This window comes from Aegilops tauschii, chromosome 2, assembly GCF_002575655.3.
Source record: "Aegilops tauschii subsp. strangulata cultivar AL8/78 chromosome 2, Aet v6.0, whole genome shotgun sequence".
In the NCBI taxonomy this organism is placed as follows: domain Eukaryota; kingdom Viridiplantae; phylum Streptophyta; class Magnoliopsida; order Poales; family Poaceae; genus Aegilops; species Aegilops tauschii.
Window position 1 is genome coordinate 184,568,637 of NC_053036.3, and position 72,089 is coordinate 184,640,725.

General features: G+C 45.4%; 1 protein-coding gene and 1 long non-coding RNA gene across 2 annotated transcripts; both read right to left on the reverse strand.

Moving 5' to 3' along the window:
* Positions 1-23,739: 23,739 nt before the first annotated feature.
* Positions 23,740-25,476, reverse strand: LOC109755437 (uncharacterized). Its single transcript, XR_002230977.4, has 4 exons — positions 25,057-25,476; positions 24,804-24,957; positions 24,336-24,478; positions 23,740-24,191 (listed from the first exon to the last, which is right to left on the reverse strand). It is a non-coding gene; the product is annotated as an uncharacterized lncRNA (long non-coding RNA).
* A 3,632-nt stretch (positions 25,477-29,108) lies between these two features.
* On the reverse strand, positions 29,109-32,148 carry LOC109755435 (mixed-linked glucan synthase 2). Its single transcript, XM_020314347.4, has 3 exons — positions 31,841-32,148; positions 31,010-31,736; positions 29,109-30,823 (listed from the first exon to the last, which is right to left on the reverse strand). Exons 1-3 carry the CDS (start codon positions 32,083-32,085, stop codon positions 29,186-29,188), a joined length of 2,610 nt encoding a protein of 869 aa, XP_020169936.1. The 5' UTR covers positions 32,086-32,148; the 3' UTR covers positions 29,109-29,185.
* Between the last annotated feature and the right edge of the window lie 39,941 nt (positions 32,149-72,089).

A 72,089-nucleotide genomic window follows, 5' to 3' on the forward strand; every position in this document is an offset into this window, starting at 1 on the left:
TGAAGGTCAGAAAATAACGATACCCGCCGCGTGCCTCAACACTCATCGGACCGCATACATCGGTATGTATTATTTCCAATAAGTCATTAGCTCGCTCCATTGTTCCGGAGAACAGAGTCTTAGTCATCTTGCCCATGAGGCATGGTTCACAAGCATCAAATGAAGTTACCTTTTTCCCCTTGCCATTTTTCTTGAAACTAGTGTTCTTGTTTAACCATCAACACTTGATGCTATTTCTTGATTTCTACCTTCGCCGATTTCAGCATCGCGGAGAGCTTGGGAATCATTTTCGTTATCCCTTGCATATTATAGTTCATCACGAAGTTCTAGTAACTTGGTGATTGTGACTAGAGAACTCTGTCAATCACTACCTTATCTGGAAGATTAACTCCCACTTGATTCAAGCGATTGTAATACCCAAACATTCTGAGCACATGCTCACTAGCTGAGCTATTCTCCTCCATCTTGTAGGCAAAGTACTTGTCAGAGGTCTCACACCTCTAGACATGGGCATGAGTCTGAAATACCAATTTCAACTCTTGGAACATCTCATATTCTCTGTGGCGTTCAAAACGTTTTTGAAGTCCCAGGTCTAAGCAGTAAAGCATGGTGCACTAAACTATAAAGTAGTCATCATACCGAGCTTTGTCAAACATTCATAACGTCTCCATCTGCTCCTGCAATAGGCCTGTCACCTAGAGGTGCATCAAGGGCATAATTCTTCCGTGCAACAATGAGGATAATCCTCAGATCACGGACCCAGTCCGCATCATTGCTACTATCATCTTTCAACTTTTCTCAAGGAACATATCAAAAAAAATATAGGAGCTATGTCGCGAGCTATTGATCTACAACATACATATGCAAATACTATCAGGACTAAGTTCATGATAAATTAAGTTCAATTATTCATATTACTTAAGAACTCCCACTTAGATAGACATCCCTCGAGTCATCTAAATGATCACGTGATCCATATCAACTAAACCATGTCCGATCATCACATGAGATGGAGTATTCAATGGTGAACATCTCTATGTTGATCATATCGACTATATGATTCATGTTCGAACTTTCGGTCTCAGTGTTCCGAGGCCACGTCTGTACATGCTAGGCTCGTCAAGTTTAACCCGAGTATTCTGCACGTGCAAAACTGTCTTGCACCCGTTTTATGTGAACGTAGAGCTTATCACACCTGGTCATCACGTGGTGTCTCGGCACGACGAACTGTTGCAACGGTGCATACTCAGGGAGGACACTTATACCTTGAAATTTTAGTGAGGGATCGTCTTATAATGCTAGTGCCGTACTAAGCAAAATAAGATGCATAAAAGATAAACATCACATGCAATCAAAATATGTGACATGATATGGCCATCATCATCTTGTGCCTTTGATCTCCATCTCCAAAGCACCGTCATGATCTCCATCGCCACCGGCTTGACACCTTGATCTCCATCGTAGCGTCGTTGTCGTCTCACCAACTATTGCTTCTACAACTATCGCTACCGCATAGTGATAAAGTAAAGCAATTACATGGCGATTGCATTTCATACCATAAAGCGACAACCATAAGGCTCCTGCCAGTTGCCGATAACTTTTACAAAACATGATCATCTCATACAATAACTTATATCACATCATGTCTTGACCATATCACATCACAACATGCCCTGCAAAAACAAGTTAGACGTCCTCTACTTTGTTGTTGCAAGTTTTACGTGGCTGCTACGGGCTTCTAGCAAGAACCGTTCTTACCTACACATCAAAACCACGATGATTTTTCGTCAAGTGTGATGTTTTAACCTTCAACAAGGACCGGCCGTAGTCAAATTCGATTCAACTAAAGTTGGAGAAACAGACAGCCGCCAGCGACCTTTATGCAAAACAAGTTGCATGTCTGTCGGTGGAACCGGTCTCATGAACGTGGTCATGTAAGGTTGGTCCGGGCCGCTTCATCCAACATACCGTCGAATCAAAATAAGACGTTGGTGGTAAGCATTATGACTATTATCGCCCACAACTCTTTGTGTTCTACTCGTGCATATCATATACGCATAGACCTGGCTCGGATGCCGCTGTTGGGGAACGTAGCATGCAATTTCAAAAAAATTCCTATGATCACGCAAGATCTATCTAGGAGATGCATAGCAACGAGAGGGGGAGATTGTGTCCACGTACCCTTGTAGACCGAAAGCGGGAGCGTTAGGTTAACGCGGTTGATGTAGTCGAACGTCTTCACGATCCAACCGATCTAGTACCGAACGTACGACACCTCCAAGTTCAGCACACGTTCAGCTCGATGACGTCCCTCGAACTCTTGATCCAACAGAGGGTCGAGGGAGAGTTTCGTCAACACGACGGTGTGGTGACGGTGATGGTGATGTGATCCGCGCAGGGCTTCGCCTAAGCACTATGTGAATATGACCGGAGGAGTAAACAGTGGAGAGAGACGTCGCATGCTACCTCTTGAGCACTGCGTTGGTTTTCCCTTGAAGAGGAAAGGGTGATGTAGCAAAGTAGCGTAAGTATTTCCCTCGGTTTTTGAGAACCAAGGTATCAATCCAGTAGGAGGCTACACGCAAATCCCTCGTACCTGCACAAACAAATAAGAACCTTGCAACCAACGCGATATAGGGGTTGTCAATCCCTTCACGGCCACTTGCAAAAGTGAGATCTAATAGAGATACTAAGATAAATATTTTTGGTATTTTTGTTGTACAGATTGGAAAGTAAAGATTGCAAATAAAATAGATCGGAAACTTATATGATGGAAGATAGACCCCGGGGCCATAGGTTTCACTAGTGGTTTCTCTCAAGATAGCATAAGTATTACGGTGGGTGAACAAATTACTGTCGAGCAATTAATAGAATAGTGTATAGTTATGAGAATATCTAGGCATGATCATGTATATAGGCATCACGTCCGCGACAAGTAGACCGAAACGATTCTGCATCCACTACTATTACTCCACACATCGACCGCTATCCAGCATGCATCTAGAGTATTAAGTTCATAAGAACAGAGTAACGCATTAGGCAAGATGACATGATGTAGAGGGATAAACTCAAGCAATATGATATAAACCCCATCTTTTTATCCTCGATGACAACAATACAATACGTGTCATTTTCCCTTCTGTCACTGGGATCGAGCACCTCATGATTGAACCCAAAGCTAAGCACTTCTCCCATTGCAAGAAAGATCAATCTAGTAGGCCAAACCAAACTGATAATTCGAAGAGACTTGCAAAGATAACCAATCATACATAAAAGAATTCAGAGGAGATTCAAATATTGTTCATAGATAATCTTGATCATAAACCCACATTCATCGGATCTCTACAAACACACCGCAAAAAGAGTTACATCGAATAGATCTCCAAGAAGATCGAGGAGAACTTTGTATTGAGATCCAAAGAGAGAGAATAAGCCATCTAGCTCATAACTATGGATGTAACATCCCAAATTTTCAATTTGGAATGTTTTACAATTATTAGCTAAGCATCTATGCATTTTGTTTGAATTGAGTGGCATTTGGAAATTTTCAGAGGCATTTGAGTTTTATTTGAATTTGAATTCAACTTGGCATTCGAAATTTGTTTCAGATATCCCTGACAAATACTTGTTTAAAAGTATGAGAGGAGCTAACATGACACTGCAAAAATGTCAGAAGAAAAGTATTGCCAAAAATTTTGAATTTAAATTTGAACTTTATTTGGGATTTCCAGAAAGTGTTTTTTTTAGTTTCTGTTTTGCCTCTGGAAAAATGTCCACGTTGTAGGATAAATTCCCCTGAGAATTTTGATATATATATATGTCCTATATAAAATATATATATATATATTCTCCTATATATTTTTCCTCCCTCTGTCTAATTCAAAAAAAAAGCCGGGCGCCAGGCCAGCAAGCCTAGCCACCCGGGCCGCAGCCCACTAGCCAGGCGCCAGCCCAGTCGCCCGCACAGGCCGCCAGCCAGCGCCGCTCCTCGCGCACGCTCGTGAGAGAGATCTCACGTAACTCCTCCCTCACGTAACTATCTCTTTCTCTCTTTTTTTTTCTCTTTCCTTATCTTCTTTTCTCCTCTGACCGCTAGACCCCACAGCATCATCTCCTTCGTCCCGATACTCCCGTGCCCGTATCTCGCTCCGTTCGACGCTGGTCGCGTCCGCCCCTCTCCAAAACCCTAGCTAAAGCCTTTCCCTCGCCCAAGTAACACGTCCTATAAGTAGCCCTACCCGTCCTCTCGCGATCCCCTTCAAAACCCCTCTCTAAAACCCTCCACAGCCGCCACCATCTCCGTTCCGATCTCGCCCCAGCCACCGAAGTTCACCGCCGTTTTGCTTCACCGGTGAGCATCCCCAGCCTCTCTAACCTCTGCTATCGGTCTAGCCCGACCTCACAAACCTTTTTGACATGTTTTTGTTCATCTTCGTCATCTACAGAGGCCGCCCCCAACCCCGCGTGCTCCGCCGGAGCACCGAGCTCCGCCACCTCGTCCTCGTCGTCTCCGCCGTCCCCGACGTCCCCTCGCCTCACCATCAACAGAAAATCGGACGCCCTCGCCTCTCTGCATCTCCTAGACATCACCGCCGACGCCGTCGTCGACCGGAGCCGCCGCCCCGCCGAAGCCCTCTTCTTCTCTGCCACGCTGTTCCTCTCTGTAAGCACGAGCGCTCCTCTATAGTTTTTTTTTCCTTTAGATCGAACCGTTAGATCGGTTTAGTAACTCGTTTTTTTATTGGTTTTAGTGTACGGTTTTTTTAGGTTTAGATTTAAACCGGTTCACTGGTTTCTTTTAGTTATACAATGTACGCATATGTTAGTTAACGACCGGGCGCGGTTTAGTTTCTGATCGCACCACCCCGAGCCCAATAGCGCCCATTAGTTTTTTTTCTGTTATTTACGTTCTGTTTTAAAAACAGAAAAGTTCCAATCTTGTAAAATCTGTTTCTCTTAGGTTTTTTAATATTTTTAGTTGATTCTTTTTTTGTTAGTTTGCAAATTTGTTGTAGTTTCTGTAGAAAATATGTTTAGCCATGTTTAAATTATTATAAATAGTTTTATATTAGATTTAGACAGATTAGTTTTTCTGCCATAAATTGAGTTAGGATTATTATTTTTTAGTGATTCTTTTTTGATACTGCTTAGTTTTGACCATGCCTAGCAGTAGGAACTTGTTTTGGTATTTTAGATTTAATAAACAATTAGTTTTATGTCGAAATTAAGTTTTTCTTGTTTATTTAGCTAGCTACTGTTTTCCTACTGTTCTAGTTAGTAAATAATTTTATTTTTGTTATGTTATAGTTTATTTTAGATTAGTTTCTGTAGCTACAGAGGATGAACTTTTATTTACAGTAGAATAAAATTTTTATTTTATTTTCTTTGCTAGCATTGTTTTAGGCATAATAGGAGTTCTATAATAGCTTTTGATGTGATTCTTTTTGCTCCTAGTTTGTATGATGTTTTTCCTTCTGTTAGTTAGCAAAACCAATGCTTAGGTTCTGTTAAGAAAGGTTTTAGTTGTGTAAAACTATTTCTTAGTTGTTGCTTGATATGATGAAAACCTTGATTTGCTTTCTCCGAGTTTTTCTTTGGTTTTGGTTTGAGTACGTGGGTGTTTTACTTCAACTTGTTGTTATGTTATATTGTGCTATACTTATTTGTGCTATTGTTTGACTCGGTAGAATTTCCGGAGTGCGAAGCCTGCTATTACGAGTCGCTAGCTTTCGAAGACCGTCAGCCAGGCAAGTCATTTGATCATGTTTTCACAATACCCATGATTTTATTGCATTAGAGTTATACCTCCCCACCATGCATGCAGTAGGAGAATTTTGTTAAGTTATGTTCTTAAGTAGTATCATGAGGTAGGATGAACCCTTCTCCCTTGTTACCAATGCCCGGGACGATGTAGTTTATTTTGCTATGCTCGTAGACGGGGTTGGTTGAGTGATTCATAAGGGAGATGCGAGAGTCAAGATGATGACAACCCCATGACGTCAAGCTCAAGATGGACTTCAAAATTCACTACTGGGTGGAGGACGGTTGACGGGCACCCTGGAGAAACCAGCGGATGGCCGGGATGCATGGAGAAGCGCCATGACATCTTGCGGAAAGCTTCACCCAGCCACGAAGAGATGGATGGATACCCCATTGACCGGAAGCTTACCTGTGCAGCCGCAAGCCATTATGGGCTCTGGCTGGGTTGACCCTAGGCGTGACTCTGGCCGGACGGTGCTACGAGATGTAGAAGAACGGTAGGATTGGATGGGCACCGGTAGTGGCCCAGAGGAACCCTTCGGAAGACCCTGTTTCGTTCGTCCCGTCTTCAAACACCAGGCAGTGCGAAGACTTAAAGGAGGGAACGATTCTTGCGGGTAAAGTGCACAAACCTCTGCAGAGTAACAACCTAATCGATTAGCCGTGTCCCCGGTTACGCACAACTGAGCCTCTGGAATTGGAGTATTTCGGACATCTCAACACTGAACTTAATAAATTAATTGAGGGGGTTATTTAATAATTGGGAACGAGACATTGGTTGGCGGAACCATCTCAATAACTACCAACATTTTGTAGTAGTTGCAAACAAGTCCTTGTCGTAGGGAAAAACCGGCTTTTTCACAAAACAATGAAACTTAGAGCCCCACAACCAAATTGCATATAGTATTAGTAATTTTATTGTTCTCTTTTCATGACTTGTCGGCATATTCAAAATGCTGACCTACACGGCCGCAACGTCTTATGTTGCAGAGGAGTTTTCCGACCAGGAGTGAGGCTACGATCCCCGCTTGGCGATTGCCCTTTGGAGTCGGATGGACTCGCTATTCGTCTACGCTTCCGCAGCTTTATTTAGTTTATTTCTCATGGGTTGGCCTTCGGCCGAATTTATTATGATGTAATAAAGACTCGATATGAGAATCGTGTAATAAATTCAGGTGTGATTGAACTTTGAATCTTTGCATCAATGTACTGTGTGTGCCAGCATGATCTTGGGATGGTACAGCTACACAGAGACTTGACCGATTACGGGTCGGGTCATTACAGAGATGGTATCAGAGCACACGCTAACCGTAGGACGTAACCCCTAGGATCGGAAAGCCATAGGAAGAGACTATTTTATTTTATGTCCTTATCATTCCGTAATTCTCCCCTGTTCATTTCTGACTTCTCTCCGATTTTCAACATTCTAGATGGCCGCCGAGTTCACCCCAGTTCTGCTACCGGAGTTTTGCCAGCCAGATGAGACGATGCTTCTCGGCAAGAAGCTGGTTCAGATCGTGAAGAAGCTGAAGATTGCCCTGCCCTCAATCACCGGGAAGCCTATCAATGCACTTCCGACGGATACCCGCTACAGGATTATGGTGCACATTCCAGGGAGGACCTTCGGAGGACATTCAGAGCCCATTGACTTTGAGTTTACCGATTTCACTTGGATCCTCGGAAGAGACATGGCGATTTATCATGCACTTGGACATCTCCGAGAAGAGTACAGGGCCGAGCTCGACCCATCAGACCTCGCCATGATTTCTCGCAGAGCTAGGAATGGAGATATCATCCGTACCGTAGAGGACGACTCCATTCTTTCATATGTCCAAGACTTGGAGAGTCTCATCAGGAACCGGGAAATCCAGACGCGCCGAAACTCGAAGGTACACAGGAGGTTGTTGTTCCGTGAACTGGAACTGGAGGAGAAAGCACGCGCGGACTTCCTTGAACATGAAGAAGAAGTCAAGGATTTTATGGAGAGAATCGAGGTCCGGGATAAATATATTGCCACACTTGAGGAGAAGATAGACATGGGAGAAGACCTTTTTCCGAGTGGAGATGATGGACCTCTCGTAAGCAATGACCAGGATTATGAAGAGAGCTCCACTGAAGGAAGCCGCAAGAGGAGACGCCGCACCAGAGGACGCCGCACCGGAGGACGCAAGAATAATTTATGAAGACATTTAGTCGACCGCCATGTTACTTTATTTTTTTCGTCGATCAGTTAGGCCGTTATTTTCGATTAGTCGTGAGATATTTTTGTAATCCCAGATTGAACCTTGTTTGAGATGAATGAATAAATGATTAGTGTGATTATGATTGTGCATTCATATGGGTAGTGCTATTTTCTCATTAGACCCTTGTTCTATTCTAATTTCTCATCCACTCCAAAACACCAGATGCCTCCGAGACGTGACCCCGGTTTCAACTTTCCGCCGGAGCTCACCCAGCTGATCCAGCAGCAGAATGCCCTGATGCAGATGCTCATCCAGAACCAGAACAACAACAACAACAACAACAACAACAACAACAACAACAACAACAACAACAATCCACCGCCACCACCCCCTGTTGACAACTTGACCCGCTTCCTAAGGCTGAATCCGCCAGTGTTCTCTAGCAGCACTGAGCCGATTGTGGCCGATGATTGGCTCCGCAAGGTCGGAAGGGAGTTAGCCACTGCTGATGCACAGATGCAGAGAAGGTGCGCTTTGCCGCACATCAGCTTGATGGACCTGCAGCTTCTTGGTGGGAGAACTACACCGCCACTTATCCGGCCGCCACCGTGACATGGGCTGAGTTCCAGCAGGCCTTCTGCACCGCTCATGTCTCAGCTGGAGCCATGAGTCTGAAGAAGCGTGAATTCCGCAACTTACGCCAGGGGAACCGTACTGTGGGGCAGTACGTGGATGAGTTCAGCAAATTATCTCGCTATGCCCCAGATGATGTGGCCACAGATGCCGCAAAGCAAGAGAAGTTTCTCGAGGGACTCAATGATGAGCTAGGAATGCAGCTAATGGTGGCTACCTTCAACAACTACCAGGAGCTGGTAGACAAGGCCACCATAATTGAAGGCAAGCAGCAGCAGATTGATAGCCGCAAGCGGAAATATGGCCAGGGAAAGTACAACTCCGGAGCTCAGCAGAAGCCCCGCTATACCCCATACTCAGGAGGACATACCCATCACACCCATGGAGGACATAATCATGGAGGACATAACCATGGAGGGAATGGGAACAATCGCAACCACGACAACAACTCCAAGTCGGGCAATGGAGGCAATGGCAAGCAACACCGTCCTGCTCCGGCTCAGAAGGATCTGAGTCATATCACCTGTTTCAAGTGCCAGAAGACAGGACACTATGCCACCGATTGTCCGGAGGCCAAGCAGAGGAATGGAAACGGCAACGGCAATGGAAGCTCAGCAAAGAAGCCCAACCCTTTTTCTCGTGCTCAGGTGAATCACCTTGACGTGGAGGACGTCTATGATCAGCCAGACACTGTGGTTGGTAAGTTTTTATTAAATTCACATCCAGTATTGGTACTCTTTGATTCCGGTGCAACGCATTCATTCATATCAAGGGTAGTTGTGGAAAAGTACGGGTTGCCCACTAGAACCCTTAGAACCCCGCTTCAGGTCACTTCCCCAGGAGGAGAGATGATGGCAGGCTTAGGCTGTCATTCGACCCTCAGCATCGGAAACCATGATTTTCCCGCAGACCTCATAGTATTGGAATCTCAGAGTTTGGATGTAATTCTAGGCATGGATTGGTTGACCAAGTTTGAAGGAAACATCGACTGTGCTCGCAAGACGATTTTGCTCACCACCCCGAAGCAGAAAAGGATCAAGTATGTATCCAAACGCACACCGATGAAGAATCGGGTCAATTCCCTCACGGGTGTTGTTCAGGAGGAAGTGCCCGTAGTGCAAGATTTTCCCGATGTGTTTCCAGAGGAATTACCAGGAATGCCACCGGACAGAGACATTGAGTTTTTGATTGAGTTATTGCCCGGCACAGCCCCAATATCTAAGAGACCCTATCGGATCCCCCCGAATGATTTGGAAGAGATCAAGAAGCAAATTAAGGAGCTATTGGAGAAAGGATATATTCGCCCAAGCTCGTCACCTTGGGGAGCCCCAGTTCTTTTGGTAGAAAAGAAGGATGGAACCCTGAGAATGGTTGTGGATTATCGTTCATTGAACGATGATTAATGATTTATTTGATCAACTAGTTGGAGCCAAGGTATTCTCCAAGATCGATCTTCGATCAGGGTATCATCAGTTGAAGATTCGTGAACAGGATATACCCAAAACAGCTTTCACCACCAGGTATGGTTTATATGAGTATACCGTCATGTCATTCGGATTAACTAATGCCCCTGCGTATTTCATGAGCATGATGAACAAAATATTTATGGAATATCTGGACAAGTTTGTCGTGGTGTTCATCGATGACATATTGGTTTTCTCCAAGAGCGAGGAAGAGCATAAGGAACATCTGCGTCTAGTTCTGGAGAAACTCCGGGAACATCAGTTATATGCCAAGTTCAGCAAATGTGAATTTTGGCTAAAGGAAGTCGGATTCCTCGGACATGTTATTTCAGGAGAAGGAATAGCAGTCGACCCCACCAAGGTCGAATCGGTCACCAACTGGCAGTCCCCCACCTCAGTCAAGGAGATCCGCAGTTTTCTCGGACTCGCAGGATATTATCGGAGGTTTATTGAGAATTTCTCCAAGATTGCCAAGCCCATGACTGAGCTGTTGAAGAAGGAAGCCAAGTACAATTGGACCGAGGATTGTGAAACCAGTTTTCAGGAGCTGAAGAAACGTCTGGTTACAGCCCCAGTACTAATTTTGCCGGACATACACAAGGATTACCAGGTATATTGTGATGCTTCTCGTCAAGGACTCGGAGGAGTGCTCATGCAGGAAGGAAAAGTTGTAGCTTATACCTCCAGACAGCTACGACCTCACGAGATGAATTATGCCACACACGATTTGGAGTTAGCAGCCGTAGTGCACGCACTCAAGACCTGGAGACATTTCCTCGTCGGAAACAGTTGTGATGTTTACACGGATCATAAGAGCCTGAAGTATATTTACACGCAGAAGGAATTGAACCTCAGGCAGAGGAGATGGCTTGAATTGATCAAGGACTATGACATGAGATTGCATTATCACCTAGGGAAGGCAAATGTTGTAGCAGATGCCTTGAGCCGTAAAAGTTATGTGAACACCCTCATAGCTGGAGGATTACCTCAGGAATTAACCGACGATCTCAGAGAGCTCCGACTGGAGATAGTACCGAGAGGATTTGTCGCCACCTTGGATATACAGTCCACTCTGACCGAAATAATCCGTGAAGCCCAGAAGACAGACAAGGAAATTGCAGAGATAAAGGAAAAGATGTGTAACGGAAAGGCGAAAGGTTTTCGTGAAGATGAGCACGGAACTTTATGGTTTGAGGATCGCATCTATGTGCCTAATGACCCAGAGGTCAGGAAGTTAATTCTTCAAGAGGCCCATGATTCACCATACTCGATTCACCTAGGCAACACCAAGATGTATCTGGATTTGAAGGAAAGTTTCTGGTGGACAGGTATGAAGAAGGATATTGCCGAGTACGTAGCAGTATGCGATGTTTGTCAGCGAGTAAAGGCGGAACATCAGAAGCCGGCAGGGTTACTTCAACCTTTGCCGATACCCGAGTGGAAATGGGAAAAACTTGGAATGGATTTTATCACAGGATTACCGAGGACCCCTTCAGGTTATGATTCTATCTGGGTAGTGGTTGATCGCTTGACCAAGGTAGCTCATTTCATTCCCGTGAAGACCACATATACCAGCGCTAAGTTAGCCAAGATATACATGACCAGGATCGTATGTCTGCATGGAGTTCCGAGGAGTATCGTGTCAGATAGAGGAACACAATTTACCTCAAAGTTTTGAAATCAGTTGCATGAAACTTTGGGAACGAGGCTGGAGTTCAGTACAGCTTTTCATCCGCAGACAGATGGACAGACCGAGAGAGTCAACCAAATTTTGGAGGACATGTTGAGAGCATGTGCGCTAGACTATGGGTCTAGCTGGGATGACAACTTGCCATATGCAGAGTTCTCGTACAACAACAGCTATCAGACCAGTCTGAAGATGGCCCCTTTCGAAGCTCTATACGGAAGGAGGTGTAGAACACCATTGCTGTGGGATGGTGTTGGAGACCGAAAACTTTTTGGTCCCGATCTTATCAGAGACTCCGAAGAGAAGGTCAAGCTGATTCGAGATAGACTCAAGATAGCACAGTCGAGACAGAAGAGTTATGCCGACAGTAAACGCAAGGAGATAACGTATGAAGTTGGAGACCGAGCATATCTCCGTGTGTCCCCACTTCGAGGAATCAAGAGGTTCGGTGTTAAAGGAAAGTTAGCACCCCGGTTTATAGGCCCCTATAAAGTCCTCGAACGCAGAGGAGAAGTCGCTTACAAGCTGGAATTGCCGGAAGGATTGTCCGGAGTTCACGATGTCTTCCATGTTTCTCAACTGAAGAAATGCCATGCTGAGATGGCCGAAATTCCGTTGAGAGACACAGTGCCCCTAGAGGCCATACAGCTCGACAGTGATCTGACTTATAAGGAGAAACCCGTCCGAATTCTCGAGACTGCAAACAGAGTCACCCGCAGCAAGATCATCAAGTTTTGCAAGGTTCTGTGGAGTCATCATTCCGAGGAGGAAGCCACCTGGGAGCGAGAAGAAGACCTCCGCCGAGACCACGCGCACCTATTTGCTAGCCAACCTGAATCTCGAGGGCGAGATTCATCTTAAGGTGGGTAGGTTTGTAACATCCTAAATTTTCAATTTGGAATGTTTTACAATTATTAGCTAAGCATCTATGCATTTTGTTTGAATTGAGTGGCATTTGGAAATTTTCAGAGGCATTTGAGTTTTATTTGAATTTGAATTCAACTTGGCATTCGAAATTTGTTTCAGATATCCCTGACAAATACTTGTTTAAAAGTATGAGAGGAGCTAACATGACACTAAAAAAAGTCAGAAGAAAAGTATTGCCAAAAAGTTTGAATTTAAATTTGAACTTTATTTGGGATTTCCAGAAAGTGTTTTTTTTAGTTTCTGTTTTGCCTTTGGAAAAATGTCCACGTTGTAGGATAAATTCCCCTGAGAATTTTGATATATATATATATGTCCTATATAAAATATATATATATTCTCCTATATATTTTTCCTCCCTCTGTCTAATTCAAAAAAAAAGCCGGGCGCCAGGCCAGCAAGCCTAGCCACCCGGGCCGCAGCCCACTAGCCAGGCGCCAGCCCAGTCGCCCGCACAGGCCGCCAGCCAGCGCCGCTCCTCGCGCACGCTCGTGAGAGAGATCTCACGTAACTCCTCCCTCACGTAACTATCTCTTTCTCTCTTTTTTTTCTTTCTCTTTCCTTATCTTCTTTTCTCCTCTAACCGCTGGACCCCACAGCATCATCTCCTTCGTCCCGATACTCCCGTGCCCGTATCTCGCTCCGTTCGACGCTGGCCGCGTGCGCCCCTCTCCAAAACCCTAGCTAAAGCCTTCCCCTCGCCCAAGTAACACGTCCTATAAGTAGCCCTACCCGTCCTCTCGCGATCCCCTTCAAAACCCCTCTCTAAAACCCTCCACAGCCGCCACCATCTCCATTCCGATCTCGCCCCAGCCACCGAAGTTCACCGCCGTTTTGCTTCACCGGTGAGCATCCCCAGCCTCTCTAACCTGTGCTATCGGTCTAGCCCGACCTCACAAACCTTTTTGACATGTTTTTGTTCGTCTTCGTCATCTACAGAGGCCGCCCCCAACCCCGCGTGCTCCGCCGGAGCACCGAGCTCCACCACCTCGTCCTCGTCGTCTCCGCCGTCCCCGACGTCCCCTCGCCTCACCATCAACAGAAAATCGGACGCCCTCGCCTCTCTGCATCTCCTAGACATCACCGCCGACGCCGTCGTCGACCGGAGCCGCCGCCCCGCCGAAGCCCTCTTCTTCTCTGCCACGCCGTTCCTCTCTGTAAGCACGAGCGCTCCTCTATAGTTTTTTTTTTCCTTTAGATCGAACCGTTAGATCGGTTTAGTAACTCGTTTTTTTATTGGTTTTAGTGTACGGTTTTTTTTAGGTTTAGATTTAAACCGGTTCACTGGTTTCTTTTAGTTATACAATGTACGCATATGTTAGTTAACGACCGGGCGCGGTTTAGTTTCTGATCGCACCACCCCGAGCCCAATAGCGCCCATTAGTTTTTTTTTCTGTTATTTACGTTCTGTTTTAAAAACAGAAAAGTTCCAATCTTGTAAAATCTGTTTCTCTTAGGTTTTTTAATATTTTTAGTTGATTCTTTTTTTGTTAGTTTGCAAATTTGTTGTAGTTTCTGTAGAAAATATGTTTAGCCATGTTTAAATTATTATAAATAGTTTTATATTAGATTTAGACAGATTAGTTTTTCTGCCATAAATTGAGTTAGGATTATTATTTTTTAGTGATTCTTTTTTGATACTGCTTAGTTTTGACCATGCCTAGCAGTAGGAACTTGTTTTGGTATTTTAGATTTAATAAACAATTAGTTTTATGTCGAAATTAAGTTTTTCTTGTTTATTTAGCTAGCTACTGTTTTCCTACTGTTCTAGTTAGTAAATAATTTTATTTTTGTTATGTTATAGTTTATTTTAGATTAGTTTCTGTAGCTACAGAGGATGAACTTTTATTTACAGTAGAATAAAATTTTTATTTTATTTTCTTTGCTAGCATTGTTTTAGGCATAATAGGAGTTCTATAATAGCTTTTGATGTGATTCTTTTTGCTCCTAGTTTGTATGATGTTTTTCCTTCTGTTAGTTAGCAAAACCAATGCTTAGGTTCTGTTAAGAAAGGTTTTAGTTGTGTAAAACTATTTCTTAGTTGTTGCTTGATATGATGAAAACCTTGATTTGCTTTCTCCGAGTTTTTCTTTGGTTTTGGTTTGAGTACGTGGGTGTTTTACTTCAACTTGTTGTTATGTTATATTGTGCTATACTTATTTGTGCTATTGTTTGACTCGGTAGAATTTCCGGAGTGCGAAGCCTGCTATTACGAGTCGCTAGCTTTCGAAGACCGTCAGCCAGGCAAGTCATTTGATCATGTTTTCACAATACCCATGATTTTATTGCATTAGAGTTATACCTCCCCACCATGCATGCAGTAGGAGAATTTTGTTAAGTTATGTTCTTAAGTAGTATCATGAGGTAGGATGAACCCTTCTCCCTTGTTACCAATGCCCGGGACGATGTAGTTTATTTTGCTATGCTCGTAGACGGGGTTGGTTGAGTGATTCATAAGGGAGATGCGAGAGTCAAGATGATGACAACCCCATGACGTCAAGCTCAAGATGGACTTCAAAATTCACTACTGGGTGGAGGACGGTTGACGGGCACCCTGGAGAAACCAGCGGATGGCCGGGATGCATGGAGAAGCGCCATGACATCTTGCGGAAAGCTTCACCCAGCCACGAAGAGATGGATGGATACCCCATTGACCGGAAGCTTACCTGTGCAGCCGCAAGCCATTATGGGCTCTGGCTGGGTTGACCCTAGGCGTGACTCTGGCCGGACGGTGCTACGAGATGTAGAAGAACGGTAGGATTGGATGGGCACCGGCAGTGGCCCAGAGGAACCCTTCGGAAGACCCTGTTTCGTTCGTCCCGTCTTCAAACACCAGGCAGTGCGAAGACTTAAAGTAGGGAACGATTCTTGCGGGTAAAGTGCACAAACCTCTGCAGAGTAACAACCTAATCGATTAGCCGTGTCCCCGGTTACGCACAACTGAGCCTCTGGAATTGGAGTATTTCGGACATCTCAACACTGAACTTAATAAATTAATTGAGGGGGTTATTTAATAATTGGGAACGAGACATTGGTTGGCGGAACCATCTCAATAACTACCAACATTTTGTAGTAGTTGCAAACAAGTCCTTGTCGTAGGGAAAAACCGGCTTTTTCGCAAAACAATGAAACTTAGAGCCCCGCAGCCAAATTGCATATAGTATTAGTAATTTTATTGTTGTTCTCTTTTCATGACTTGCCGGCATATTCAAAATGCTGACCTACACGGCTGCAACGTCTTATGTTGCAGAGGAGTTTTCCGACCAGGAGTGAGGCTACGATCCCCGCTTGGCGATTGCCCTTTGGAGTCGGATGGACTCGCTATTCGTCTACGCTTCCGCAGCTTTATTTAGTTTATTTCTCATGAGTTGGCCTTCGGCCGAATTTATTATGATGTAATAAAGACTCGATATGAGAATCGTGTAATAAATTCAGGTGTGATTGAACTTTGAATCTTTGCATCAATGTACTGTGTGTGCCAGCATGATCTTGGGATGGTACAGCTCCACAGAGACTTGACCGATTTCGGGTCGGGTCATTACAATGGACCCGAAGGTCTGAGGTAAACTACTCACACATCATCGGAGAGGCTATGGTGTTGATGTAGAAGCCCTCCGTGATCGATGCCCCCTCCGGCGGAGCGCCGGAAAAGGCCCCAAGATGGCATCTCATGGGTACAGAAGGTTGCGGCGTTGGAAATAGGGTTTCGTGGTGCTCCTGGATGTTTTCGGGGTATATGGATATATATAGGAGGAAGAAGTAGGTCGGTGGAGCTGCGAGGGGCCCACGAGGGTGGGGGCGCGCCCAGGGGGCAGGCGCGCCTCCCTGCCTCGTGGCCTCCTCGCTTCTTTCTTGACGTCCACTCCAAGTTCCCTGGATCACATTTGTTCCAAAAATAACTCTCCCGAAGGTTTCATTCCGTTTGGGTTTCGTTTGATATTCCTTTTCAATCGTCGGTATCCTCATACCTAGTTCAATCTCGTTACCGGCAAGTCTCTTTACTCGTTCCGTAATGCATCATCCCGCAACTAACTCTGTAGTCACATTGCTTGCAAGGCTTATTATGATGTGCATTACCAAGAGGGCCCAGAGATACCTCTCCGATACTCGGAGTGAAAAATCCTAATCTCGATCTATGCCAACCCAACAAACACCTTCGGAGATACCTGTAGAGCATCTTTATAATCACCCAGTTACGTTGTGATGTTTCATAGCACACAAAGTATTCCTCCGGTATTCGGGAGTTGCATAATCTCATAGTCAAAGGAATATGTATAAGTCATGAAGAAAGCAATAGCAATAAAATTTAACGATCATTATGCTAAGCTAACGGATGGGTCTTGTCCATCACATCATTCTTCTAATGATGTGATCCCGTTCATCAAATGACAACACATGTCTATGGTTAGGAAACTTAACCATCTTTGATTAACAAGCTAGTCTAGTAGAGGCTTACTAGGGACACTATGTTTTGTCTATGTATCCACACATGTATCAAGTTTCCGGTTAATACAATTCTAGCATGAATAATAAACATTTATCAAGATATAAGGAAATATAAATAACAACTTTATTATTGCCTCTAGGGCATATTTCCTTCAAGAGCTTGAAGTCGATGGGGCGCGGGGTAGCATGGCCAGCTACATGGAGTCATGTTAAAGGTGGAGCGGGAGTCTGGTGGAAGACTTCACTCGGTGCTGATAGAGGGGTTACGATGTAAGGATCCAAAAGTTGAAGCCTATTAGCGGAAAAAGTGAGAGACACGTGGTTCAGACTGGGACCTAGTGGTCTGAAGGAAAAGTGTTACTCGGTGTTGGACGACGATGATCGGTGGTTCTCTGTAGTAGGGGTTGAGGCGGTGTGGGCTAGCTATCCAGGACTCGATCAGGACTGCAGAGGCTTGATGAGATCATAGCAGCGAGGCGTGCGGTAAGCATGGAACACGACGATAGACCAAGGCACTGGAAGTCAGACATGTGGCCGGACAAAGTGTGGAGAGGGTGCTGAAGCGGTGTTGGCAGTACCAGGTTCAAGTTGGTGATAGGGTCTATTGATACCGGGAGATAGATGATAGTTGACCATGCAAAATCTAAGAAAGTGACGGAAAGTATGAATTTGTCAAAAGCTGAGACAATATATGGTCGTTTATTCTGTGGTGTTCAGTGCACATGGCAAAGTGCAGATGACAAGTACATAAGAAAGCGGAGTGTTATAGGTGTGGAACATGTAAGAAACTATCTGGAAAAAAGAGTGAGACACCTGTAGATTTGACTAAGGTGACAACCGGGCGTTGGTGAATTTCTTTTAAATTTCAGACATCAGTCATGAAGAGTTAGGATATTGAGTTGGGCAACTTTTATATGTGGCGTCCAATATTTAAGTTGTTCACTTTCAAACAGACAATGATCGGTGTGTGATGACATTGAATGGATACTCTGTAAGTTGGCAGTGCAAACTAGAGTAAAGAAGTGACTTAATTTTGCTCGAGTATTGACTATGAAGAAGACGAGCAGGGACTACAATTATAGGTGGAGTCATGTGCAGCCTGGGAGTAGCAGCGGTGCTCATCGTATAATCTCAAGTCTAATATACATGGAGGTTCGACGCATGGATAAATCCTAAGGGGTACAGAATAGCTGCCAAGGTGGAGAATATTTGTAACCTATTACAACATAATAGCACATGCACGCGGGGGGAGCCGACGGCTTGTGCCGACGTCTGGGTGCTGGTGTTATTTATATTTATATATATACTAGTAGAATGCCCGTGCGTTGCCACGGGCAAGCTATGGGCGAAATATAGGAACATGAATCAAATTGATGACAAAGTGACATGAGTGAAGTCCTTCGCCTTCTAGCATTTTTAGTGGAAACTATGAGAGCAACTATGCATCAGTCGTCTATTTTTGTCGGTTGTAAAGTTCCTTGATCAATTTCTTCTTCCTCCTCTTCACCTTCCTCCTTCCGACCCCACGGCCCATCCTCGGACATTGGTCGCGGCCAGTGTCAATGTCGTGCGCCACCCTACCCGAGCTGCCTTCTCCATCGGTTCACGTTGCCCGAGACTGGTCACGACCGGTGTGGATGCCACCCTGCCCGAGCTACCTTCTCAGCTGGTTCACTATTGCATCTGATCCACCCTCCGACACTGGTCATGATCGATGTCGATGTCGCGTGCCTCCCTACCCAAGCCGTCTTCTACGTAGGTCCACCGTTGCCCCTGACCATCCCTCTATCCCCACCCCTTCTTCTAAAATTTCATGGTCATTGTCAACTACTTGATTTCGTCCCCATGACCCACCTTTTGACAGTGGTTGCAACCGGTTCCAATGTTGGGTGCTGCCCTGCCCGAGCCGCCTTCTTCGATGGTCCATCGTTGCCCCCGACCATACATCTACCCCCCCCCCCTTTCTACGGTACTGGTGAGCACCCACACTGCATGATTGGTAAGGATACCTTTTTTGTTGTCAAATTTTCAAGGAAAAAACTTAAGCATTTTGACTTATGCAAAAAAATAAGTCGAACACCAAATGCTACACTTAATTTTATTTTTTTCACCGACGAAGCATTGCTATCCCGTATCGCATGAAAATTGTCAATCACACTTGCTACACTAACTTGAACATCTACAAAAGAATATCAGAATTTTGGCTTTTTATTTACTATTTATTTTAATTTTACTGTTTATTAGGGACCATATGCTCCCCGTAGCCAAAATTCCGTGTCCAGGTCAAGTGCCAAAAATGTCAATACCATATTAACGCATTGGTGTTCTTAATCCAAAAAAAACGGACACGTACTTGTACACGCAGTCACCTAAGATATGATTATAGGTGGTACTAAAATCTGTCTTCTTGCAAAAAATAGTAAACGAACGTTACAAAGGTCATTATACATGAAAAATGTTCTGTACATTACAATAAATCATCGTATATGAAAAATGTTTAGTGGAAGTAATTGGGCATCACATTATGAGATGCTAAATTTTGAATGACTAACCATGATATGTCGTGAGAATTTGGACCATCACATCGCTCTGTACTCTGCCAGCTTGAACTGAAACATAACATGCTACACACAGACTGAAAGAATCCGACCACTTGCATCAAAATTGGGACATGAAATAACATGACCAAAGCTCAAACAAAACTGGTTGTCTCTAGTAAGTTTTACTACAACGTACGATGTAAACTCCTCTATAATTGAGGCGTCAAAAGAAAAATGCTCCCAAGATCTAATCAGATCCAGCGAAACCAAGAACCGTCTGCATCACAGTTCAGGGGTCAGGGTATTAACCTCACCTAATAAAAAGATGAGCGTAATGCCCAAGTAAAATTCCTCCAATTCATTTCCCTAGAAAAAAACTTTCATTTGAAAAATGGGCCTGATATCATACAAACTGATTAGTTATCACGAAATTAATACAGAAATATTACTTACCAACAAAACTTAAAGAGTACTTCTCAAAAACCAAAACCATGGTCTGAAACAATCAGAAAGTTTCCTACTCATACCTGTATAAAATTATATCTCTTCCTCGACAAGTTCAGAATAGAACGTACTCAAGTACAGTTGTTGTTAACCAAGCAGAACACGAACTCACTATCTCAAACCATGCCTCAAACAGGGACATACCAATCGTTTTAAACTTGTCATACTAATTCCATGGATATTCAACAATTAACTCAGCATATCATGGAAACATATGCCGATTTGGAAGTAGTATTTCAGAATTTTTGCCTGAACTACCCAGGAGAACTTGGAAATCTGGTATTCATGAGATGATGAGAAATTGTGTTCGTGAGATCCCCAGATTGGGAGGTTCTTTACGGATGCATCCTACCGGCCCGGTCATTGGATTTTGCTCACCTCTTGGCCATGGTGGGTAGAGAGAAGCTCTACCGGGATTGGCAGGCAGTCGCCCGCGTTGGATCAGCCAAGCGGAGGTGCACGGGGATGCTGATTGGAAAGGCTAGGGCAGGCCGGCTCCACGGCGTGTGAGGCTGTGAGCACAGCAGGAATAGCTGCAGCGGTGCTCGCCGTGGATGGTTAATTATGCAGTCCTCGTCATTGCTGCCGCCACACCTCCACTCAGCCCGCAACCTGTACATGCGACAACCAGAGGCAGAAGTGCAGCACAAAACAAATAAGGACAATTGTGAGTTGCTAGGGCGGTGCCCATGAAGTGGAGCACGATAAGCGCTAGGCCAGCGCTCCAGGTCATGTTCAGGCAGAGCAGCAGCGCTGCAAGCATGCTGAAAGTCCTTACTCAAGAATCATGAGTTGTACAAAAGTACAAATAGCGACAAACCGCCGCCTCCCCTCGGCCAAACCCATCCTAACCTTCATGGTTTTTTCCAGCTTCGGGATGTTGAGTTTTCTCGACGAACATACCTTTGCCCGCAACAACCCATCTAAGGTTTTGGAATTGATCACCTGGCTCGTCCTCAAAGAGCATCCCTTGGTCTTCCTTCTCCATCAAGATGAGCCCTCCCAGTCCCAGCTTTGCTGCGTGGCCTGCATCCTCCTCCTCCGAGCCTTGCTGAGTGGTCTGCATCCTCCTCCTCCGCGTCATATCTCATGAGGATCGGGACACCCTTCATAGGGGATGCATTATCTTGTGCGTCGCCATCGCCCCCGTGCGACAGCCAAGCAAGAGTGAGACGACCAACACACGATCTGGCCAGCCAATGGATCACGCCGTCGTAATCCTTACGGCCGCCAGCAAGAAACCGTCCCTGTGAGCGAAACCCTAGCAGCCGTGATCGCCTCCCGATCGCACATGTAATGCCTTGACCTGGTGCACGTTGGCTTGGTCTAGCTTGGGGATCGTGACTTCGTGAGGCGTGTGTGGGGTAGGGCTGTTTAGTTTTGTGGTTTTTTCCTGTAAACCGGGGGTGGAAGTGGGACGCACCATGAAAGAAAATCGGTGGCGTGGGGCGATCGATAGGAGGAGGTGCTCGTAGGAAGGAAGGTGGGGATCGAACAAGGTCGAACCATCACGACGTTCGATCCCCTTTAATAGTATTCTGATCACGGGATCAGAATAATATTCTGATCACAACCTGAACTGCCTGAGTAACGCGTCTGAACTTCCCTGTGTATGAACCCGGACTTCGGGCTATCTTCGCAACCGTGGCTTCCCCCGGGAATTATTCTTGTTAGTCGTGTTCTATATGATGTTAGTGTAATCTAGAAACGTTTTTTAGCAACTAAATACCGGTTTTAAATAGGAATCTCGCTCGTTGGCGGATTTTGCTCTCGGGTCCTGATGAAATTGCGTTTTTCGCAATTTTACTGCCTGAGTTGTTCGACCTGAACTTCTCCCAGTGCTAGGTTGAATTTCCGTCAACATTGCTCAAATGGGGCTCGCGATATACCGTTGGAAAGCTATGGACACCAGTATCACGACCCAAGTTAAATTTTTTGCAAAATGTAAGCGGTTTAAGAGCAGTTTTGAAAACCGTTTTTTCTTCATACAAAAAATGTGAATCGTATTTTCGATCGCATTTCTAAACCGTTTATCGGAATGAGGCAAATAATATGGTGTCGGAAAACTGCTACAAAACCGCTCCTTCCACATGTTGAAAGTTTTTTCCTAATTCCCTATGGTTAAAGAGTAATTTGAAAAATCGTAAAATTTCATAAAAACAGCCGAGTTCGTATTTGCGATGTCATTTCTAAATGGGTAATCCAATTGAGGCAAGTGATATGGCGTTGGAAAGCTTATGAAAATGCGCTGCTTTCTCATGTTGATTTTCTTTTTCTAATTTTGAACGGTTTAAAAGTAATTTCGAAAACAGTACAAGTTCCACCGAGTTCGTATTTTCGAGCTAATTCTTTAACCGTACGTCCGAATGCAGCAAATGATATGGCGTTGGAAAGCTTCAGGAAATGCGAAACTTTTTGGTATATATTTTTTCTCTCAATTACTTACTGTTTTAAGTCAATTTTGAAAATGGATAAAAACGTATTTTCACCGTAATTTCTACAAACTTTATCTGAATGAGGCAAATAATATACCGTTCAAAAGCTACGGAAAATGCAAAACTTTTTCATATTGATGGTTTTCTATGATTCCGAGCCGTTTTCAAGTAATTTCGAAAACGGCGAGATCATTTGTTCTGCCTTTATCGCGAAACAGATTCTTCCAAAATGCACCGTGTGAAGACTTGAACTTCTCGGCATGTCTACTTGAACTTCACTCTGTTTTTCATGTGCTTTTTTTGCTGGTAGCTCTCCATCCACTGCTCGTAGCTCTCCATCCACTCACCGGCATTGAGTAAGTGATATACCGATGGAAAGCTGCTGTAAAGACGCAACTTTCCCGTGTTGATCATCTTTTTATACTCGCGACGATTTTAAAAGTTTTTCATCTGAAATGCATCCAGCGTAGTAGTTGAACTTCCTGCTGTTTTCACGTTGAACTTCTGTGACATATTTTCGTTCGTAATTTTCTCATCCATTTGTTAGTGTTACACAAATGATATTTCTTTTGTAAGTAACGGGAAAAAACCAAGTTTGTAATAAAACTTGAACCGTTCCGTTATTTAAATTTGAACTTCTAGGTTTTTAATAAACTTTTTGAACTGTTCAATTTTCAAATCTGATCTTCTTGGTTTCTTTAAACATTGAACTTCTACGTTATTTAAATTTGAACCTCTAGGTTTTTTGAAACTATGAAAATCGATCTTCACTATAAATTTTGTACTCTTATATATTTTGAATTTGCACTTCTTGGTTTATTCTTTAGTAACGTAGAAATTCCTAATTTTGTAATAAACATCAAATGTTTCCACTATATTAAATTTGAACTTGTGGTTATTTTTGAAGTGGGGAATTCCATTTTTTGAATTGTTATGTTTGCTTCAATTCAAACTTCTTGGGATTACTAAAATTTGAACTTCTTATTTTTATTTTTTATGTAAAGATTTTCTTTGATTTTAAAAAATCATCGAATTGACCCATTTTTTAATTTTAAAAATATATAATTTTATTAATGATCATCAGATAATTGTTCTAGTAAATTTAACACAAACAAAAAAAAATCAGGTCTCATATACACAAAACCAAAACAGGTGAGGTCCACATAAACAAAAACCATATTTTTCGCACATTGAGCTTCATCTAGCAGGCATTGTACACACATGAGCAATAGAGGTACAGTTCATACATTGAATTGTTTACAAGGTTAAGCATAAACACAAACAGGGGATAAAGAACCATAGAGGGAGAGCTACATGCGAGCACTACTGCTCATTCAGGGGAGATAACCACACTAATGGCACGGGCGAGGACCGGTTGTCCCCTGCAGTTTTACGTGTGGTCGGACACACGCGATGAAAACATAAATCGGAAGTGAGATCACAAACCCATGTGGAAATGCACCCCCAAAAAAGCACAAAGATCACACACATCGTTCTGAACTCTGACCTTCTTTCTGCACATCATGTGATCTTCTCCCCTGCCTGATGGTGACCTTCATTCCTATGTTCACGCGGGTAGTGAGCACCAGCAGCACATAGATCTCTGCAGACACAAACTTTTGAGCAAAATAGTGAGAAAAAAGCAGCAAACAACTAAACACCTGAACATCAAACAAGAGGAGCAGCCGGCAATTTCTTCTTCTTTTCTAAACGGTCTTTTGTACTGAGAATTGAAAGTGCCAAATGAAGTTAACACGTACTCCTTCTTTCTGAGCCATACTAACTTCGATTTTCACAGAAAAATTACACCGGCTCGGCGACCGGGATCCTCTGACGTCTTCTCTATGTTTGCCAACGTCTCTAGGAAGAAGAGGCTATTCTGCTCCGCGTACTCCAGCTCCTCCTGTTCGCAATTGGATCGAACACCTTACAAATTATAGACCCAATTGCCCACTTTTACATGTGCAAATTACTTCTTGAAATGAAACAAACCAGGCAATAAGAACAGATGAAAAACGTCACAATTTCGCACGGCTAACTAACAAATACATCGCAATCAAGAGATAGGCCAGAGCAGAATTCATGACTCCAACCAACACACAACATCAGCAGTTCAACACCAACCCTGACCAATCACTTGGCATACATCTGATTAGCAGAATCCCACTAGGCACTAACTAGATACGCCAAATTTAGGGAGCACTAGAAAGAAAAGAAATGGGGCTCACATCAGGACAGCGGCAGCGCGATCTGGTAGATGTTGCTGTTCGTGGAATCCATGACGAGCAGCTCGCCACCCTGGGTGACCTCCACGTCGTACGGCTCGATCCCCAGCTTGCTGCCGTCGAAGACCGTCTCCATGGTGTAGCCGCCCTCCACTCGCTGCTCCCCACACAGAGAGAAACCAACATTGTTTGAGGAAAACCCGGATTCAAGAAACCTGGAAAGCGCGCAGGCGAAGAGAGGGATTCCAGCAGTCACCTGTCTTGACCGTCGATTTGAGCGACCACAGCCGGACACCGCCGACGCCGCATTGGAGAGGAAGCCGCTCACCACCTCTGCGGCGGCAACCAAGAAAACTCGTCAGGACCGAACCAAATCGCGGCGCGGCGCGCTGGGATGTCGGGTCTCAGCAGCGCGCGGGACTCCGGGGATCTGGCGGCGCGCGGTGGTGCGGGGGTTCGGCGGCGCAATGAGGCGCGTTGGGCCGGGGGGAGGGGGTGGCGGCGGCGGGTGAGGCGTTGGGGCCGGCGGCCGCCGGTGGGAGGTGGTTGGTGGCAGGGCGCGCGGGTCTGGGGGGAGGCCAACGGGGTGGGTCGAGCTCGCCGCGCGGGGTCTGGGGGGAGGCCGGCGGGCGTGGGTCGGGAGGTGGGGAGAGATGGAAGTTTTTTTTGTGAGTTCTTCTCGTTCGGGAGTTTATATTGAGCATCTCCAACAGCTGCGCTATATAAGCGCCGCCAGAAATTTGTGGTTTTTAGCGCGCGCAACCGCTAGGCGAGCTCCAGCGGAGGCGCAATAACCGCGCGAGGCATAAAGTGTTCAGCGCGCAGTCCGAAACATCATCGCGCGCCGTTTATTTGCTGCGCCCGCTACCGCGCGCCGTTTATTATCTGCGCCCGCTACCGCGCGCCGCACACTCAAGCGCCTGCTCGCGACTTCCACCTACCCCGACCCAGACGCTGGCGCCTGATACGTCTCCAACGTATCTATAATTTATGAAATATTTATGCCATGTTTACAACAATTTTATATGATTTTGGTATGATTTGATTAGAACTAACCCGGATTGACGCTATTTTCAGCAGAACTACCGTGGTGTCGTTTTTTTTGCAGAAATAAAAGTTCTCGGAACGAGCTGAAAATTTACGGAGAATATTTTTGGAAAATATAAAAAATACTAGAACAGAAAGATATCGGAGAAGAGTCCCGAGGCAACCACAAGGGTGGAGGGCCCCCCCCTAGGGCGCGCCCCCTGCCTTGTCGTTGCCTCGTGGGCCCCCTTGACTTGTCCCCGACGCCAACACCTCCTATAAATCCTAAAACCTCCAGAAATAAACCTAGATCGAAAGTTCCGTCGCCGCAAGCCTCTGTAGCCACGAAAAACCAATTGGAGCCCGTTCCGGCACCCTGCCGGAGGGGGAAACCATCACCCATGGCCATCTTCATCATCCCGACGCTCTCCATGACGAGGAGGGAGTAGTTCACCCTCGGGGCTGAGGGTACCAGTAGCTATATGTTTGATCTCTCTCTCTCATGTTCTTGATATGGTACGATCTTGATGTACCACGAGCTTTGTTACTATAGCTGGATCATATGGTGTTTTCTCCCCTCTACCTTCTTGTGATGAATTGAGTCTTGCTCTTTGAGGTTTCGTTATGTTGGATTGAGTATTGGATTTGAGATCACTTGATGTATGTCTTGCGACGGAATATCTGTGGTGACAATGGGATGTTCTATTTATTCACTTGATGTACGTTTTGGCACTCAACTTGAGGATTGTCGTGGTGTCATTGGGGCAATCTATGCATAGGGGTTGATGCACGTTTTTGTCCTACGTTCTTCGATAGAAACTTTGAAGTGATTCTTTGTTGCATGTTGAGGGATTGTTATATGATCTAATTATGTTATCATTGTTGAGAGAACTTGCACTAGTGAAAGTATGAACCCTAGGCCTTGTTTCTAAGCATTGCAATACCGTTTTCGCTCACTTTTACCACTTGTTACCTTGCTGTTTTTATATTTTTAGATTACAAAAACCTATATCTACTATCCATATTACGCTTGTATCACCACCTCTTCGCCGAACTAGTGCACCTATACAATTTACCATTGTATTGGGTGTGTTGGGGACACAAGAGACTCTTTGTTATTTGGTTGCAGGGTTCTTTGAGAGAGACCATCTTCATCCTACGCCTCCCACGGATTGATAAACCTTAAGTCATCCACTTGAGCGAAATTTGCTACTGTCCTACAAAACTCTGCGCTTGGAGGCCCAACACAAGTCTACAAGAAGAAGGTTGCGTAGTAGACATCAGCGCCGCCACCCGCACCACCCCATTTGTTCCGGTGACCATTCCGGCGCTTCCCAGTCTATCCCCGCGCCGCCGCCGCTTCCTCCTTCTCCCTCTAGTCGTCGCCGCCCCTCGCGCGCGCCATTCCTCCGACGAACAGCGCCCGGACGCCCACTGCCGCTCAGCGCCCACAAGGTGTTCGGTAAAACGCTTGCAAGGTATGTATTGCTTCAACTTCCCATTTTTTACATGAATTTGGTGCATGTTGTTTGTAGTTTTTATAGCCTAGTTTAAATTGAAGATTGTAGATGAGTTCATCATATGATTCTTTCGAAGAAGAATTTGATATTGAAGAAGACGAGGATCCTGCAATGATCCTAGCTATGCACATCAATAAAAAACCGAAGCACGGTGGTTCGGTTATGGGTCGGCAGAAAATTTGGAGGGATAGGATCGATGCCCACAATAGATTGATCAGGCACTATTTTGCGGATAATCCCATGTACCCCGAGTCGTACTTCTGGCGCCGGTTTAGGATGAGCACCGAATTGTTCAGGCGCATTGCGGAGAAACTAGCGAGTCATGACCGGTTTTTTCAGCAAAGGAGGAATGCCGCTGGAGAGCTCGGGCATAGCACCTTTCAGAAGGTGACAGCCGCTTTGCGTATGTTGGCATACGGTATTCCCTCCGATCTAGTTGATGACCACTTGGCCATGGGTGAGAGTTAATCCATCATGTGTGTCAAGCGCTTCGCAGTCGGAATTGTGCAAGTGTTTGGCTAGGAGTATTTGGGATCTCCCAATGTTGAAGACGCCGCGAGGCTATTGGAGATGAACAAAGCTCGCGGCTTCCCAGGTATGCTTGGCTAAATAAATTGCATGCATTGGAGTTGGAAGAATTGTCCTAAGGCATGGCATGGGCAATTCCACGGCCACAAAAAAGGTTCCATTATAATCCTTGAAGCGGTGGCCGATCAAGAGACTTGGATTTGGCATGCTTTTTTTGGAATGCCTGGATCTTTGAATGACATCAACATTGTTAATCGGTCACGACTGGTGAATAAGATTGCAAATGATGAACTACCACCGGTGCAGTTTGTAGCAAATGGCCACACATACAACTATGGCTACTATCTTGCGGATGGCATCTACCCAAAATAACAAACATTTGTGAAGCCGTTGAAAAAATCGGAAGGTAAGAAAAATCTTGATTTCCACAATGCTCAGGCGGTGGCTAGAAAAAGATGTGGAGAGAGCTTTTGGGATTTTGCAAGCCCAATTTGCTATTGTGAGAGGACCGACTAGATTTTTGGATCAAAAGATGCTATGGTACATCATGCACGCTTGTGTCACAACATGATCATCGAGAATGAGCGTGGCCAAGATTTAGACTACTCTCAGTATGAGCTCTTGGGACATTCCGTGCGAGTGCGGCGGAGGGCTGCCAGGGTGGCCCGTTTTGTTGCCTTCTATCATGCCATTCGATGTGCCGAAACGCATGATGATCTTCAGAAGGATCTCATCGAGGAGTGATGGACATGGAACGGCCGACAAAGAGCATCATGATTTGTGCGTTTGGTTTTGTATTGTTGAAATATTTGTTCTATTGTAAGATAAGCTATTTGTTTGAGTTATAATAATAAAATTGAACTATTTATTGTTGATTTATTTTGTTTGCGTTTGATCTTCTTGGTTGTGTTTGGAGTCATATGTTGTTTGTGCGAGAGCGCGCGCACAATTTTTTTGCGCGGCTGCTGGATCGGCTCGCGCGCTAAACTTTGCAGCGGCCGCTGGAGCAAGCGCTCGGCGCCGCGTAAAAACTCACGAACAGCACGCTGCAAACGCTTTTTTAGCGCGTCGCGCGTTGCACGGCTGTTGGAGATGTTCTGATAATCTCAAGTTTGCTAGAGTTGTTCTTACTCGAAGAGAGCACAAGCTGCACTTCAATTTTTTTTTTGAAGAAAAGATAGGTACATCTCTATAAGTAGAGGAGTGGCACACAATGACCAGTTCTCATGCTATATAGACATGAATACACACACTCAAATTATTGCAGTAGTGACTGTGACTGTACTTGTAAAAAAAATGAGCCGTACGTGTCTACCCAGATGGCCCGGTCAGCGATGCTTCACCAAGAGAAGCTGCAACTTCTGAAATATCAGCTGGGTACGGAGCATGGAGGGCGACATACACGAGCCCGACGGCCCCAATGGCCATGACCAACATGACGAACAGGATGACGGGCCTCTTCCCCCATTTCCCCATGATCCCGAGCGCAAACGGGTAGAGGAGCACGAGGATCCACACGTTGAACAACATCCCGAGCAGCACGTGCCGCGCCTGGTCCGTGAAGAACCCCCATGCCGCCGCCTTGCCTATCGCTGCCCCGACGGCCGCGACGTTCACGACGAGCACCACGATGGTCGGGAGCAGCAGCGGCACCCACCGCACGGTGTACAGGTCGGCGAACTTGTCATTGGAGCAGGCGTCCGTCTGCTTGGACGTGAGCCTGAAGTATATCCCCTTCCCGGTGACGAGCTTGAGCGCCATGTAAAGCACCGCCGTCGGGTACACGCCCGTGGCCCCGATCATGTAGAACTGCTCGTTGCGGCACCAGTCGAGCAGCGTGATCCCCGCCCATTTCACCTCGAACATGCCGATCACGTGGATCATCGCTATGACGGCGACGAGGTACATGATGTACGTGCCGAAAGGCCTCTGGATGTAGAACTGCTCGGAGAAGAGCCAGAGAACGGGGAAGAGGTTGTACGCCAGGATGAACACCGTGACGATCGGGTAGGTCGACATGTTGAGGTAGGCGACGCGCTGCAGAGGGTGGAGCCGGCGGCCGGCCATGAGAGCGTTGCTGTGGGAGAAGAACATCTCCAAGGAGCCGCCCGACCACCGGAGCACCTGGTAGAGGCGCTCGGTGAGGTTGATGGGAGCCGTTCCGCGGAAGGCGGCCGGCTCCATGGAGCAATACATGGAGCGCCACCCTTGCCGGTGCATGCGAAATCCGGTCACCACGTCCTCCGTCGCGATGTTGTACACCCACCCGACGTCTCTGCCCCATGAACTCCCGTCCTCGTAGGCGCACGTCATCAGGGTAGCCAGGTCATTGCTGAGTGCCTCGTCGACCAACACGGGCGTGATAGACCGCTCCTGGATTGCCCCATCCGGCATCGAGTTTATGAACGACGTCGAGCTACCGAACTCATTGACCTTACCTGCAAGCTTGATGTTCTCCGCTCTGTAACGTGGTGGCTCCATGCCATAGAGCGCGACACGGCGGAACATGGTGCCGGTGCCGAGGTAGGAAGGCCCTTGGAGGCCGTTGAGGGAGAGCATGGTGCCGTCGAAGAAGACACGGTTGTGGTTGGCGTAGCGGTCCGTCGGGTCGACGTCGTCGAAGCGCTGCGGGAACTGGACGAAGGCCGTGTTCTGACCGTCGCGTGGGTCGAGCATGAAGCACATAGGGGCGCGGAGAGCTTGCGAGTTGTTGATGTAGTGGTCGCCGTCAAAGTTGACGACGAAGGGCGCGTTGGAGAGCATAGCCGAGACACGGAGCATCACGTTCATGGCGCCCGCCTTCTTTTGGTGGTTATAACCGGGGCGCTTCTCCCGGGACATGTAGACGAGCATGGGGAGCCTCGTGTCAACGTTGCTGAAGTCAAGTGGATTGTCGGCGCTCGCCGGCGATCCCAGTTGTGGTTTACAACTTGGATGGCCTAGTATGACCTGTGAGAAAAACGCGTTAATTCAAAGCTTGTTTTAATTGAATATAAATTTGGGAAATTGGTATCCTTTCCTTTTCCTTTTAAGCCGCCAAATCACTATCCAACGAACAAATTTCGTCGACTGAGCTTTAAGACAGAGATCTCTCACTAGACTCATCATAAATTAAGAGGAATTGACAACTTTTACCTGAACAATTCCAGCATGTTGTCCTCTCCGGTGGTTCTCAACCTGCTCGATCCATGTACCAGGCCATTGTGTCCCATCAGCCATCCAGGTTGCACGTACACCATCTCCTTTCTTGCTCGAGTTGTACGCATCAGATCGTTGGCGGATGGTGGTGGAAAGGGAGTCTACCCTCACCTTGAACTCATCATACTCTCTGCGCACACGCCTATGATCCCTCATGAATTCTCCAGCCATGCTCCCGGCGTACGGCTGCGTCTTCATCCCAAAATAGTTCTCGGGGGATCTTGGCTCTACACAGTACTTCCGACAAAAAGGGACCCACAGGACAGCGAAATTGGCAACTTCGATCATCGCCTCGTAGTGCACCAGCGTTCCGCCGTCGTCCGAGAGGTAGCAGGCGTACTTGTCGACGGGGTAGTCGGTGGCCAGGATAGAGAGGATGGTGTTCACGGTGTACAAGAGGGGTTCGTCCACGGGGTCGACGGTGGTGACGAATATGTCGATGCCCGGCAGGTTGGCGTCGCCGGAGTGGTCCGCGAGGGCGGCCAGGTCGGGGACGCGCTTGACGGGGTTGAGCTTGGGCAGCTGGTTGAGGAGCCACGAGAAGCCGAACCAGACGTCGGCGACCATGGACGTGGCCCACAGCCACACGCCGTCATGGTTCTTGTGCTTCACGCGCCACGCGAAGAAGGCGACGATGGCGACCAAGCGGACGAGGATCATGAACCTGGTACAGAACGACAGCCGTGTTCAGAAGCGCAGCGGCACGCACGAGAACAGCATGCATGCATGCATGCAGGCAGGCTAGAATGGCGCGCAGCGCAGACGGACCTGTAAGGATGCAGGATGCTTCCCTTGACCTTGAAGGTCCGGAACAGCGGCGGCCGGTTGCCGTCGCCGGCGATGGCTCCCGACGTGTCTCCCTCGTCCGCGGCCACCCACACGTCGTCCTTGGCGTCGACAGCCCGCTTGGCGGCGGGGGAGTCTGCTGCTAGGCTGGCGCGGCCGCTCTCGGCGTTCCCGTCCGGGGCCTCGGCGCGGAGGGCGTTGGCTCTGCGAGTGACTGCCGCGGCCATCGTGTAAGCCAAGCCTACGTGCACCCTGACAGCTGATCTCCCAAGCTTTTTCGTGTCGACCAGATGATTGCCAGGCGGGGGGTTATATAGGGACTGCTAGGCGCTAGCTAGTCGCTATTGCTCACAACCATCGGCTGCCAGTTGGGTGGCATGGTCAAATACTGCAACTGGAAGCCGCCGCACGTACGGTGGTGCACTTTTATTCCGTCTGGTCGTACCGCACCGCGGCAACAACCATTTTCCGAGTTCTGACGGAGCAAATACAACCGACAAAAACTCACCTGCTATATTTTTTTAATAGGTCACCTGCTATATAAGTAGTAATATACGTAGTACATATCTGCATTGGTATGGAGTGACATATTTAGGGAGAACGTGTACGCTTACAGTTAGTAGAAGCGATCGAAGATATGCCTCCATGCCACAGAAGAAAACCAGCTGGAAGGAAAGGTACCGAAGAACGACTTAGTGTTGGCAAGGTGTGTGCGCATGAATCAGCATGCCCGTACTCTCACTTTACTCTCCTCAGTCAGGAGTTGTTGGCTTTGCTCTAAACTCTCTAAATTCTTTTCAGCTTACTTATAACCCCCTAATCAAACTACCGTAGTCCTGTACTCCGGAGCACTTCACCCCTAAAGTCGGTTTCTAGATAACCAAAAAAGTTCCTCAATAGCGTTTAAAAAAAAGGTTCCTCGATGCATGATAACATGAGAGCTGTTACACTCATCGAAAAGAAGGAGACGTCACTAATGCACTAATGCAGAATGGTGCTATTATAACACATCTAACATACACCCTAGCGTTGAACTGTGTGCGATAAATGCATCACCCATCCGCATTATAGCCAGGGCTCCGCCTCCTCCTCCTCCTTCAAGAAAGAAAGTTAGGGTTCGTGTCTCTCGCCGGCACCGGCGCAGGTCCGCCTCGTCTCCGGTGGCCCTAGGGCCATGGAGGCGCGGTGGATCCTGGCAAGGGCCGGCGGGAGGGCTCCGTTTCTAGTTGTTTTTTCAATCATATTAGGGTTTGTGTCCTACTCAGGAAGGCGAGACGGCGGCGGCTCCCTGAAGAAGGAATAAAGGTCTCCCCGCCTAGCCCCCGTTCCGGCGGTGCGTCTAGCATCGTTGGTGGGCGTGTGGAGGTGTGTCTCCGGCAGATCTATCTTTGGTGGATTTGCTCGGATCTCGTCGTTGTTCCTCTACGTTCGTGTGTCTTCGGTTTGGATTCTTCCGATCTACGCTATTTTTCATCGGCGGCGGTTGCTGTTCTGGGGTGCTGGTCCTATGGGGCCTTAGCACGACGACTTTCCGACTGTCTACTACAACAAGTTGTGCCCGGCTCCAGCGATGGAGGGGCGATGACGGCGGCGTGCCTTCGGCTTGCTTCGGTGCTTGTAGTCGTCGTTAGGTGGTCTACGGATCTGGATGTAATTTTTATTTCTGGTGTTCGTTGTACTGCCATGATTGAAGATGAATAGATTGAAAGTTTTTCCAAAAAAAGGCATCACACATCCTAAAAAAACAATGTGCCAATAAAGAAACGTGTGTGATGGTGTTACGATCTCTGCCGCCAGCGTCACGCATAGAGGATTCAAGTCATAATTTGGCTACAATGGGGATACAAATCAGAAGAGAAATCAAGGAGGAAGAGCACTGGAGAAGGGGAAAGTAGCCATGCTACACTTCAGTTCATCATTGATGCCTCCTTCTGGTCGCTAGCCAAAATTACTATTTCAGGAGTAAGGGGAAAGTAGCCATGCTACACCTCGGTTCATCATTGATGCCTCCTTTCGGTCGCTAGCCGAAATTACTATTTCAGGAGTACTCTTTTCAAAGATCATTTCCACCTTCCTAGGTTGCGACAAGTGACACGCATGGGAGGGGGGTTCGGTGTGGCACGTGGCGGCGACCATTAATGGGCTCTCTTCTTGGTCGGAAAGCATCTGCGCCATTGACAGGAGCGGAAGCGATGGTAGTATATATGGAGGACTACACAGTTGGCAGGGAGAGGAAAGAACATAGCACACAGTTGTTCAAATTCAACCGTGTGCATTGTGATTGGACAATGACCATCAACACTTTAGAGGCAAGCAACAAAATAGATCGTTTGTGGTGGTAACAAACACAATATTCAGACCATTAATAATCAAACAAATCCCCTAACAATCATGGATGAAGGTAACCAGGGTGGCAAGATGCCAAACCCCGAAACGAACCATGTGGATGAAGGTATACACACATTTTTTCTAAATGACCATCTAGGACATCTGAAAAAAAACATTTTTTACATTTGTTTGTGTAAAGTCACAAATAGTCAAAATTTAGATACTGCTACATACACTTCACTCTACTGTCTACATATATGGTTTTTATATTTTTTTATTACCTTCCAGGAATGCTTTTGTTCTACTAGAAATCTCCCAAGGGAAAAGTGGTTTGCGATGTGCTAATTTAAAGGGATAAAGATCCCAAAAACATAGGGGAAATATGAGCAGAGCCAATGAGAAAACTAACCCTTTTCCATTGAGGAACGACACTGGCTAGTCTAGAGGTCGATTCAAGAGCACCATGGGTTTCTCCGCAATTTTTAGTTTCCCCCCTAACCTGGCACCATAGGGCCATGACCCTCTTCATTTTTCTTCACTATGCCAAGTCTGTTTTTGTTATTTCATTATTTTATTTTTATTCAACTTATTCCTCTCTTTTTCTATACCTTCATTCTACTTTTTATTTTGCCCCCTCATACCCCCTCATCTCGCCCCCTCTAGGGCGATTGGTGGGGCCAACCCTAGCCCCTGCCGCCACCCCCTCTCTTCCACCTCATCGTCCCTAGAGACATGCGCCGGCTAAGCCCAGGCGGCGTCGGTGATGGGGATGGCGAGGATTTGGGTTGTAGCCCCGCTGTCTGGAGGGACAGGTGGTGTGAGATCGCCCTTCTAAGTTCATCTATCCCGACAGTTCGGCGCTACTCCGGCGGCTTCGTAGGGAGGGCGAATCGGGAGGGGATGTGGCCAATCAGTGGTGCTTGATCCCCGGAGCACAGTACTGCAGGAATGTCTAACAGTGGCGAGCGCAAAAAGGCCGATAGTGGCGGGCAAGTCTCCCAGGGGCGCCCGCCACCGACCTCCCGCCACTGCTAGTGCCCCATCAGTGGCGGGCGCACGCCCGCCACTGATAGAGCATCTCTAGTGGCGGGCATCTCCACCGGCGCGCGACAACTAGATGTTGTAGTTGTGGCGGTCAAACTTCCGTCTCCCGCCACAACTACATATTGTAGTTGGGGCCGGCAACCTGGGCTTCCCACCAAAACTATACATATAACCAGCAAGAATTCACGTATTCGATCATATGCATTACGATGTATCATAGACTAGGAGTAGTACATTTTACCATTAGTCAATAAACAAGCTAACAACAAGTTGCCCAACTACATATAGCAAAGTCATATAGAAATTTTCATAGAAACATAAAACCTACATTCAGAGCGTCGTTTTTTACCCGAAAACCGTAGAACAATAGTTCTAAGGTAAAATTATATTAAAATAAAATATGTTACAAATTACATGGTGAAAACCCGAAGGGTCTAACCAATGCCAGCTCTAGGAAACATGATCATTATATTACATGTTGCATCTAATCCAGTCTGAGAGCTCCTGGAAATATTTCTCTTTCACTTTGAACCTGAGCAATGTAAGATCTTTCTTAAAATAGAAGTGCCAAGCTTGCACTGACTGTTGTTGCTGTGTGAAGATCTTCTCATTACGTTGTGTCCAAAGGTTCCAACATCCCAACATGACTATTTCTGAGGCAAAATGCTTGGGAAGCTGAAGCTTTTGCAAGATTTATGTCTTCAAAGATATGAAGGAAATATGCCCTAGAGGCAATAATAAAATTGTTATTTATATTTCCTTATATCTGAAGGAAATATGCCCTAGAGACAATAATAAAGTTGTTATTTATATTTCCTTATATCATGATAAATGTTTATTATTCATGCTAGAATTTTATTAACTGGAAACATAGGACATGTGTGAATACATAGACAAACAGAGTGTCACTAGTATGCCTCTACTTGACTAGCTCGTTGAATCAAAGATGGTTAAGTTTCCTAGCCATAGACATGAATTGTCATTTGATTAACGGGATCACATCATTAGAGAATGATGTGATTGACTTGACCCATTCCATTAGCTTAGCACTTGATCGTTTAGTATGTTGCTATTGCTTTCTTCATGACTTATACATGTTCCTATGACTATGAGATTATGAACCTCCCGAATACCGGAGGAACACCTTGTGTGCTATCAAACGTCACAACGTAACTGGATGATTATAAAGATGCTCTACAGGTGTCTCCGAAGGTGTTTGTTGGGTTGGCATAGATCGAGAATAGGATTTGTCACTCCGAGTATCGGAGAGGTATCTCTGGGCCCTTTTGGTAATGCACATCATAATAAGCCTTGCAAGCAATGTGACTAAAGAGTTAGTTGCGGGATGATGCATTACGGAACGAGTAAAGAGACTTGCCAGTAACGAGATTGAACTAGGTATTGAGATACCGACGATCGAATCTCGGGCAAGTAACATACTGATAACAAAGGGAACAACATATGTTGTTATGCGGTTTGACCGATAAAGATCTTCATAGAATATGTAGGAGCCAATATGAGCATCCAGGTTCCGCTGTTGGTTATTGACCGGAGATGAGTCTCGGTCATGTCTACATAGTTCTCGAACCCATAGGGTCCGCACGCTTAACGTTCGGTGACGATCGGTATTATGAGTTTATGTGTTTTGATGTACCGAAGGTTGTTCGGAGTCCCGGATGAGATCAGGGACATGACGAGGAGTCTCGAAATGTTCGAGACGTAAAGATCGATATATTGGAAGGCTATATTTGGACATCGGAAAGGTTCTGAGTGGTTCGGGTATTTATCGGAGTACCGGAGAGTTACGTGAATTCGCCGGGGAGTATATGGGCCTTATTGGGCTTTAGGGGAGAGAGAGAGGGGCTGCCTAGGGCAGGCCGCGCGCCCCCCAAGGCCTAGTCCGAATTGTACTAGGGGGAGGGGCGGCGCCCCCTCCTTCCTTCTCTTCTCTCTTCCCCTTCCTTCTCTCCTACTCCTACTACTTCGAAGGGGGGAATCCTACTCCCGGTGGGAGTAGGACTCCCCAGGGCGCGCCATAGTAGAGGACTGGCCCTCCCCCTCCTCCACTCCTTTATATACGGGGAAGGGGCACACCCCATAGACACACAAGTTGATCATTGATCTCTTAGCCGTGTGCGGTGCCCCCTCCACCATAATCCACCTCGGTCATATCGTCGTAGTGCTTAGGCGAAGCCCCGCGCCGGTAGCTTCATCATCACCGTCATCACGCCGGCGTACTAACGAAACTCTCCCTCGAAGCTCTACTGGATCATGAGTTCGTGGGACGTCACCGAGCTGAACGTGTGCAGATCGGGGAGGTGCCGTACGTTCGGTACTAGGATCGGTCGATCGTGAAGACGTACGACTACATCAACCGCTTTGTCATAACGCTTCCGCTTTCGGTCTACGAGGGTGTGACGCCCGGATAATTAAGCTACAGTGAACCTCTGTTAATGATGCCACGTCACCTCGGTTACTGTCGTCAATCTCCCGATGATTCAATCCCGTTCGAATTCAAAATTCAAACTCAAGTCAAACGGCAAAAGTTTTCGAATATTAAAACTAAAATGTCCGGAGTGAACCAAATATTGCATAGGTAATTATGATGGAGAAACCACACCTTTATAAAATGTTTAAATACTATCAGATGAATAAAACAGCAGCATAAATAATTATTTAAATACCTTTTGTAATTAATAAAATGTCAAACTAAATTATTAGAGGACTAGACTTTTTGTGACAATGGCCTAAATTGAATTACTCAATTAGATGCCAAGTATATATTTTACAAAAAAATAAAACAATAGGAAACAAAGACAAAAATAGAAAAGAAAACTAACAAAAAAAAGAAAAACTAAAGCTAACAAAAAAAGAGGGAACCTCCCCCCCAACGGCCCACTGGCCCAGCTAGCCGGCCAGCCCACGTGGCCCATCCGGCCTCACCCCACTCCCCTTAACCCCCCTGTCCAAAAACCCTAACCACTATCCCTCACTCTCCCTCATTCCCTCCCCGCGCCGTCACCCACGGCACACACTCACACACACACACACACGCAGACGCATAGAGGAGGGGCGCCCCCTGTTCGATCTCATCCTTCCCGCGCCCCCGCGCCCGAGGACCGCCATCCCTCCTGAACCCCTCCTCGCCGACCCCATCTCCCTCGACCCTCCTCTGCTCGATCCAGCCTAGATCGAGGGGGAAGCAACTCTGACGTCGCCGCCACCCGACGCCGGCGCCTCGCCCCCGCCACTCAACGCACTCGCCGGAGCTGCCCCGTCGGTCTGCCTCTTCTACGTCGACACCGTCGTCCCCGTCCCCCGCCACGAGCACCGCGGCCACGATCCCTACGGCCCCAGTGAGCGTCGCCCCTCTCCCTTTGCCTCCTTGCTCACCCCGCACTGGCAACGTCGCCCCGCGCCCTCCGCGCGCAGGCGAGCCGATGGCCGCGCGCACCCCGCGCCTGACCCTGGCCGTCCCCTCTCCTCGCACGCCCCCTGCCCATTCGGACACCGCGTCCGGGCCGCGCCCTGGCCGCGCTCGTGCGCGCCCTCGCGCCGGCCTGCGCCCTCCCGGCCTCGCCCGTTCGCGCCCACGGCCGCGCCTCTGCTCGCCTCTGTCTGGCCCCGCCCTGCGCCTGGCGCCCTAGCCTTGCCCTACCCCGCTCCGCCGCCGCTCGGAGCTCCCTTTCGCTCCGGCCACTGGCGGACGGCCTCGCCGCAGCCGTGGCCCCTCGTTGGCCGCCGCCCACTCGCCGTGCCACTTCGGCGCCCGGCTGACGCCGACGCTGTTCCCCCTGTTGGCCTGGGCGGGCGCCCGTCGCCCGCACGCCCGATCCACTGTGGCCCCTGGGGCCTATGACAGATGGGCCCCATGCCCAGAACATTTTTTTATAAAAAAAAGAATTAAAAAAATAACAATAATAAAATAATTAATTAACTAAAGAATTAATTAACTTAATTAATCAAGATTAGATTAATCTAATCACTAATTAACCTAATTAACTGTTAGTTAATTAATCAGTCAATGACATGCGGGGCCCTCATGTTAGTTTGACTCAGTCAACGCCCTGTTGACTGCTGACGTCATGATGACATCAGCATGCACTATTCTGGATAATGTTGATTTAAATAATTAAGTAAATTCTAAAAATGATTAAATCTTTTAAAATTAATATAAAATAAACCGTAGCTCGGATGAAAATACTTTCTACATTAAAGTTGCTCAGAACGACGAGACGAATCCGGATACGCAGCCCGTTCGTCCACCACATATCCCTAGCATAGCAAACGTGCAACAATCCCCTCCGGTTCATCTGTCCGAAAACGCGAAACACCGGGAATACTTTCCCGGGTGTTACCCCCCTTCGTCGGTATCACCTCCTACCGCGTTAGGGCACACCTAGCACCGCACATTGTCTTGTCATGCACCGTCATGCTTATGTTTGCATTATATTTATTGTTTCTTCCCCCTCTTCTCTCGTTAGACACCGAGACCGACGCCGCTGCTATCCAGTATGACTACGGTGTTGACAACCCCTCCTTCTCGGCTGAGCTGCCAGGCAAGCCCCCCCCCTTGATCACCAGATATCGCCTATTCTTCTCTATACTGCTTGCATTAGAGTAGTGTAGCATGTTACTGCTTTCCGTTAATCCTATCCTGATGCATAGCCTGTCATTGTTGCTACAGTTGTCACCCTTACCTGCTATCCTACTGCTTAGTATAGGATGCTAGTGTTCCATCAGTGGCCCTACACTCTTGTCCGTCTGCCATGCTATACTACTCGGCCGTGATCACTTCGGGAGGTGATCACGGGTATATGCTATATACTTTATATACATGACACATGTGGTGACTAAAGTCGGGTCGGCTCGTTGAGTACCCGCAAGTGATTCTGATGAGGGGGCTGAAAGGACAGGTGGCTCCATCCCGGTAGAGGTGGGCCTGGGTTCCTGACGGCCCCCGACTGTTACTTTATGGCGGAGCGACAGGGCAGGTTGAGACCACCTAGGAGAGAGGTGGGCCTGGGCCTGGTCGGCGTTCGCGAATACTTAACACGCTTAACGAGTTCTTGGTATTTGATCTGAGTCTGGCCATTTGGTCTATACGCACTAACCAACTACGCGGGAACAGTTATGGGCACTCGACGTCGTGGTATCAGCCGAAGCCTTCTTGACGTCAGCGACTGAGTGGCGCGCGCCGGATTGGACTGGAACGCCTGCTAGGCTAGGTCTGCTTCCGGCCGCGTTCGCAACGTGCAGGTGTGCAATGGGCGATGGGCCCAGACCCCTGCGCCATAGGATTTAGACCGGCGTGCTGACCTCTCTGTTGTGCCTAGGTGGGGCTGCGACGTGTTGATCTTCCGGGCCGGGCATGACCCAGAAAAATGTGTCCGACCAAATGGGATCGAGCGTGTTGGGTTATGTGGTGCACCCCTGCAGGGAAGTTTATCTATTCGAATAGCCGTGTCCCTCGGTAAAAGGACGACCCGGAGTTGTACCTTGACCTTATGACAACTAGAACTGGATACTTAATAAAACACACCCTTCCAAGTGCCAGATACAACCCGGTGATCGCTCTCTAACAGGGCGACGAGGAGGGGATCGCCGGGTAGGATTATGCTATGCGATGCTACTTGGTGAACTTACCATCTACTCTCTTCTACATGTTGCAAGATGGAGGTGGCCAGAAGCGTAGTCTTCGACAGGATTAGCTATCCCCCTCTTATTCTGGCATTCTGTAGTTCAGTCCACCGATATGGTCCTTTACACATATACCCATGCATATGTAGTGTAGCTCCTTGCTTGTGAGTAGTTTGGATGAGTACTCACGGTTGCTTTTCTCCCTCTTTTCCCCTTTCTATACCTGGTTGTCGCAACCAGATGCTGGAGTCCAGGAGCTAGAGATCCGGAGGATGATTCTACATGGAGTTCGGCTTCGAGGAGTAGTTAGGAGGATCCCAGGCAGGAGGCCTGCGCCTCGTTCGATCTGTATCCCAGTTTGTGCTAGCCTTCTTAAGGAAAACTTGTTTAACTTATGTCTGTACTCAGATATTGTTGCTTCCGCTGACTCGTCTATGATCAAGCAATTGTACTCGAGCCCTCGAGGCCCCTGGCTTGTATTATGATGCTTGTATGACTTATTTATGTTGTAGAGTTGTGTTGTGATATCTTCCCGTGAGTCCCTGATCTTGATCGTACACATTTGCGTGCATGATTAGTGTACGGTCAATTCGGGGGCGTCACAAGTTGGTATCAGAGCCAACTGCCTGTAGGAATCCCCCTTTCCAACTCCTTGGCCGAAGTTGAGTCTAGTCGTTGCAAAACTTTTACTAACATGGTTGTGCGGCTTACGGGCCCACGTCGCCATTGGGTGGTAGTAGGATCTTTTATTCCTCGACCTTTACTCTGGGACTCTGAACTCTCTCCTATTCGGGTTAAATGATTTTGCTAAAAAGACTAACTGTAGGTTCTCGTAAATAGTTTCTCCCGGAGAGCCCCTTCCGGCCAGATGATCGCCTGCTGCACCAGAAGATTCTGAAACACTCTCTGATGCTTTCCCGAGACCCTTGTGCCCTTCGCCATTGCGATCCCTACCACCGATAAATCTTTATGGATAACTACATACTTTTGTCGTTCATACCTTCATCCCCAGTTGCCCTTATTATTACAAGGTGCCCTCAAATATTCTCCGATGTTCTCGAGACTTTGTGCTCGTTGCTTTTGCAATTCCCTACCACTGATCTATGGATAAATACTTACACCCGTCGTTCTTAATTTTATTCCAAGTTGATCTTGTTAATACAAGATGCCCCGAACCGCTCTCCGTTGTTCCAAGAATCCTTTGAGCTTAATGCTATACAGTTCTTGCCTCATGAATACCCTTACGGATAATTCCTCGCGCTTATTGAGTATCCGCTCTTTCCAAGTTGTTCATGTGTTTCACAATAGTTTTCGAAATACCATTCGATCTTCCAAAAATCCTGAGCATCCTCTTGCTCTTGGAATTCTTGCTTGCTTGCATTATGGTTAATCCCATAAGTCTGGCAATCTTATTGGCATCTCTTGTCATTATCATTTTGAGTCCGTTGATTCAATCTGTTGCGAATGCTCGCAATCCTCAATCAGAGCCTAGAATTTATCCTTCCGGCTCAGACGTCATTTGAAACATGAGCTGGTTCTCAACCAATCCAATTGCCGTCGATTGTACCCCTAAGACTATTCAACTTATCCATCCCTAATTAGAACATTGCTTCTGATCCCTTGATTTGGAACTCATAATTCCTTTGCATTTGAGCTTTGAATTAGTCAGTTGTTTTGATATTCCGATTGCCTTACTTTCTTTCTTCTTCTGGTTGAGTACCGATGCTCACATCCGATCCCTTGAGGACCACCAAAACCTTTATTGGATTTTATCCGACGACGTCCTTCATATTCAATAACTTTGTGAGTCTCTTCTCGGATACATAATGCCTCTGGTAAATTGTATCCTCTGCTTTGTCAACCATGCTCTACTTTTGAGCTTGTGTTATTCACTTCTGAAGTTCGTGGTATATGTTCTAAGAAGCCCCAATGGCTTGAACCTATGCCTTCCTTAATATGTGTGAACTAAAAAGTTTTCACGAGTCATACTCTTCTGGTATTTTGCCATATAAAATTTCAACACTACAACTTCATCGAACGCGAGAAGTAAATGAAAGGATATGCATTGGAGAAGTGGGAGTCGACCTTGAACTTTGTGTTCATGCCCATGGACACGATGTAGATCTTCTCATCGAAGCTTCTTTTAAAATTAGTTATTCCCTTGGTATAAGTTCATCTTATATCTGGGATCTGGCCTTTTGCAATCGTGGTTCCGACCACGTTCTCCTTTAAACACCATTTCTCGTGCAAGTTTAAGCACTTGACTTCTGCAGAGCAAAACCCAATCTAACCTCTACTTTGATCTGTCGTCGAGTATTACCCCCTGGTATCTCGAGATTATCACGAGCAACATAACTTCTTATGAGTTCTTCATCAACTAATATTCTTGCCGATTCCATTTTTCCAACGGGTTCTGAGTTGTTAGAACCCCTCAAGGACACCGACAACTGAATCGAGTCCGCACTGCGATTCAACAACTCTTGGTAACCTTCATTACTTACGAGTTTGAACTCGATCACGTCATTCCTAGCCTACTCGGCTACATCATTATCGTGCTGATTTTAACTGTGCTACCTGGTCCTTAATCACGGAGCACAACTTTCGACGGTGAGCTAACCTTACGTCGATCTTCCTCGTCATATCATTCCTCCTTGAACAACAAACTTGATTTCGAGTTTGTGTCATACCCAGGGTTCCATTAACCTTTCGCTTCATCATTCCTTTGACTTGATGTCATCGCCGATCGGTTACATCTTGAAATCTCTCGACAAAGGTGTCGTGATCATCAACATTCTGAGCTCTTCCAAAATATCTATTGAATTCTTGATGGGAAATACCATCCTTGCCCTCGATGATTTGGGTTATCATTGACCACTTTATTGCCTTCCGTTCAACACAAACTTGTTCCTGTTTGGTGTTATACCTTGAGTTCCTTGCTATCCAGCAATTGTTCTTCTTTACCTTGGAACATTAACATCTCTTTTGTCCTCAATGTTGTGAGAATTTCACCACCTCTTAAGAAATCTTGGTATGGTGATACTTCTCACCATCACCATTCCTTCTTGGGTCCTCGTGTTGATTCCAACCGGGGTACCAACAAGTGAGCGGTGCTGTTTGGATCCTGCCCTTCTAGCAACCCTATTGCTTTGAAGTTAATGTTCGGCCGTTCATTCTTAGACTATTGATTATTGAATCACCATTCCGACGTTGGTCGTGCAACCCAGCCCATATTTCGGGTGCACCTTTCAACCAATGTTTAATTGTGTATGTTTTCCTCGAGCATACATCATTATACCATTTGTTCTGACAAATGTTATCTCCTTGTTCACATAGTTGTGGAAATCCATCTTTTGTTAATCTCGATGAATTGTCGCTGATTCCATCAGCCACCTCCTCATCCTCTCGTTGGTTTACTGATGGTCTCTTGTTTCGGAACTCGCTTCCATAGTTCATTTCCCCAGAATCTTATAATGTCATCTCGTCAAATTGTGCCGCACCTTTTCTTCTCAGGCATCCTAAGTCTGAGGTATCGTGACACCAATCAGATCTGAATCTCGATCAGATGTGATGGTTGGAACATATTTCCAAGAGTTATAATGTTGGTCTTTATATGACCCGGTAAGGTTATGCCATGCATAGCACACCTGGCCGGAGGCCCTATTGTTATAGTTCCCTTTAGCAATGTTATCCATTCTTCCATGAGGAAACTGTAAGACTTATTCTACAAATTGTTCCGGATGGATCCTTTGTGTATCCAAAGTCCGACCTTTGCCTGGAAACCATGTCAATGCTATCTCGAAGCATGTATCTGGTACTCCTATCATCAATAAGAACATTTGTAGCACAATGCTAAATTTTCCTTATCAATTATCCAAACACCTTTGTATGGGTAATATCATGAAATTTCTATCCTCTTACCCAAAGGGTTTTCTATGTTATATCATGTCATGGAAATCATGCTCTGGTTGTCCTTGGGAAGGATATACCCCTGTAGTATGTGTTTAAACACATTTTCCTTTCCATTGGTTTGTTTAAACCCTTTCTATGATCTATATGATATAAGCAGTAATAATTCCCTGCTTGTGCAAACACATCGGTGTACAACTCTGTCAGTAAGATCCTGTTACTATTGTTGATGAAATTCCGGTAACCACCGATGGACGAGAACTTTGCCTATTGGTCCGCCTCGTTTCAACGAGCAGGAAAATGGTTCTCTTTGTCCCTCGCCCTTGGTACCGATGTTGTTGCTGACATATAACTGACAGGCTACCCTCTGACATGCCTTACTTGCATGATCGTGCAAGACATCACCGCCTTCCTACTTTTAACCCACATGGTGGGCCCATAACCCACAGTTCCACAGGATCGAAACCTGACTCTCCTATACACCCCCTGTTCTTAAGGTTATTCCTCGCGCGTGGCCTCGTACGTAATTCATGAGCCACCTTCCGAAAGATCACCAATTCTGGTATCAGACACAATACTTATTCCCATTGCTATGAACCCTATCACGTTTTGTTTCAGGCAATGAACTATTGCCTATCCTCTCGAAACTTCTTATTGCACCGTCCTACTTGCGCCCGGTGTTTTCTTAAGTTCCAATTCGAGAGTTACTTTCCACCACCTTCCCCGATGTTATCTACCAGATATTCTACCGTGCAGAGGTCCACTCTTCCGCTATGCCCCCTTATTCTTTCTTAAGTACGACGGAGATCCCGAAGAAAGGACGACAACTTCATCATGATGACCTGAAGCAGGGAAATGAAGACATCAACGTATTGGACCGGCCTCTTCGAGAAGAGAAAGCCAGGATGAGAAGACTCGTTAGAATTTCGTAACCAAATTCCACCCCCCTTACTCCACCTCTTAAATCTTGGGACGAGATTTCTTGTAGTGGAAGAGAATTGTGACGCCCGGATAATTAAGCTACAGTGAACCTCTGTTAATGATGCCACGTCACCTCGGTTACTGTCGTCAATCTCCCGATGATTCAATCCCGTTCGAATTCAAAATTCAAACTCAAGTCAAACGGCAAAAGTTTTCGAATATTAAAACTAAAATGTCCGGAGTGAACCAAATATTGCATAGGTAATTATGATGGAGAAACCACACCTTTATAAAATGTTTAAATACTATCAGATGAATAAAACAGCAGCATAAATAATTATTTAAATACCTTTTGTAATTAATAAAATGTCAAACTAAATTATTTGAGGACTAGACTTTTTGTGACAATGGCATAAATTGAATTACTAAATTAGATGCCAAGTATATATTTTACAAAAAAATAAAACAATAGGAAACAAAGACAAAAACAGAAAAGAAAACTAACAAAAAAAGAAAAACTAAAGCTAACAAAAAAAAGAGGGAACCTCCCCCCCCCCAACGGCCCACTGGCCCAGCTAGCCGGCCAGCCCACGTGGCCCATCCGGCCTCACCCCACTCCCCTTAACCCCCCTGTCCAAAAACCCTAACCACTATCCCTCACTCTCCCTCGTTCGCTCCCCGCGCCGTCACCCACGGCACACACTCACACACACACAAGCAGACGCATAGAGGAGGGGCGCCCCCTGTTCGATCTCCTCCTCCCCGCGCCCCCGCGCCCGAGGACCGCCATCCCTCCTGAACCCCTCCTCGCCGACCCCATCTCCCTCGACCCTCCTCTGCTCGATCCAGCCTGGATCAAGGGGGAAGCAACTCCCTGGATCAAGGGGGACCCTCATGTCAGTTTGACCCAGTCAACGCCCTGTTGACTGCTGACGTCATGCTGACATCATGATGACATCAGCATGCACTGTTCTGGATAATGTTGATTTAAATAATTAAGTAAATTCTAAAAATGATTAAATCTTTTAAAATTAATATAAAATAAACCGTAGCTCGGATGAAAATACTTTCTACATGAAAGTTGCGCAGAACGACGAGACGAATCCGGATACGCAGCCCGTTCGTCCACCACATATCCCTAGCATAGCAAACGTGCAACAGTCCCCCTCCGGTTCATCTGTCCAAAAAGCTAAACACCGGGAATACTTTCCCGGGTGTTACCCCCCTTTGTCGGTATCACCTCCTACCGCGTTAGGGCACACCTAGCACCGCACATTGTCTTGTCATGCACCGTCATGCTTATGTTTGCATTATATTTATTGTTTCTTCCCCCTCTTCTCTCGTTAGACACCGAGACCGACGCCGCTGCTACCCAGTACGACTACGGTGTTGACAACCCCTCCTTCTCGGCTGAGCTTCCAGGCAAGCCCCCCCTTGATCACCAGATATCGCCTATTCTTCTCTATACTGCTTGCATTAGAGTAGTGTAGCATGTTACTACTTTCCGTTAATCCTATCCTGATGCATAGCCTGTCATTGTTGCTACAGTTGTTACCCTTACCTGCTATCCTACTGCTTAGTATAGGATGCTAGTGTTCCATCAGTGGCCCTACACTCTTGTCCGTCTGCCATGCTATACTACACGGCCGTGATCACTTCGGGAGGTGATCACGGATATATGCTATATACTTTATATACATGACATATGTGGTGACTAAAGTCGGGTCGGCTCGTTGAGTACCCGCAAGTGATTCTGATGAGGGGGCTGAAAGGACAGGTGGCTCCATCCCGGTAGAGGTGGGCCTGGGTTCCTGACGGCCCCCGACTGTTACTTTATGGCGGAGCGACAGGGCAGGTTGAGACCACCTAGGAGAGAGGTGGGCCTGGCCCTGGTCGGCGTTCTCGAATACTTAACACGCTTAACGAGTTCTTGGTATTTGATCTGAGTCTGGCCATTTGGTCTATACGCACTAACCAACTACGCGGGAACAGTTATGGGCACTCGACGTCGTGGTATCAGCCGAAGCCTTCTTGACGTCAGCGACTGAGTGGCGCGCGCCGGATTGGAATGGAACGCCTGCTAGGCTAGGTCTGCTTCCGGCCGCGTTCGCAACGTGTAGGTGTGCAATGGGCGATGGGCCCAGACCCCTGCGCCATAGGATTTAGACCGGCGTGCTGACCTCTCTGTTGTGCCTAGGTGGGGCTGCGACGTGTTGATCTTCCGGGCCGGGCATGACCCAGAAAAATGTGTCCGGCCAAATGGGATCGAGCTTGTTGGGTTATGTGGTGCACCCCTGCAGGGAAGTTTATCTATTCGAATAGCCGTGTCCCTCGGTAAAAGGACGACCCGGAGTTGTACCTTGACCTTATGACAACTAGAACTGGATACTTAATAAAACACACCCTTCCAAGTGCCAGATACAACCCGGTGATCGCTCTCTAACAGGGCGACGAGGAGGGGATCGCCGGGTAGGATTATGCTATGCGATGCTACTTGGTGAACTTACCATCTACTCTCTTCTACATGTTGCAAGATGGAGGTGGCCAGAAGTGTAGTCTTCGACAGGATTAGCTATCCCCCTCTTATTCTGGCATTCTGTAGTTCAGTCCACCGATATGGTCCTTTACACATATACCCATGCATATGTAGTGTAGCTCCTTGCTTGTGAGTAGTTTGGATGAGTACTCACGGTTGCTTTTCTCCCTCTTTTCCCCTTTCTATACCTGGTTGTCGCAACCAGATGCTGGAGTCCAGGAGCTAGAGATCCGGAGGATGATTCTACATGGAGTTCGGCTTCGAGGAGTAGTTAGGAGGATCCCAGGCAGGAGGCCTGCGCCTCGTTCGATCTGTATCCCAGTTTGTGCTAGCCTTCTTAAGGCAAACTTGTTTAACTTATGTCTGTACTCAGATATTGTTGCTTCCGCTGACTCGTTTATGATCGAGCAATTGTATTCGAGCCCTCGAGGCCCCTGGCTTGTATTATGATGCTTTTATGACTTATTTATGTTGTAGAGTTCTGTTGTGATATCTTCCCGTGAGTCCCTGATCTTGATCGTACACATTTGCGTGCATGATTAGTGTACGGTCAATTCAGGGGCGTCACAGAGGGTACGTGGACAACACTCTCCCCTCTCGTTGCTATGCATCACCATGATCTTGCGTGTGCGTAGGAAAATTTTGAAATTACTACGTTCCCCAACAGTGGTATCAGAGCCAGGTTTATGCGTAGATGTTATATGAACGAGTAGAACACAAGTGAGTTGTGGGCGATACTAGTCATACTGCTTATCAGTATGTCATACTTTGATTCGGCGGTATTGTTGGATGAAGCGGTCCGGACCGACATTACGCGTACGCTTACGCGAGACTGGTTCTACTGACGTGCTTCGCACACAGGTGGCTGGCGGGTGTCAGTTTCTCCAACTTTAGTTGAATCGAGTGTGGCTACGCCTGGTCCTTGTGAAGGTTAAAACAGCACATACTTGATGAAATATCGTTGTGGTTTTGATGCGTAGGTAAGAACAGTTCTTGCTCACCCCGTAGCAGCCATGTAAAACTTGCAACAACAAAGTAGAGGACGTCTAACTTGTTTTTGCAGGGCATGTTGTGATGTGATATGGTCAAGACATGATGCTAAATTTTATTGTATGAGATGATCATGTTTTGTAACAGAGTTGTCGGCAACTGGCAGGAGCCATATGGTTGTCGCTTTATTGTATGAAATGCAATCGCCATGTAATTGCTTTACTTTATCACTAAGCGGTAGTGATATTCGTAGAAGCAATAGTTGGCGAGACGACAATGATGCTACGATGGAGATCAAGGTGTCGCACCGGTGACGATGGTGATCATGACGGTGCTTTGGAAATGGAGATCAAAGGCACAAGATGATGATGGACATATCATATCACTTATATTGATTGCATGTGATGTTTATCCTTTATGCATCTTATTTTGCTTAGATCGACGGTAGCATTATAAGATGATCTCTCACTAAATTTCAAGGTATAAGTGTTCTCCCTGAGTATGCACCGTTGCGAAAGTTCGTCATGCCGAGACACCACGTGATGATCGGGTGTGATAAGCTCTACGTTCACATACAACGGGTGCAAGCCAGTTTTGCACATGCAGAATACTCGGGTTAAACTTGACGAGCCTAGCATATGCAGATATGGCCTCGGAACACTGGAGACCGAAAGGTCGAGCGTGAATCATATAGAAGATATGATCAACATAGTGATGTTCACCATTGAAAACTACTCCATCTCACGTGATGATCGGACATGGTTTAGTTGATATGGATCACGTGATCACCTAGATGATTAGAGGGATGTCTATCTAAGTGAGAGTTCTTAAGTAATATGATTAACTGAACTTTAATTTATCCTGAACTTAGTCCTGGTAGTATTAGCATATCTATGTTGTAGATCAATAGCTCGCGTTTAGCTCCCCTGTTTTATTTTTGATATGTTCCTAGAGAAAACTAAGTTGAAAGATGTGAGTAGCAATGATGCAGATTGGATCCGTGATCTGAGGATTAACCTCATTGCTGCATAGAAGAATTATGTCCTTGATGCACCGCTAGGTGACAGACCGATTGCAGGAGCAAATGCAGACGTTATTAACGTTTGGCAAGCTCGATATGATGACTACTTGATAGTTTAGTGCACCATACTTTACGGCTTAGAATCGGGGCTTCAAAGACGTTTTTGAAACGCCACGGAGCATATGAGATGTTCCAAGAGTTGAAATTAGTATTTCAGACTCATGCCCATGTCGAAAGGTATGAGACCTTTGACAAGTTGCCTACAAGATGGAGGAGAATAGCTCAGCTAGTGAGCATGTGCTCAGAATGTCTGAGTACTACAATCACTTGAATCAACTGGGAGTTAATCTTCTAGATAAGATAGTGATTGACGGAGTTCTCTAGTCACTATCACCAAGTTACTAGAACTTCGTGATGAACTATAATATGCAAGGGATAACGGAAACGATTCCCAAGCTCTTCGTGATGCTGAAATCGACGAAAGTAGAAATCAAGAAAAGCATCAAGTGTTGATGGTTGACAAGACCACTAGTTTCAAGAAAATGGCAAAGGGAAGAAGGGGAACTTCGAAAAGAACGGCAAGCAAGTTCCTGCTCCCGTGAAGAAGCCCAAAGCTAGACCCAAGCCTGAAACTGAGTGCTGCTACTGCAAAGGAAATGGTCACTGGAAGTGCAACTGCCCTAGATACTTGGCGGATAAGAAGAATGGCAAAGTGAACAAAGGTATATTGGATATACATGTTATTGATGTGTACTTTACTAGTGTTTGTAGCAACCCCTCGGAATTTGATACTGGTTCAGTTGCTAAGAGTAGTAACTCAAAACAGGAGTTGCAGAATGAACAGAAACTAGTTAAGGGCGAGGTGACGATGTGTGTTGGAAGTAGTTCCAAGATTGATATAATCATCATTGCACACTCCCTATACTTTCGGGATTAGTGTTGAACCTAAATAAGTGTTATTTGGTGTTTGCGTTGAGCATGAATATGATTTAATCATGTTTATTGCAATACGGTTATTCATTTAAGTTAGGGAATAATTGTTGTTCTATTTACATGAATAAAACCTTCTATGGTCATACACCCAATGAAAATGGTTTGTTGGATCTCGATCGTAGTGATACACATATTCATAATATTGAAGCCAAAAGATGCAAAGTTAATAATGATAGTGCAACTTATTTGTGGCACTGCCGTTTAGGTCATATTGGTGTAAAGCGCATTAAGAAACTCCATGCTGATGGGATTTTGGAATCACTTGATTATGAATCACTTGATGCTTGCGAACCATGCCTTATGGGCAAGATGACTAAGACTCCATTCTCCGGAACAATGGAGCAAGCAACTGACTTATTGGAAATAATACATACTGATGTATGCGATCCGATGAGTGTTGAGGCTCGCGGCGGGTATCGTTATTTTCTGACCTTCATAGATGATTTGAGCAGATATGGGTATATCTACTTGATGAAACATAAGTCTGAAACATTTGAAAAGTTCATATAATTTCAGAGTGAAGTGGAAAATCATCGTAACAAGAAAATAAAGTTTCTACGATCTGATCGTGTAGGAGAATATTTGAGTTACGAGTTTGATCTTCATTTGAAACAATGCGGAATAGTTTCGCAACTCACGCCACCTAGAACACCACAGCGTAATGGTGTGTCCGAACATCGTAACCGTACTTTATTAGATATGTTGCAATCTATGATGTCTCTTACCGATTTACCACTATCGTTTTGGGGTTATGCATTAGAGACAGCTGCATTCACGTTAAATAGGGCACCATCTAAATCCATTGAGACGACACCATATGAACTATGGTTTGGCAAGAAACCAAAGTTGTCATTTCTTAAAGTTTGGGGCTGTGATGCTTATGTGAAAAAAGCTTCAACCTGATAAGCTCGAACCCAAATCGGAGAAATGTGTCTTCATAGGATACCCAAAGGAGACTGTTGGGTACACCTTCTATCACAGATTTGAAGGCAAGACATTCATTGCTAAGAATGGATCCTTTCTAGAGAAGGAGTTTCTCTCGAAAGAAGTGAGTGGGAGGAAAGTAGAAATTGATGAGGTAACTGTACCTACTCCCTTATTGGAAAGTAGTTCATCACAGGAATCTGTTCCTGTGACTCCTACACCAATTAGTGAGGAAGCTAATGATGATGATCATGAAACTTCAGATCAAGTTACTACCGAACCTCGTAGGTCAACCAGAGTAAGATCCGCACCAGAGTGGTACGGTAATCCTGTTCTGGAGGTCATGCTACTTGACCATGACGAACCTACGAACTATGAGGAAGCGATGATGAGCCCAGATTCCGCAAAATGGCTTCAGGCCATGAAATCTGAGATGGGATCCATGTATGAGAACAAAGTGTGGACTTTGGTTGACTTGCCTGATGATCGGCAACCATAGAAAATAAATGGATCTTCAAGAGGAAGATGGATGCTGATAGTAGTGTTACTATCTACAAAGCTAGACTTGTCGAAAAAGGTTTGGACAAAGTTCAAGGTGTTGACTACGATGAGATTTTCTCACTCGTAGCGATGCTTAAGTCTGTCTGAATCATGTTAGCAAATTGCCACATTTTATGAAATCTGGCAAATGGATGTCAAAACTACATTCCTTAATGAATTTCTTAAAGAAGAGTTGTATATGATGCAACCAGAAGGTTTTGTCGATCCTAAAGGTGCTAACAAAATGTGCAAGCTCTAGCGATCCATCTATGGACTGGTGCAAGCATCTCGGAGTTGGAATATACGCTTTGATGAGTTGATCAAAGCATATAGTTTTATACAGACTTGCGGTGAAGCCTGTATTTACAAGAAAGTGAGTGGGAGCACTACAGCATTTCTGATAAATATATGTGAATGACATATTGTTGATCGAAAATAATGTAGAATTTTCTGGAAAGCATAAAGGAGTATTTGAAAGGAGTTTTTCAAAGAAAGACCTCGGTGAAGCTGCTTACATATTGAGCATCATGATCTATCGAGATAGATCAAGACGCTTGATAAGTTTTTTCAATGAGTACATACCTTGACAAGATTTTGAAGTAGTTCAAAATGGAACAGTCAAAGAAAGAGTTCTTGCCTGTGTTACAAGGTGTGAAATTGAGTAAGACTCAAAGCCCAACCACGGCAGAAGATAGAAAGAGAATGAAAGTCATTCCCTATGCCTCAGCCATAGGTTCTATAAAGTATGCCATGCTATGTACCAAATCTATTGTGTACCCTACACTGAGTTTGGCAAGGGAACAATAGTGATCTAGGAGTAGATCAATGAACAGCGGTCGAAATTATCCTTACTGGAATAAGGATATGTTTCTCGATTATGGAGGTGACAAAAGGTTCGTCGTAAATGGTTATGTCGATGCAAGTTTGGCACTGATCCAGATGACTCTAAGTCTCAATCTGGATACATATTGAAAGTGGGAGCAATTAGCTAAAGTAGCTCCGTGCAGAGCATTGTAGACATAGAAATTTGCAAAATACATACGGATCTGAATTTGGCAGACCCGTTGACTAAACATTCTCTCACAAGCAAACATGATCACACCTTAGTACTCTTTGGGCATTAATCACATGGCGATGTGAACTAGATTACTGACTCTAGTAAACCCTTTGAGTGTTGGCCACATGACGATGTGAACTATGGATATTAATCACATGGTGATGTGAACTATTGGTGTTAAATCACATGGCGATGTGACTAGATTATTGACTCTCTTGCAAGTGCGAGACTGAAGGAAATATGCCCTAGAGGCAATAATAAAGTTGTTATTTATATTTCCTTATATCAAGATAAATGTTAATTATTCATGCTAGAATTGTATTAACCAGAAACTTAGTACATGTGTGAATACATAGACAAACAGAGTGTCACTAGTATGCCTCTACTTCACTAGCTCGTCGAATCAAAGATGGTTAAGTTTCCTAGCCATAGACATGAGTTATCATTTGATTAACGGGATCACATCATTAGAGAATGATGTGATTGACTTGACCCATTCTGTTAGCTTAGACTTGATTGTTTAGTATGTTGCTATTGTTTTCTTCATGACTTATACATGTTCCTATGACTATGAGATTATGCAACTCCCGAATACCAGAGGAACACCTTGTGTTCTATCAAACTTCACAACGCAATTGGGTGATTATAAAGATGCTCTACAGGTGTCTCCAAAGGTGTTTGTTGGGTTGGCATAGATCGAGATTAGGATTTGTCACTCTGAGTATCGGAGAGGTATCTCTGGGCCCTCTCGGTAATGCACATCACTATAATCCTTGCAAGCAATGTAACTAATGAGTTAGTTGCGGGATGATGTATTACAGAACGAGTAAAGAGACTTGCCTATAACGAGATTGAACTAGGTATTGAGATACCGACGATCGAATCTCGGGCAAGTAACATACCGATGACAAAGGGAACAACGTATGTTGTTATGCGGTTTGACCGATAAAGATCTTCGTAGAATATGTAGGAGGCAATATGAGCATCCAGGTTCCGCTGTTGGTTATTGACCGGAGATGAGTCTCAGTCATGTCTACATAGTTCTTGAACCCGTAGGGTCCGCACGCTTAACGTTCAGTGACGATCGGTATTATGAGTTTATGTGTTTTGATGTACGAAGGTTGTTTGGAGTCCCGGATGAGATCAGGGACATGACGAGGAGTCTCGAAATGTTCGAGACGTAAAGATTGATATATTGGAAGGCTATATTCGGACATCGGAAAGGTTCTAAGTGGTTCGGGTATTTATCGGAGTACCGGAGAGTTACGGGAATTCGCCGAGGAGTATATGGGCCTTATTGGGCTTTAGGGGAGAGAGAGAGGGGCTGCCTAGGGCAAGCCGTGTGCCCCCCCCAAGGCCTAGTCCGAATTGGACTAGGGGGAGGAGCGGCGCCCCCTCCTTCCTTCTCTTCTCTCTTCCCCTTCCTTCTCTCCTACTCCTACTACTTGGAAGGGGGGGGGAATCCTACTCCCGGTTGGAGTAGGACTCCCTAGGGCGCGCCATAGTAGAGGGCCGGCCCTCCCCCTCCTCCACTCCTTTATATATGGGGGAGGGGGCATCCCATAGACACACAAGTTGATCACTGATCTCTTAGCCGTGGGTGGTGCCCCCCTCCACCATAATCCACCTCAGTCATATCGCCGTAGTGCTTAGGCGAAGCCCTGTGCCGGTAGCTTCATCATCACCGTCATCACGCCGTCGTGCTGACGAAACTCTCCCTCAAAGCTCTACTGGATCGTGAGTTCGTGGGACGTCACCGAGCTTAACGTGTGCAGATCGCGGAGGTGTCGTACGTTCGGTACTAGGATCGGTCGATCGTGAAGACGTACGACTACATCAACCGCCTTGTCATAACGCTTCTGCTTTCGGTCTACGAGGGTACGTGGACAACACTCTCCCCTCTTGTTGCTATGCATCACCATGATCTTGAGTGTGCGTAGGAAATTTTTGAAATTACTACGTTCCCCAACAATATCATGATAATTTTTTATTATTCATGCTAGAATTGTATTAACTGGAAACTTGATACATGTGTGAATACATAGACAAAACAGAGTGTTCCTAGTATGCCTCTACTTGACTAGCACGTTAATCAAATATGGTTAAGTTTCCTAGCCGTAGACATGTGTTGTCATTTGATGAACGGGATCACATCATTAAAGAATAATGTGATGAACAAGACCCATCCGTTAGCTTAGCATAATGATCATTTAGTTTTATTTCTCTTGCTTTCTTCATGACTTATACATGTTCTGACTATGAGATTATGCAACTCACGAATACCGAAGGAATGCCTTGTGTGCTATCAAACGTCACAACGTAACTGGGTGATTATAAAGATGCTCTACAGGTGTCTCCGATGGTGTTTGTTGAGTTGGCATAGATCGAGATTAGGATTTGTCACTCCGAGTATCGGAGAGGTATCTCTGGGCCCTCTCGGTAATGCACATCACTATAAGCCTTGTTAGTAGTGTGACTAATGAGTTAGTTGCGGGATGATGCATTACGAAACGAGTAAAGAGACTTGCCGGTAACGAGATTGAACTAGGTATGAGGATACCGACGATCGAATCTTGGGCAAGTAACATGCCGATGACAAAGGGAACAACGTATGTTGTTATGTGGTTTGACCGATAAAGGTCTTCGTAGAATATATGGTAACCAATATGAGCATCCAGGTTCCGCTATTGGTTATTGACCGGAGATGAGTCTCGGTCATGTCTACATAGTTCTCGAACCCGTAGGGTCCGCACGCTTAACGTTCGATGACGATCGGTATTATGAGTTTATGTGTTTTGATGTACCGAAGGTAGTTTGGAGTCCCGGATGTGATCACGGACATGACGAGGAGTCTCGAAATGGTCGAGACATGAAGATTGATATATTGGAAGGTTATGTTCGGACACCGGAAAGGTTTCAGATAGGTTCGGGCATTTTCCGGAGTACCGGGGGGTTACCGGAAACCCCCGGGGGTTAATGGGCCTTCATGGGCCATAGTGGAAGAGAGGAGGAGGCGGCCAAGTGGAGGGGCGCCCCCCCAAGCCCAATCCGAATTGGGGAGGGGGGACCGCCCCCCTTTCCTTCTATCCCTCTTCCCCTTCCTTCCCCCTCCTAGTTGGACTAGGAAAGGGGGGAACCTACTCCTACTAGGAGTAGGATTCCCCCCCTTGGGCGCGCCCCATGAGGCCATCCGCCCCCTCCTCCACTCCTTTATATACGGGGGAGGGGGGCACCCCATAGACACACAAGTTGATTTCTTAGCCATGTGCAGTGCGCCCCTCCACAGATTTCCACCTCGGTCATATTGTCGTAGTGCTTAGGCGAAGCCCTGTGTCGGTAACTTCATCATCACCATCAACACGCCATCGTGATGATGAAACTCTCCCTCGACCTCAGCTGGATCTAGAGTTCGTGGGACGTCACCGAGCTGAACATGTGCAGATTGCGGAGGTGCCGTGCGTTTAGTACTTGTTCGGTTGGATCGTGAAGACGTTCGACTACATCAACCGCGTTACTTAACGCTTCCGCTTTCGGTCTACGAGGGTACGTGGACACACTCTCCCCGCTCGATGCTATGCTTCTCCTAGATAGATCTTGCGTGATCGTAGGAATTTTTTTGAAATACTACGTTCCCCAACAGTGGCATCCGAGCCAGGTCTATGCATAGATGTTATATGCACGAGTAGAACACAAAGAGTTGTGAGCGATAATAGTCATACTACTTACGAGCATGTCATACTTTGATTCAGCGGTATTGTTGGATGAAGCGGCCCAGATCGACATTACATGACCGTGTTCATGAGACTGGTTCTACCGCCGTGCTTCGCACACAGGTGGCTAGTGGGTGTCTGTTTCTCCAACTTTAGGTGAATCGAGTGTGACTACGCCCGGTCCTTGTTGAAGGTTAAAACAGCACACTTGACGAAAAATCGTTGTGGTTTTTGATGCGTAGGTAAGAACGGTTCTTGCTAAGCGCATAGCAACCACGTAAAATTTGCAACAACAAGTAGAGGATGTCTAACTTGTTTTTGCAGGGCATGTTGTGATGTGATATGGTCAAGACGTGATGATATAGAAATTGTTGTATGTGATGATCATGTTTTGCTAAAGTTATCGGCAACTGGCAGGAGCCTTATGGTTGTCTCTTTATTGCATAAGATGCAAGCGCATATAATTGCTTTACTTTATCGCTATGCGATAGCAATAGTTGCAAAAGCAATAGTTGGCGAGACGACCATGTGACGACACGTTGATAGAGATCAAGATGATGGAGATCATGTTGTCATGCCGGTGATGATGGAGATCATGACTGTACTTTGGAGATGGAGATCAAAGGCACAAGATGATGATGGCCATATCATGTCACATATTTTGATTGCATGTCATGTTTATCTTTTATGCATCTTATTTTGCTTAGTACGGCGGTAGCATTATAAGATGATCCCTCACTAAATTTCAAGGTATAAGTGTTCTCCCTAAGTATGCATCGTTGCGACAGTTCGTCGTGCCGAGACACCACGTGATGATCGGGTGTGATAAGCTCTACGTTCACATACAAAGGGTGCAAGCTAGTTTTGCACACGCGGAATACTCGGGTTAAACTTGACGAGCCTAGCATATGCAGATATGGCCTTGGAACACTGAGACCGAAAGGTCGAGCGTGAATCATATAGTAGATATGATCAACATAGTGATGTTCACCATTGAAAACTACTCCATCTCACGTGATGATCGGACATAGTTTGGTTGATATGGATCACATGATCATTTAGATGACTAGAGGTATGTCTATCTAAGTGGGGGTTCTTAAGTAATATGATTAATTGAACTTTAATTTATCATGAACTTAGTCCTGATAGTATTAGCATATCTATGTTGTAGATCAATAGCTCGCGTATAGCTCCACTGTTTTATATTTTGATATGTTCTAGAGAAAACTAAGTTGAAAGATGATAGTAGCAATGATGCGGACTAGGTCCGTGATCAGAGGATTATCCTCATTGCTGCACAGAAAAATTATGTCCTTGATGCACCGCTAGGTGACAGACCTATTGCAGGATCAGATACAGACGTTATGAACATTTGACAAAGCTCGGTATGATGACTACTTGATAGTTTAGTGCAACATGCTTTACGGCTCAGGACCGGGATTTCAAAAATGTTTTGAACGCCACGGAGCATATGAGATGTTCCAAGAGCTGGAATTAGTATTTCAGACTCATGCCCGAGTCGAGAGGTATGAGACCTCTGACAAAGTACTTAGCCTACAAGATGGAGGAGAATAGCTCAACTAGTGAGCATGTGCTCAGAATGTCTGAGTACTACAATCGCTTGAATCAAGTGGGAGTAAATCTTCCAGATAAGATAGTGATTGACAGAGTTCTCTAGTCATTATCACCAAGTTATTGGAACTTCGTGATGAACTATAATATGCCAGGGATGACGAAAACGAGTCCCGAGCTCTTCGCGATGTTGAAATCGGCGAAGGTAGAAATCAAGAAAGAGCATCAATTGTTGATGGTTAAAAAACCCACTAGTTTCAAGAAAAGAGCAAAGGGAAAGAAAGGGAACTTCAAGAAGAATGGCAAGCAAGTTGCCACTCCCATGAAGAAGCCCAAAGCTACACCCAAGCCTGAAACTGAGTGCTTCTACTGCAAAGGAAATAGTCACTGGAAGTGGAACTGCCCTAGATACTTGGCGGATAAGAAGGATGGCAAAATGAACAAAGGTATATTTGATATACATGTTATTGATGTGTACTTTACTAGTGTTTATATAAACCCCTCGGTATTTGATACTGGTTCAGTTGCTAAGAGTAGTAACTGGATCCGGGAGTTGTAAAATAAACAGAGACTAGTTAAGGGCGAGGTGATGATGTGTGTTGGAAGTGATTCCAAGGTTGATAAGATCACCATTGCACACTCCCTTTACCTTCGGGATTAGTGTTGAACCTAAAATAAATGTTATTTGGTGTTTGCTTTGAGCATGAATATGATTGGATCATGTTTATTGCAATCCAGTTATTCATTTAAGTCAAAGAATAATTGTTGTTCTATTTACATGAATAAAACCTTCTACGGTCATACACTCAATATAAGTGGTTTATGGAATCTCGATCATAGTGATACACATATTCATAATATTGAAGCCAAAAGATCCAAAGTTAATAATGATAGTGCAACTTATTTTTGGCACTGCCGTTTAGGTCGTATTGGTGTAAAGTGCATGAAGGAACTCCATGCTGATGGGTTTTTGGAATCACTTGATTATGCATCACTTGATGCTTGCAAACCATGCCTCATGGGCAAGATGAATAAGACTCCGTTCTCCGGAACAATGGAGTGAGCAACTGACTTATTGGAATAACACATACTGATGTATGCTGTCCGATGAGTGTTAAGGCTCGCGGCGGGTATCGTTATTTTCTAATCTTCACAAGATGATTTGAGCAGATATGGGTATATCTACTTAATGAAACACAAGTATGAAACATTTGAAAAAGTTCAAAGAATTTCAGAGTGAAGTGGAGAATCATCGTAACAAGAAAATAAAGTTTCTACGATTTGATCCCAGAGGTGTTTGAGTTACGAGTTTGGCCTTCATTTAAAACAATGTGGAATAGTTTCACAACTCACGCCACGTGGAACACCACAGCGTAATGGTGTGTCCGAACATCATAACCGTACTTTATTAGATATGGTGCAATCTATGATGTCTCTTACCGATTTACCACTATCCTTTTGGGGTTATGCATTAGAGACAGCTGCATTCACGTTAAATAGGGCACCATCTAAATCCGTTGAGACGACACCATATGAACTGTGGTTTGGCAAGAAACCTAAGCTGTCATTTCTTAAAGTTTGGGGCTGCGATGCTTATGTGAAAAAGCTTCAACCTGATAAGCTCGAACCCAAATCGGAGAAATGTGTCTTCATAGGATACCTAAGGAGACTGTTGGGTGCGCCTTCTATCACAGATCCAAAGACAAGATATTCGTTGCTAAGAATGGATCCTTTCTAGAGGAGTTTCTCTCGAACGAAGTGAGTGGGAGGAAAGTAGAACTTGATGAGGTAATTGTACCTTCTCCCGAATTGGAAAGTAGTTCATCACAGAAATCAGTTCCAGTGATGCCTACACAAATTAGTGAGGAAGTCAATGATGATGATCATGAAACCTCAGATCAAGTTACTGCCAAACCTCGTAGGTCAACCAGAGTATGTTCCGCACCAGAGTGGTACGGAAATCCTGTTCTGGAAGTCATGTTACTAGACCAAGATGAACCTACGAACTATGAGGAAGCGATGATGAGCCCATATTCCGCAAAATGGCTTGAGGCCATGAAATCTGAGATAGGATCCATGTATGAGAACAAAGTATGGACTTTGGTTGACTTGCCTGATGATCGGCAAGCCATAGAGAATAAAATGGATCTTCAAGAGGAAGACGGACGCTGATAGTAGTGTTACCATCTACAAAGCTTGAATTGTCGCAAAAATGTTTTCGACAAGTTCAAGGTGTTGACTACAATGAGATTTTCTCACTTGTATCGATGCTTAAAAGTCTGTCTGAATCATGTTAGCAATTGATGCATTTTATGAAATTTCGCAAATGGATGTCAAACCTGCATTCCTTAATGGATTTCTTAAAGAAGAGTTGTATATGATGCAACCAGAAGGTTTTGTCGATCCTAAACGTGCTAACAATGTGTGCAAAGCTCCAGGGATCCATCTATGGACTGGTGCAAGCATCTCGGAGTTGGAATATACGCTTTGATGAGTTTATCAAAGCATATAGTTTTATACAGACTTGCGGTGAAGCCTGTATTTACAAGAAAGTGAGTGGGAGCACTACAGCCTTTCTGATAAGTATATGTGAATGACATATTGTTGATCGGCAATGATGTAGAATTTTCTGGAAAGCATAAAGGAGTGTTTGAAAGGATTTTTTCAAAGAAATACCTCGGTGAAGCTGCTTACATATTGAGCATCAAGATCTATAGAGATAGATCAAGACGCTTGATAAGTTTTTTCAATGAGTACATACCTTGAAAAGTTTTTGAAGTAGTTCAAAATGGAACACTCAAAGGAGTTCTTGCCAGTGTTGCAAGGTGTGAAGTTGAGTAAGACTCAAAGCCCGACCACGCCAGAAGATAGAGAGAGAATGAAAGTCATTCCCTATGCCTCAGCCATAGGTTCTATAAAGTATGCCATGCTATGTACCAGACCTATTGTATACCCTGCCCTGAGTTTGGCAAGGGAGTACAATAGTGATCTAGGAGTAGATCACTGGACATTGGTCAAAATTATCCTTAGAGGACTAAGTAAATATTTCTCGGTTATGGAGGTGATAAAGAGTTCGTCTTAAAGAGTTACCTCGATGCAAGCTTTGACACCGATCTGGATGACTCTGAGTCTCGATCTAGATACATATTGAAAGTGGGAGCATTTAGCTAGAGTAGCTCCATGCAGAGCATTGTTCTGAATGTGGCAGACCCATTGACTAAACCTCTCTCACAAGCAAAACATGATCACACCTTAGTACTCTTTGGGTGTTAATCACATGGCAATGTGAACTAGATTATTGACTCTAGTAAACCCTTTGGGTATTGGTCACATGGCGATGTGAATTATAGAGTGTTAAATCACATGACGATGTGAAATATTGGTGTTAAATCACATGGCGATGTGATCTAGATTATTGACTCTAGTGCAAGTGGGAGACTGAAGGAAATATGCCCTAGAGGCAATAATAAAGTTTATATTTCATTATATCATGATAAATGTTTATTATTCATGCTAGAATTGTACTAACTGGAAACTTGATACATGTGTGAATACATAGACAAAACAGAGTCTCCCTAGTATGCCTCTACTTGACTAGCTAGCTCGTTAATCAAAGATGGTTAAGTTTCCTAGCCATAGACATGTGTTGTCATTTGATGAACGTGATTACATCATTAGAGAATGATGTGATGGACAAGACCCATCCGTTAGCTTAGCATAATGATCGTTTAGTTTTATTGCTATTGCTTTCTTCATGACTTATACATGTTCCTCTGACTATGAGATTATGCACATGAAGAAGGTTGGAAGAGCTGAGAAGATAGACTTTATCAATAGAATTCTGCCATCATATGAAAGCATGGTGAAGCACCCTGTCAGTCTTCTTTCAATCCTCTACATGATGGGATGAAAGTCGTCTATTCTTAGCCTGCTAGTGCTCAGAGGTAGCCCCAAATAGGTGAAAGGGAAAGATCCCCTTGAGCACCCTAAAATACCCAATATAAGGTTTATAAGTTGCTCAGGAACATTGATGGGGACCAACATGGATTTCTCATAATTGACTTTAAGACCAGTGAATGCTGAGTAGTGGCTGATGAGATCTTGGACTTGAGAGATCTGTGTTGGAATTGCAGGGAGTACTAAGAGAGTATCATCTGCATATTGGATTACAGGGTATTGTGGACAAGCTTGATTGTTGATTGGGGCTGAGATAATATCATGCCGATTGGCCTCATTTAGAATAGACTGTAAAAGATCTGCCACCAAAACAAAGAGAAGGGGGGATAAAGGATCTCCTTGTCTTACCCCCTTTTACAATGAAACACCTTTCCAGGCACTCCATTAAGCAAAACAACAGAAGTAGATGATAGTATCATATTAGTCCACTGTATCCATCTGTTTCCAAAGCCTCTAGCTTTCATGAGAGCAATAATAACATCATGCTCAATTAAATCAAAAGCCTTGGCAAAATCCAGCTTAAGCACCACTGTAGGATTTTTGGATTGCTGACACATTTGATAGTTGCTCTTTGCTTCCAATAGATTCTCTGGAATGAAAGCAGTATTAGAAGGTGTTCTTTTAACAAATCTCTTCCATTTTTCTCAATCACTGTCAGGGCTCTGAATTCCTCACACATTAAAATTGCAACATTGGTAGCTTGAATGTTCCCAGCAAGATTTGACAAATGCTTGCTCCAGATCTTAAGTCCCTTCCTAAGTCTCTTGAATTTTGCTGTGATTAATTTGGCACTATCACTCTCCTGTAAGGGTTGACTCCAAATATTCTTAACTGTCTCTTTGAAGTTGTTGTGCTACAACCAAAAATTCTCAAATCTGAATAGACTGGATTTTGGGATATTTGTGCCAATGGAGATGACTATGGGAGAATGATCAGACACTGGTTTTGCCAAAGGAGTGACTAATGTGTTAGGATAATCATTTGACCAATGCTTTGAGGTGAAAACCCAGTCAATCTTTTCCAAGAGAGGAGCTTGCTGCATATTGCTCCAAGTGTACTTTCTGCCTGGAGAGGGATCTCCACCAGTGCCAGTGAACTAATGGCCTCGTTGAACTGCATCATATTGTAAGTATCGCCTGCTCCATCATTTCTGTCAGTGGGATATCTTATATAATTGAAGTCCCCTGCAATGATCCAGTTAGTATCATCTGGCATTTCTGTCAGAGCGTCGGCTATAGAAACCACATTATGACAATGCACAAATACTTGACAAACGAAAGTTCAGCTCCATCATAGCAACTTGAAATTAAGCTCAGCTCTGTGAAGAGTTGTCCTCGTCTCCAATCATCTTCTCGACCTCAGCCAGGGCGGACTTGGCAGTTTCAAAAACTGTCTCAGCAGCCTCGACGACTCCTCACGCACACTTTGCAGCAGCTTTGCTGCTTCTAGTGGTTGCCCTTGCAAGATCGGGAGATCATTTAGCGCTCTTGGCGTATTGTAGAGCTTTCTGGGTGTCTACTAGGGTCCTCTCTACATAGGTGAGCGCGAACACCGGGTACCCAACCAACCTCGAGACGACGTCTGTTCGAAATATGCCCTAGAGGCAATAATAAAGTGGTTATTATTATATTTCCTTGTTCATGATAATTGTCTGTTGTTCATGCTATAATTGTATTAACAGGAAACTGTAATACATGTGTGAATACATAGACCGTGATATGTCCCTAGTAGCCTCTAGTTGACTAGCTCGTTGATCAATATATGGTTGTGGTTTCCTGACCATGGACATTGGATGTCATTGATAACGGGATCACATCATTAGGAGAATGATGTGATGGACAAGACCCAATCCTAAGCATAGCACAATATCGTGTAGTTCGTTTTGCTAGAGCTTTTCTAATGTCAAGTATCGTTTCCTTAGACCATGAGATTGTGCAACTCCCGGATACCATAGGAATGCTTTGGGTGTGCCAAACGTCACGGCGTAACTGGGTGGCTATAAAGGTGCACTACAGGTATCTCCGAAAGTGTCTGTTGGGTTGGCACGAATCAAGACTGGGATTTGTCACTCCGTATGACGGAGAGGTATCTCCGGGCCCACTCGTTAATGCATCATCATAATGAGCTCAATGTGACTAAGGAGTTAGTCACGGGATCATGCGTTACGAAATGAGTAAAGAGACTTGACGGTAACGAGATTGAACGAGGTATGGGGATACCGACGATCGAATCTCGGGCAAGTAACATACCGATGGACAAAGGGAATTGTATACGGGATTGATTGAATCCTTGACATCGTGGTTCATCCGATGAGATCATTGTGGAACATGTGGGAGCCAACATGGGTATCCAGATCCTGCTGTTGGTTATTGGCGAGAGAGATGTCTCGGTCATGTCTGCATGGTTCCCGAACCCGTAGGGTCTACACACTTAAGGTTCGGTGATGCTAGAGTTGTTATGGGAAATTGTATGTGGTTACCGAAGGTTGTTTGGAGTCCCGGATGAGATCCCGGACATCACGAGGAGTTCCGGAATGCTCCGGAGGTAAAGATTTATATATGGGAAGTCCAGTTTCAGTCACCGGCTTGGTTTCGGTGGTTATCAGTATTGTACCGGGACCACCGAAAGGTGTCCGGGAGTCCACTGGGTGGGGCCACCTGCCCCGGGGGATTTAATGGGCTGAACAAGGGTGGGAACCAGCCCCCTAGTGGGCTGGTGCGCCCCCCCAAGGGCCCAAGGCGCCTAGGGTTGGAAACCCTAGGGGGTGGGGGCGCCTCCCACCAAACTTGGGGGGCAAGTTCCCCCGCTTGGCCGCCGCCCCCCTTGTAGATGGGATCTAGGGGGGCCGCCCCCCTCTCCCCTTCCCCTATAAATAGTGGGGGGTGGGAGGGCTGCCATACCCCTTCCCTGGCGCAGCCCTCCCCCTCTGCAACACCTCCTCCTCCTCCGTAGTGCTTGGGAAGCCTTGTCGGAGAACTGCAAGCTCCACCACCACACCGTCGTGTTGCCGGAGCACTCCCTCAACTTCTCCTCTCCCCTTGCTGGATCAAGAAGGAGGAGACGTCCCCGGGCTGTATGTGTGTTGAACGCGGAGGTGCCGTCCGTTCGGCACTTGGATCGGATCTTCCGCAATTTGAATCGCCGCGAGTACGACTCCATCAACCGTGTTCTTGTAACGCTTCCGCTTAGAGATCTTCAAGGGTATGAAGATGCACTCCCTCTCTCGTTGCTAGCTTCTCCTAGATTGATCTTGGTGACACATAGAAATTTTTTGAATTATTGCTACGTTCCCCAACAGTGGTATTAGAGCTAGGTCTATGCATAGATTCTATGCACGAGTAGAACACAAGTAGTTGTGGGCGATGATTTGTTCAATTTGCTTACCATTACTAGTCTTATCTTGATTCGGCGGCATTGTGGGATGAAGTGGCCCGGACCGACCTTACACGTACGCTTATGTGAGACTGGTTCCACCGACCGACATGCACTTGATGCATAAGGTGGCTAGCGGGTGTCTGTCTCTCCCACTTTAGTCGGATCGGATTCGATGAAGAGGGTCCTTATGAAGGGTAAATAGCAATTGGCATATCACCGTGTGGCTTTTGCGTAGGTAAGAAACATTCTTGCTAGAAACCCATAGCAGCCATGTAAAACATGCAACAATAATTAGAGGACGTCTAACTGTTTTTGCAGGGTATGCTATGTGATGTGATATGGCCAAAAGGATGTGATGAATAATATATGTGATGTATGAGATTGATCATGTTCTTGTAATAGGAATCACGACTTGCATGTCGATGAGTATGACAACCGGCAGGAACCGTAGGAATTGTCTTAATTTATTGTATGACCCGCGTGTCATTCAAAACGCCATGTAATTACTTTACTTTATTGCTAACCGTTAGCCATAGTAGTAGAAGTATTAGTTGGCGAGACAACTTCATGAAGACACGATGATGGAGATCATGGTGTCATGCCGGTGACGAAGGTGATCATGTCGCGCCTCAAAGATGGAGATCAAAGGCGCAAGATGATATTGGCCATATCATGTCACTTTATGATTTGCATATTTTTTTGACTATAAATAGTAGGGTAAAAACCCCACTGCAACTTTTATTAAAATTAAGAAAGGTCCATTACAAAGGCGTGAGGTAAGCCAGAATAAACTGAAACTAATCTACACAAAAAGAACTAAATTACAGAATGGTCTCCAACCAAGCAGAGAACTGATGGGCATACTTCTTCTTCATCATGTATCTTAATAGCTTCAGCTCCTCCATGAAGATGAACTTCCAACCCTGGAAAGAGGGATTAATGTGCTCAAAATTTTTATTATTTCTGGAAATCCAAATAGCCCAGGATCCCAGAATGATGATCTCAATGAAGAAAGGCTTGTTCAGTTTGTCTTTGAGATCTTGAAAAGCTTCTAAGACTGACAAGTTGTGTGCTCTGCTAGGGCAAATGAAATCCCAACACTGTGCTGCAAAGGGGCAACTCCAAAAAAGATGGTGCAGAGTCTCTTCCTGTGGACAGTTTCTGACTGCACAATTGTATTCTTCCAGCTCAAAATTCTTTCTTCTCAGTAAGTTCCTTGTATTGACTCTATCATGTAGCAGCATCCAAAAGAACACCTTGTGCTTTGGCTGGCATGAGCTCTTCCATATCCAAGAAAAATGAGGTGGGGTTTGTTTAAATCCAATTAACACATTGTATGCCTTAATGGATGAGTATAACTCATTACCCCAAATATAACTCCATGTATCTCTAAGATCCAAGTGTTCTGAAGTTCGCAGCATGAAGCATATATTCTCCATTTCCAGAAATTCCTCATGAGCTTGCGTTGTCAGGGGCAAGTGGAACAAGTCTTGCAGATACTCAGTGTGAATCACTTGGTGGACATTTATGTCCGTGTCTCGAGCAAAAGAGTATAGGTGATCAAACTTGTGCTTCAATACAAAATCATGCCAGCAATCATCCCAAAAGAGGGCACTTTTACCATCCCCTATATTGCATCTTGCAATAGCTTTGTATTGATCAATGAGTGCCAGATTAGACTTCCACCAAAAGACCCCACCATGTTGCCTCCTGGTAAGTGCCCATTACTGTAGTAGGACTCCTAGATGAGGTGTACCCAAGGGATATCATGTCTGTTGTAAAACTTGTGGAGGTTTTCATAAGCAGAGTCTTGTTTTGTGTGAAGATGTCCATTACCCCAAGCCCTCCTTGGTTTTTTGGTCTACATACAGTTTTCCAAGCCACTAGAGCAGGTCTGTGATCTTCCATATCAGGGCTTCTCCATAAACAATGCCTCGGATATTTGATGATTTGTTGCTTGATGGTGACAGGAACATCCAGGCACCACATGAAGAAGATAGTAAGGGATGTCAGTACTGATTTGACCAAGAGCAATCTTCCAGCTCTTACTTGCTTAGAGCGATGGTAGCATAAATAAGATGATCCCTCACTAAAAATTTCAAGAGATTTGTTCCTCCTAACTGTGCACCATTACGAAGGTTCATTGTTTCGAAGCACCACGTGATGACCGGGTGTGATAGATTCTAACGTTCGCATACAACGAGTGTAAGCCAGATTTACACATGCAAAACACTTAGGTTGACTTGACGAGCCTAACATGTACAGACATGGCCTTGGAACACAAGAGACCGAAAGGTCGAACATGAGTCGTATAGTAGATACGATCAACATGGAGATGTTCACCATTGATGACTAGTCCATCTCACGTGATGATCAGACACAACCTAGTCGATTCGGATCATGTATCACTTAGATGACAAGAGGGATGTCTATCTGAGTGGGAGTTCATTAAATAATTTGATTAGATGAACTTAATTGTCATGAACATAGTCTAAATATCTTTACAATATGTCTTGTAGATCAAATGGCCCAGGCTAATGTTGCCCTCAACTTCAACGCGTTCCTAGAGAAAACTAAGCTGAAAGACGATGGTAGCAACTATACGGACTGGGCCCGTAACTTGAGGATCATCCTCATAGCCGCCAAGAAAGCATATGTCCTTGAAGCACCGCTAGGTGAAGCACCCATTTTCCCAGCAACTCAAGGCATTATGAACGCCTGGCAGTCGCGTAGTGATTATTACTCCCTGGTTCAGTGCGGCATGCTTTACAGCTTAGAACCGGGGCTCCAAAAGCGTTTTGAGCAGCACGGAGCATATGAGATGTTCCAAGAGCTGAAAATGGTTTTCCAAGCTCATGCCCGGGTCGAGAGATATGAAGTCTCCGACAAGTTCTACAGTTGTAAGATGGAGTAAAACAGTTCTGTCAGCGAGCATATACTCAAGATGTCTGGGTTACACAACCGCTTGTCTCAGCTGGGAGTTAATCTTCCAGATGACTCGGTCATTGACAGAATCCTCCAGTCGCTTCCACCTAGCTACAAGAGCTTTGTGATGAACTACAATATGCAAGGGATGGAAAAGACCATTCCTGAGTTATATTCAATGTTGAAATCAGCGGAGGTGGAGATCAAAAGGAACATCAAGTGTTGATGGTGAATAAGACCACTAGTTTCAAGAAAGGCAAGGGTAAGAAGAACTTCAAGAAGGACGGCAATGGGGGTGCCGCGCCCGGTAAGTCAGTTGCCGGGAAGAAGCCAAAGAATGGACCCAAGCCTAAGACTGAGTGATTTTATTGCAAGGGAAATGGTCACTGGAAGCGGAACTGCCCCAAGTACTTAGCAGATAAGAAGGCCGGCAACACCAAAGGTATATATGATATACATGTTACTGATGTGTACCTTACCGGCACTCGTAGTAGCTCCTGGGTATTTGATACCGGTGCGGTTGCTCATATTTATAACTCAAAACAGGAGCTGCGGAATAAGCGGAGACTGGCGAAGGACGAGGTGACGATGCACGTCGGGAATGGTTCCAAGGTCGATGTGATCGCAGTTGGCACGCTACCTCTACATTTACCTACGGGATTAGTTTTAAACCTCAATAATTGTTATTTAGTGCCAGCTTTGAGCATGAACATTGTATCTAGATCTCGTTTAATGCGAGATGGCTACTCATTTAAATCCGAGAATAATGGTTGTTCTATTTATATGAGAGATATGTTTTATGGTCATGCCCCGTTGGTCAATGGTTTATTTTTATTGAATCTCGAACGTGATGTTACACATATTCATAGTGTGTATACCAAAAGATGTAAGGTTGATAATGATAGTCCCACATACTTGTGGCACTGCCGTCTTGGTCACACTGGTGTCAAACGCATGAAGAAACTCCATGCAGATGGACTTTTGGAGTCTCTTGATTATGAATCATTTGACACGTGCGAACCATGCCTCATGGGCAAAATGACCAAGACACCGTTCTCTGGAACAATGGAGCGAGCAACCAACTTATTGGAAATAATACATACTGATGTATGCGGTCCAATGAGCGTTGAGGCTAGCGGTGGCTATCGTTATGTTCTCACCCTCACTGATGACTTAAATAGATATGGGTATGTCTACTTAATGAAACACAAGTCTGAGACCTTTGAAAAGTTTAAGGAATTTTAGAGTGAGGTAGAGAATCAACGTGACAGGAAAATAAAGTTCTTACGATCAGATCGTGGAGGAGAATATTTGAGTCACGAGTTTGGTACGCACTTAAGGAAATGTGGAATAGTTTCACAACTCACACCGCTTGGAACACCTCAGCGCAATGGTGTGCCCGAACGTCGTAATCGCACTCTATTGGATATGGTGCGATCTATGATGTCTCTTACCGATCTACCGCTATCATTTTGGTGTTATGCTTTAGAGACTGCCGCATTCACTTTAAATAGGGCTCCGTCGAAATCCGTTGAGACGACACCGTATGAATTATGGTTTGGGAAGAAACCTAAGCTGTCGTTTTTGAAAGTTTGGGGATGCGATGCTTATGTCAAGAAACTTCAACCTGAAAAGCTCAAACCCAATTCGGAAAAATGTGTCTTCATAGGATACCCTAAGGAAACCATTGGGTATACCTTCTACCTCAGATCCGATGGCAAGATCTTTGTTGCCAAGAACGGATCCTTTCTGGAGAAAGAGTTTCTCTCAAAAGAAGTAAGTGGGAGAAAAGTAGAACTTGATGAGGTACTCCCTCTTGAACCGAAGAGTAGCGCAGCTCAGGAAGATGTTTCTGCGGTGCCTACACCGACTAGAGAGGAAGTTAATGATAATGATCATGAAACTTCGGATCAAGTTACTGAACTTCGTAGGTTCACGAGGACATGTTCCACACCAGAGTGGTACGACAACCCTGTCCTGGAAATCATGTTGTTAGACAACGCTGAACCTTCGAACTATGAAGAAGTGATGGCGGGCCCGGATTCCAACAAATGGCTTGAGGCCATGAAATCCGAGATAGGATCCATGTATGAAAACGAAGTATGGACTTTGACAGACTTGCTCGATGATCGGCAAGCCATAGAGAATAAATGGATCTTTAAGAAGAAGACTGACGCGGATGGTAATGTGACCATCTATAAGGCTCGGCTCATCGCTAAGGGTTATCGATAAGTTCAAGGGTTTGACTACGATGAGACCTTCTCACCCGTAGCGAAGCTGAAGTCCGTCCGAATCATGTTAGCAATTGCCGCATTCTACGATTATGAGATATGGCAAATGGACATCAAAACAGGATTCCTTAATGGTTTCATTATGGAAGAATTGTATATGATGCAGCCGGAAGGTTTTGTCGATCCTAAGAATGCTGACAAGGTGTGCAAGCTCCAGCGCTCCATCTATGGGCTGGTGCAAGCATCTCGGAGTTGGAACATTCGCTTTGATGAAATGATCAAAGCATTTGGGTTTATGCAGACTTATGGAGAAGCATGTGTTTACAAGAAAGTGAGTGGGAGCTCTGTAGCATTTCTCATATTATATGTGGATGACATAATATTGATGGGGAATGATATAGAACCTTTGGAAAGCATAAAGGCCTACTTGAATAAGTGTTTTTCAATGAAGGACCTCGGAGAAGCTGCTTACATATTAGGCATCAAGATCTATAGAGATAGACGAGACGCCTCATTGGTCTTTCACAAATCACATACCTTGACAAGATATTGAAGAAGTTC

What these genes read in the sequence shown, in the direction of transcription:
- LOC109755435 (XM_020314347.4), bottom strand. Translation starts at nt 32,085, where the DNA reads ATGGCCGCGGCAGTCACTCGCAGAGCCAACGCCCTCCGCGCCGAGGCC. An exon ending in AGCATCCTGCATCCTTACAG is followed by an intron (nt 31,737 to 31,840) that starts GTCCGTCTGCGC and finishes GTTCTGTACCAG; the next exon opens with GTTCATGATCCTCGTCCGCT. An exon ending in AACATGCTGGAATTGTTCAG is followed by an intron (nt 30,824 to 31,009) that starts GTAAAAGTTGTC and finishes TTTTTCTCACAG; the next exon opens with GTCATACTAGGCCATCCAAG.